We start from the raw sequence: 72,089 nt of genomic DNA on the forward strand, positions 1-72,089 counted from the left end.
TATTGCAATGGTTGTACTCAGGCAAGTCCAAAAAAATAAAGAAAGAAAGAAAGAAAGAAAAAAGAACAAGAAAAAGAAACGAAAAAGAAAACGGAAAAGGAAAAAACAAAACAAAACAAAACAAAAGAACAAAAAGATACGAAGCACCCACGATCACAGCACAACACCTAGGGGTCCTCAAATTAGGTACGTCCACCCAGTGACCTTGGTAGGACATACCTAGGGAGCTTTTCTTGCCTATGGTTAGACCTGTCACCCTAACCCATTCGCACGATTCCCTCTTGCACTCTACCTTAATACCATTGCAATCAATTGTGGTAAGCACCACACAATTGGCCATGAAAAGTACACCATCCTCATCAAGCAAGTCCAATAGCTCCCAGCCTACCAAAAGTGCGGTGTCCCTGTGTTCAATAATGCTACATCGTGTAGTCACAACACAAAAAGGATGTCTCATACACCTTCACGTGTACTTCTTCTCAACATGGACAACTTCGCTTCATCCACACATTGTTACAAGAAACCAGCCACGGTCTTCTAACTACGTAATATCTAAGTATGCTCGAGCACTCACATAATATCTGCACCAAAATATATACACAGTTTGGGTCCTCAAGTGCAGGATAATACTCTCAACTTGCTTAGAGTTCAGCCTGTCTTCCAAACTAATTGAACTATGTCTTGTGCACGATAGAGAAGACTAGCACTACCCCTAGGGAGAGACCACCTATGAGAGGTTTTCAAATGCAGGTATTGAAGACTCCAACGAAAGTGTCGTTCGCTCTTCATCGACACCCAACTCTGAATTCTTATCCTTTTCATCTTGCAAGCCCGCCAAGAATTGTCATGTGTAGAATCCCCAACAAACCAACACTTGTGCTAACCATCAGTGCAATCCCCAACAAAGAACAGCCCTACCATCGACTCCAACAGCCCTACCACCACTCACCTAGGCCACCAACATGCACCCAATGACCTTCCTCCCCGGCAACCACCGATGTCCCTTCCACCCATATCTTCAGTGCATGCCAAACCCTACTACCTACGATGGTGAGTGCCATGGGACTGGCACTCATCTAGGAGGGGGATAATGTTAACCCTCAAACAAACAAAGGTGGAAAATCCAAAAAAGCTGAAGCAAAAGACAAGGCCAAGGCAAAAGTGAAACGGAAGACGAAGGTGCACCAAGAAAAATATGGAAACACAAGAAGTGCAAAAAATTTCTAAATAAAGGAAAAAGGGCATACAAGAAAAAGCGCAAGTCAATACTTTTGTAAAAAAGTGCAAGGACACCATGATTTATTTTAAGAGTGCCGGACTCTCACCCATGCAATTTGTAAAGGTAGAGGGGCGGTGGAAAGGAAGCTAGGAAGATAGAAGGACAATGGGAAAAATGGCCTAGGCCACAGCCGGCCATGTAAAAAAGGGGATAAGGGGATGACCGCCCAAAAGGGATTTAGGGTTTTATATATAAAGTTGAAAAGTGAATGAGAAGCTCATTCTTGTGTGTGGCCAAAAGTGGCTCTCTTCTTCTTCTTCTTCTTCTTGTTGCTTGCTTGCTTGAGCTTGTGCTTGAGAGAGCGAGTGTGAGAGTGTGAGGGAGTGAGTGTGTGAGGGCGAGAGACCAAGGACTGAGGAGGAGAAGCTCTACATCTTCTCCTCTCTTTTTCTCTTCTCTTCTCTTCTCTTGTCTTGCTCGCGGCTATGGAGCTTGGAGCGTGGAGCTTGAGGATGGAGCTTGCTTGAAGCTTGCACTTGCATCGTGGAGCTACCGGAGTGCGCAAGAGAGGAGGTAACTCAATCGGCATGGAGGTAAGCTCACTATACCCATAGATATGGATGGTGCGTCGGCTATGTGAGAGGTAGCCATTAGTGCTCGGCTTGGAACGCTTGAAACAATAAGCGGTTCGTGGGTCTTGGCAGTTGAGCGTGAGCTCCCACATCTATCATGAAACAAAATAAATAAAGTAAAAATAATATTACTTTTATAGTGAATTCAAGTAAACTTCATAATTTTATAACATTTTTTGATAATGAATTCCAATAGATTTTAGAATTCAATAATAAATGTGTTATCTTTTCACATGTTCTAGATGCATATGAGGAGATGCCTTTGAGAAGACAGAGTAAGGAAGGAGATAAGTTATGATTCAATTTGCAACCTTATGGATGCTTTACTTTGACTTTTTTTCACCTTAAATATGGAGAAGAGTACATTGAGCCACGACCTATGTTGCTTGCTTGCGCTATATCAACTAGATATCGACATCCATCAAGTAGTTTCATTCTTGGGCCATTCATTTATTGATTGTGATTGGTCTTTGGAAATGTTTTTATACTACATGATTGCAATTCATTGATTGGCATTGCACACTTTTCCAATTCCTAGGTACCTTCTTGGTTAATTTGGTTATTCTTAACAATCTAGTATTGTAATATGTCCATTTTATATTGCACGTAACATGCAATGCATATATATATGTTTGGAATTTGAATATTTTTTGTGTGTTACATTGTTGTGATGTGTGGTAGGCCATGAAGACTTCCATATTTGCAAAGGTTTTAAAGTCTAATCTTGATGCTCTAGTTGAAGCTTCGTTGCCCATACACAAGATGACGAGGATGCATGCTCATTGATACCAAAGCTCGCAAATTCTTTTGATTTTTATTGTAATTATTCAATTAGTGAATAATTAGTGTTTGATTAGTTGATTTTTTACTTATTTTAGTTCAATTATTCAATTAGTGAATAATTTGCGTTTGATTAATTAATTTGTTATAATTCTGTTTGATTAGTTAATTCATTAACTGAATACTTAGTTAATTTTTTAAAGCTCAATTATTCAATTAATGAATAATTAGTTTTTTAACAATTAGTTATTTATAATTATGTTTGAAGAATTATAACTAATTAAATAATTAAATAATTAAACTAAACAAATTAACTAATCAAACACTAATAATTTACTACTTCAGTAATTAGAACACTAATCAAACTAATTAACTAATTGAAACTAATATGATAATCTAATCTATTTAAATTTAAATTAATCAATCATTGAACAATTAATTGATCGATTTAATTAAGTAATCTAATCTAATCGGGTTAAATTGAATCTAATAGATTATTGAACAATTGATTGATTGCATTAACCAACATCACAGAGGCAGCATGGACTAACTTGGGTGGCTCTCCTCCAATAGCATGGGCAATGAAAATTATGGCGGGTGGAATTATGGCGACGCTACTCGGGAAGAGATGAACAAACGATGGCAATTATCTTAAAGATGAGGAAAACATCAAATGAAATAATATTTAATGGAAAAAATTAGGTTGACATGCTCAACTAAGTCGAGGAGCATGAAGTTCCATATGCAAATCTCGCATGTTTGTTATGTAGTAGTTTTACTGATGGTATTTAGATATGTGATGTGTTTTAAAGTGAAGTACATTTGTAGATAAGATTTTGTGTTGTTTAAATACATGGAGAATCTCAAAAACTTGCATGTTACGTAGTTTATGTTATTGAATGGATTGGAGTTGGAACCATATGTCTGGGTGTATACCTCTCTACTCAATAAGTATATGACCTTCTCGATCATCATTGCAGGATTGTCATGACCATGATTGTAGTGGTTCTTTTTTAAGTAATCTTCTAGTATGTCTTTGCCTTCTTTTTTCATGACTTCTACCAATTGGTTGAGTGAGACGTTAAATCTATAGTGTAGTAGCTCATTGGGTACGTTTCGATGTCATTTGTTCTTGTGTTCAAAAGCGCTTCGGTTGTGCTTGTTCATAGTGGATTGTCAACTGAGTCTTTGTACTCAAGTTTGAGTCTACAAAGTATGTCTTTGAGAAGTCCTGCATGTTAAGAGTATATGAGTTAGCATTGTTGTTTCGAGTAAAAATGAAGATTATAAAGTTTGTAGGCGGTTGTGTACTAGTTGCAATCTTATCATCTAATGCAAGACACTAGTTGTTGTCGAGAATTTGAGTGACGTGACCATTCGTTTTTTGAGGTCGTTGTATGTTGCAAATCCATTGATGTCTTTTTGTGTAGCGATGTTTGCCATTCTTATCTGGTTTGATGTTATGTACCTGCAATTTTGTGTACTTGCAGGAGGGTTCTTGATCTAGCGTTGGGTGTTCATGTGGTTTTGAATGTATAGCTGGAACATCTGTATATATAGGTCAATGCGGTTAGGGAAAGTAATATTTTAATACATATAGGCATCATTTAGATTGTGCATACCTCATCCAAAGAGATATTGCCTTAACGGGTGATGTGTATATATAAATGAGAAAATGAGGAAAGCACATTAGTATGTTAACAAATCTATTACTAGGAGAAGAAAATTAGGGAAACACGTTAGTATGTTAACAAAGAACATTTGAAAGAAGGTTTAGAAGATTGCTTTAATACTTGTTACAAGAAGCGTAAGAGATTATTGTGTGATGGAATGTGTTGTGTTTAATCTTTGTTTGTTTTTTATTGAGTTGTGTTGTTTCTGTACTTGAGTCATGGTGTCAGGAAAGGTGCCAAAGTGAAGGCAGATGGATCTGGAAGATTGATAATGTGCAAATTTCTCCTTTCAGTTTACAAGGGAGAGCATTATGTAGACTAGTTTGGGCGCGAACATGCTTCTTATGTGCAAAAGAGCTTTTTGGTTTATTGTGGCTCCTTGCGATTTGTGACCAATGATCACATATGCGAGTGTTAATGAGAATGTGGATTTATGATACCACTTGTTTTTCAATGCCTTGCGTTGGTGATTGTTGTGCCACAAGGTGAGTTGTTGGTTCGTTGATTGGATTGTAACTTGGATTCTTGATATCATTTTGTCATTTGATGTGTTGATATGGTTGATCTTACACATCGCACCATTTGTTGCACCCATGGTAAGGTCAATATTCTCAATTATCATTGCAATCGCCCCAACTACTATCTCATTTATCTCATGGAAGTTCTTGTCATGTAGCCAAGTCTGCAATGCTGGCACATCGTTTGCATTTGTTTGAACTTTGACGGTGTTGATTTGTTTGGCTGTGTAGTATTTGTGTAAAATTTGCTTGTTGTAGTTGTGAACATCTTCCTTGTGTGTGGATATGATTATTATTTTTTAATTGATGAAATCTAAAACATTCTTCTCGTCAATCATGCACTAATGTAAACATTTATGCATCTCTCACTTTGTTGGACAACAATGCTTGATGACTTATAGAAACTGTAGGAATGGCAAGTCACAAGGTTTGGATAGTGTGTTGCTTTCCATGTGCCCAGTACGATAAGGAGGAAATGTGACATTGTTTGTAAAGCTCGGTTTGATGGTTGCAAATAGACATTAATTGTGCAAGATCACCAAATAGTATCGTGAGCTTCTTATTGAATGGATTGAGCAGTGAGCCTTGGTAGACACTCACTATCTAGTGCACTATTATATCAAATGTTGTCCTTGTTAACATGGACATCTCATCGATGATGATTACATTAGCTTCTCTTATTGCAATGTAGTATTTGTCCATCTCTTGCAATTGTACTAGATATTGATGTGCATGTGCTAGTATCTTAAACTGGTAATGGACCATGTTGGATAGGCTAACTAGTATAGTTGTAGCTACTCATGTGTTTGCCATTAGCAGTACGCTCTTATTCCTGGCAATGAGGTTGTAACTGTAACAATGTATGAGAAAGCTCTTTCCACTACTTGGTGTATCGTTGTTGACGATGTGTAGGCCATATGTCACATCAATGAGATAGTTATAGATAGCTTGTTGTTTTGTTATTAGAGTACTATTAGGAATTGTTCGTAACTCTTTCGTGAGTTGTAACATCTTTATTCATATTGATGTGATGCTACTTTTATAGTTAGAAGATGCTGGAGGTATTGTGAATGTTGATGTGTTGTCTTTGATGAAAGGGATCTTTTGAGTGATCATGTTCATTAGTTGGTGGGGTTGGTTCAAGATGAGCAAGTTTCTTTGAATGTAGTCCATGATGAACATTTCAAGGTCTTCCCATGAGATCATGGAGTTGGCATTCGATATAGTATGATTGTGCCGAGTTATTAGTGCTTATTAGTTCACTCTCTGACCTAAAGCCTATTCGTTGTAGTAATGTGTTGAAGAGGAAACCTTCAGTTTAGTGGCATGGGTGAAAATCAGTGAATTGTACCACTCTCGTATGCTACTCCATGGTATTGCCATAAGTGTCATAGAGAGTGGGTTCGAGATCAGATGCAGTGGTGGTTTTGGTATTGTTGTTGTTTTTGTGGTAGTGATAGAATGCTACATGCTGTAAGCTCGATGACTGAGCATAGTAAAGGTCTACAGGGTGTGTGATGATGTCCCTTGTCCTTGTGAGCTTTCACTATTGTATTTGTGTAGGGAAGTTGTCAATGTACTCTCGATAGACTTATTTTTGTGACTATAGGAATCTACATGCAATTTAACGTTGCTTTGGTGGGTGACATTGACTTGCACAATATTGTAGCGTAAATTATTTTGAACATATTTGAGTCCAAGTCTTGCAATCCCAGTCTCTTGGCATATTCTATCGAGTTGGTCACTCAATGGCACGTTCATGGAGCAGCCATAAGCACACACATTGCAGCGCCACATAGACATACTTGTCACACATTGTGTCACACACGACGCTTGTGCAAGAGTTTCACGTTAAGCATTGCTTGTTGAACACATACACTTCTCTACATGCTTGTGTGATCTTTCTCTATCCTCATATAAGAGACAAATTTCGTGATCAAGGGAATGACCTATATTACTTAACTCTGCTCCTATTATACTGGCTTAAGGCTTCCCAACGTTCAAAGCTTTCTATTAAGCTTTTTGAGGCTTTTATCGTTTAGAAACTTGAAAAGTGTTTAAGCTTTTGAGTTTAATGTGAAAATGTTAAAAAAAACCACAAAATAGGTAATTAAAGAGTCACTGTTAGTTGCATGTGTAACAACATTGATAATATTATATTGCTAACACTTTGCACCATCGACTTAATCACATCAAATTGACACAAAATAATCAATCATAAACTCATTGCGATCTTAATCAATTGCAATCAAAGTAAAAACTAATGAATCACGAACTCCAATTGAAACTTCTATTGACATACTCATCGTGAACTCACTCAATCACAATCAAACTAAAAACCAATTAATCACAAGCTCCAATTGACATCATCTAATCGATGAACTTGAATGATAAATCAAATGACATATCTAATTGACAAACCTGGATGATAGAACAAACCTGAATGATAGATTGAATGGCATAGATGATGGATCCATGGGCTTTAAAATAAAGCACATCATTTAATTGACGAACCTAGATGATAGATCGAATGGCATAGATGATGGAACTTTGATGGATCCACAAGCTAAACAAAGAAGAAAACGAAAAGATTCGACTTGATGGTACCTTGCTTTTCTACTTTGGTGCCTTTAGTAGAAGCTTGACGCCACTTTTGCCTTCCTTGTATGCTTTCATGCGGGTGCTTTGTGATTGAACTAGCGTTCGCGCGCACAGAACGCTAGGCCGCTTCGCAGCAACTTCGCTGCCTTGAAGCGGCAAAAGCGAAGTTGTCATGCTATCGCACGGCAACTTCGCTCAACAATCCATTTCTCATCTTTCTCTCTCCTCTTTTTTCTCTCTTTCTCTCTCTCTCCCCCCAAAAAATTTCCTTTGTCTAATTTTTTTTTTCTCTCTCTCTCTCTTTGCCTTCTATTTTAGTTTATTTTTTTCCTCTCCTGGTTCTCTCTCTCTCTCCTTTTTTTCTCTCCCCACTTTTCTTCTCTCTCTTTTTATTCTCTCCCCTCCCCCCTCTCTCCTCTCTTTTCCTTCTCTCTCCCTCTCCTCTTTTTTTCTTTTTTTATTCTTCTTCTCTCTCTCTTCATTCTCTTTTTAAATTTTTTATTTTCTTTCTCTCTCTTTGTGTGTCTCTCTCTCTCCTCTTTTTTTCTCTTTGCACTTTTCTTCTCTCTCTCCTCTCTTTTCCTTCTCTCTTTCTCCTCTATTTTTTATTCTCTCTTTTTAAATTTTCTTCTCTCTAATTCTCTCTACATGTTCTCTCTCTCTTCTTCTTCTTCTTTCACTTTCTTTCCCCCCCCTCAATCTCTCTTAAAGTATGTAAATTTTATCTTTTCCTTATATATAATTCTCTCTTTATGTTTATATTCTCTCTCTCTCTCTCTCTCTCTTCGTCCTCTTTTCTTCTTCTCCCCTTTCTCCTAATTTTCATTTTTTTCTTCTCTCCCTCTCTCTCTTTTAAATTTTATATTTTTCTTCTCTTTTTCTCTCTTTTAAATTATATATATATATATATATATATATATATATATCTCTTCCTCTCTCTCATTCTCTCTCCCTTCCTTTCTCTCTCAAAAAATATTTAAAATTTAAAAATACTTTTCTCTTTTTTCTTTTTCTCCATCTCTCTTTCTCTTTTCCTCTCTCTTCTTATTATTCTCTCTCTCTCTCTCTCTCTCTCTCCCCTCTCCTCTCCTTTCCTTCTCTCTCCTCTTTTTTCTTTTTAAATTTTTTCTTTTCTTTTTCTTTTAAATTTTATCATTCCTCTCTCTATAATTCTCTTTGTGTTCACATTCTTTCTCTTCTTCTTCTTATTTTCTCTCTCTCATTTTCTTCCCTCTGTCTCCGTCTCCGTCTCCCCTCTCTCCTCTTTTTCCATTTTTTCTTTTCCTCTCTCTCTCTCTCTCTTAAATTTTATATTTTCTCTCTCTATAATTCTCTTTCTTTCTGTTCCCTCCCTCTCCTCTTCTTTCTTTTTTGCTCTTTGTATATTTCTCTTAGATTAAACTTTTTAATGTAAACTTTTTATTTAATTAAAATAAGGAGAGAGAGAGAGAGGGGAGAGAGAGAGGGAACTGAGAGAGGGGGGAGGGGGAGAAGAAAAATGTTTAATTTAAAAAAGACTATTCTCTTTCCTCTTTCTCCCCCTTCTCTCTTCGTCTTCTTTTTATCATTCTTCTTATTCTTCTCTCTCTCTCTCTCTCTCTCTCTCATTCTATCTCTTTCTCAAAGTGTGCGAAAAACTATGTTCGAAAAATTTTAAATTAAAAAAGCTTTTAAAATGTTTAATTAAAAAAGTTTAATCTAACTGAGTGAGAGTGAGAGAGAGAGAGAGAGAGAGAGAGAGAACCTAGGCCCTACGCATGAGAGAGAGGGGGGAGGGGGAGAAGAAAAATGTTTAATTAAAAAAAGACTATTCTCTTTCCTCTTTCTCCCCCTTCTCTCTCCGTCTTCTTTTTATCATTTTTCTTATTCTTCTCACTCTCTCTCTTTTATTCTATCTCATTCTCAAAGTGCGTGAAAAACTATGTTTGAAAAATTTTAAATTAAAAAAAACTTTTAAAATGTTTAATTAAAAAAAATTTAATCTAACTCTGAGAGAGAAAGAGAGAGAGAGAAAGGAAACCTAGGTCTTACACATGAGAGAGAGGGGAAGGAAGGGAGAAAAATTTAATTAAAAATGAAAGGGAGTTTTAATTTAAAAAAAGGAGGTAAAAAAAAAGAAGCTTTAATGAAAAAAGGGAAGAAGAAGAGAAAATGAGATATTACACGTGAGAAAGAGAGGAAGGGAAGGAATTTTGAATTAAAAAAAAAGATTTGAAAAAAAAAAGTTTGGGAAACCCTCTGAAAATTCGAGGGGAAAGCTTATAGTTAAAATAATATAATAATAATAAAATGTACCATAAAAAAAATAAATCGGAAGTCTCATGTAGCTCAGCCTGTAAAGAGAAATATGACCTTAATCTGCACGTGTAAAAACCAAAAGTCCCGTCTTTGCCACGTAAGCGGGTGATGTAGTTCCGGCGAATCGCGACCCGAGAAGCTCGAAAGAAATTTCAGTCATAAGAGCATGGTAATCGCAATAGGGGAACTCAATTCGGGGCAAAGGAGGGTGACACGGAGCAATTCGCTTTGCGAGAGTAGCTAGACTAGAGGCCGTTCAAGCGTCGTTGGCAGGTAATCTCCTCCTCCTCTTCTGCACATGATCTCGCTGCCAGTTTTTGGTTTTCTGTTTCATGAAGAGAGCCTTACGCCATCTGCGCTCGTGCGGAAGGCCTCTGCTCCCACCTTGCTCGTTCTGAATGCGAGAATTGTCGGCAATCGACCACGCTTTTGCGGCAAGTGCAGGAGGTTGCTATGTGCCCTTAATCCACAAGTAACCAGTTTCGACAGCTTTACTCGGGGGTGCAGAACAGATTTCCTCAGTGCAACTTAGAAGTTCGTCGGCATGTTTTTGCAATTCGAAGACGTGTGGTTAGGAATGTTCAATTCAAATTCAGAAACAGCGTGGACAATTTGTATTGTACCAAGAGTTTTTCTAACCATGGACATCAAGAGTGCATGAAATTTTGTTTCACCATCGAAGAGTTGGTTTTACAATGGCAGATCTGCTGGGAGGAAGGGAGCAATGGAGGGAGGAGATATAAGAGTGTCTTAACATCAAAGGACAAAATAACCTATGAGGCCTAGGAGAAAGTGAAGGACAGAGGGGAGAGAGAGAAAGCTGTATTAACATCTATAAAAGACCAAAATGATGTATGAGACCTCTATACATCATATAAAGAAGGTAAGACATGATCATATAGTACAAATGATGATATGACCAAAAGTGAAATGCAATTCAATGAGTATATTGCTCTCCTATCCTTTAATAGATGAGCCTATCACCCCAAAATATCTCTCATGGGGGCTTTGTCAAGGGATAATAGTTTGGTGAGATGCAAGGATGGCCTTAGCTCTTTCATGACTATATTGCAAGGCCAAAGTCCTTGTGATTGAGGAGCTTGGCTCAACATAGCTTAATAGCTCTATGCTTACTCCTCTTAACAAGGATTTGGTTTCAATCCAGGTTCAAATCAGTAGGTGGATTTGGCTTTTGAGGGTTATTAAGGTGCTAGTTTTATGGCTTTACCATGGCTTTGGCTTACCGGCCTTGTTGAAATTGGGGGCTCCATACTTAAAATTGAGATTGGCTTTGTAGACATGGTTATGTCTCACATTGATACATCAAATACGATGTATGACAAAGCATAGGCTGAAAAAGAACACATTTAAGGTTAGGGTAGCTCAAAGACAATTAATATAGAATTTGAATGAATGATTGAACACTGAATATATGCAATGCTCAATGCAACAAATACGCTACCCAAAGCAAATACTAACCCTTGAACTCCCATGTCTCTAGAATCGGGGTAAAGAGTATGAGTTGGAGACTGTATTGTACTCCAATGGATCTTGAAACATAGCAGATAGTCCTTGAAGATGTTTGATAGTAGCAAATGCAGTAGTGTAAGGCTAGACCAATGTTAGATGGATAGTTGAATAGTGAGAAATAGTTTAGAATAGTTAGAGGACAGTTGTTGGAGCAAAATGCAGTTGTATGGATGATGTGGCAGGTTGTACGACTAGACGTCAGTAAATGTAGTAGTAGAAGGTTGTTAACGTGCTATATTTTGTCAGTTGTTATCTCTTGGTTGTGAGCTCTGTCAAAGTCTAACGAAGACATAGGAGAATATAAGAGTATACAGAATGCCAAAGGGGAGAGCAATGGAGTATCAGAAAGTGATGTTCATCGGAGATGGATCCTAAGTTAGTGACTACTAGTCGGAGTGATGGAAGGTGAGGAAAACACCAAACATTGATCACCAAAGAGTTAGAAGATTGAGGCGACATCAGCGGATGATGCTTGATGATGTGGGCGGAAGCAAAAAGTTACAAATGCAACAATGGAGGAGCCACCAAGAGGATAGAGATGGCTGCCAGTTACCGCTGGGTGAAGGGAGGGGCCAACATTGATAGTAGATTGCATGGAGTTGGGAAGGGTTGCCACCCATTGTTTGCTGGCTGATAGAGTATCAAATGTAGGCAGAAGGAGGCAGTTTGTGAGTTGGTGATGGTTGATGGATTAAATGCAGTAGGAGGGAGGGCGCTAGATAGCAGGTGACAGCTATGGAAAAAGGTGGAAGGCATTGGAGGAGTTGTGGGAGGTGTGGCTGCCATCACAAAGGTCGAATCACCACGTGGATGAAGATTGTACAAGAGGGGTCATCCTGAATGGTGGGCAGCTTGTCTATTTATAGATGTTGAAGGGTGCCCTAAAAAATTAGGGTTTTGGGGGACTAGTGGAACTCTCTCAAACCGCACATCAAATTTGCATGGCCCTTTAGAGTGGAATTTGATGGAGGGATTCTTGAATCTTGCATGGTTTGTTGGTATTAGCAGGGTAACGGGTGTCTTGGAGGGGCCAAGGGACTGAAGTGTCTAAAGGAAGGTGAGGAGCGGACAATAGATCTAGCTCAGAAAGGCACGATCTCATATGATGTGAGCAGAGGTGAGGACACAAAGCCTAGTGCAAAAGACTGCACTACGTCCCTTTTATTAAAGACGACATCCCTCCTAAACAATCACCTTGTTCGTTCGAGGATTGAACAAACGGTAGGCTTTTGTTTCAGAAAAATAGTCCACAAAGATTAAGAGATTAGCTTAAGGGGTGAGGTTTCCTATCTTGTCATCTAGAGTGTGCATATAAGCATGACTACGGAAGATATTGAAGTGAGAAACAATAGATTGAGAGCCAAAAAATGCCTTGTACAAAGCCTTTTTAGGGACCATCGCAGTTGGGGACATAAGTTAAGGATTTACATCGAAGTGTTAAATTTAGAGTTGAGTAGTTTGTCAATTGTGATAGCGATCGGTAGCAGTGTGGGTCTGGACTCGTCACTACCCCTGTTGGGGATTGCCTACCATTCTATTTTTCTTACTGGGGGTTACCCAACTGGGGTGGGGAGGTTCAAGTCGTGTATTTTGGCTATGTGCCTCTGTCATGAGAACATGTATTTTTGAAACCTCACTTAACATGTGGATTCATTTTTAATTACATGATTAAGTAAATGATGCACATGTGAGGTGCAACTAGGGTTAAAGTAAATTTATGAGCTTGGGACCCGAAGAAATTACGGGATGTCAAAGGAAAAAGTTGTTATAAGTTATGCTGCACAGGTACTTGGTGGTATCTGGTGCCAATTGTTGGCCTAGGTTATCCATTTAGCCATAAGTGTCAGTTGGTGACACTAGAGAAGTTGCATTTAACGGTACCTAACGCCAATCTGATGGTTAAAGATGGTGTAGAAACACTTGGGAATGGAAGTTACCTAGCCAATTTAATTATTGGCAAGTCAGTTATTTTTCTGAGCACCGAAATAATTATTAGATTAATTTTTAGTATTTAAAGACTGAAAATTAATATTTAATTATGAAAGATGCTAGAAAAACTCTTTGGGAAGGTTGCCACTTGTCAAAAATTTCCATGCAAGACTGAAAAACGTCTTTAGAGGCTGAAGAGAAGCATTTCTATAAATTCAGCTTGCAAGGGAGAGAGAGGGGAGGTTGCTGGTCTGATTTGCAGCCATTTGAGGACCTTCTGAGGGAGCTAGGGGCAAGAGAAGACCAATCAACAGTAGGAGACAGCATCTACAGGCTGTTGGGACAGGGCAACAGTAGTAAATGATTGATTTTCTTCAGTTCTTTGCATCTACATACTGTTGTGGCAGGGCAACAGCTGCATTTGACTGATTTTCAGTCATTCTTCGTGACAAAACTCTGAATTTTCTCTCTCTATAGCTTTCCCTCTCATCTCCCAACCATTTCACAGCCTTGCTCCGAAGATCTCAGCCTTTGGACACTTGGAGGCTGAGAAATTGCAAATTTCTTTGCTGTAAACCTTAATTTATTGCAGAAATTAGGGTTTAGCAGTAGTCTTGGGAAGCATGCCAGAAATTGGAAGCTCCAAGACTTGGATTCAACAAGGCTAAAGGTGAATTTCAGCTGAATTTAGGTGGAGGACTAGCCATCCATTGAATTTGGGGAATTTCCATCGTTTGTGAAGTGGGTGAAGGCCAATTGAGTGCCTGAATCAAGGGGCAAAATAGATTGAAGACTTGTTTGTCACTTTGGACAGCAAGGGGAGTTGAAATACCGAAAGGGATTGGGAGAATCCCATTGTGAGTCAACTTTTTCTTCAATAAAGCTAAAGAAATACCGAAAGGGGTGCCAATTTTGGGGCCAATCAGGTGTGTATTGTCCAAAAATAGTAGGTAAATTTGTATTTTCAGATTTGCATTTATTGTTTGCTGCTGTAATTAAGTTGTAATCAGGGATTTACCACCCTATCCGAGGAGGAAGGCTGGTTTCAGTCTCTTACCTTAGATCAATACTTCTCGTCATAATGGCCAACCTTTTGACAATGTTGACAATACTTATTCTTCTTAGGTACGTTTTGCCATCCAGATTTGAGAGTTGATTGTGTGGTTCCTTGGGGTTCACTAGCCTTGTTTTGATTTTGATTTTAAGTTGAATTTTGTTTTTCCTTGCCTTGTTGCCTCCTCTGAGAAGATGCAACGAGAGCTTTCTCTATTGAGGATGTGTTATGAAATTAATTGAACAGTTGTATGCGACTCAATAGTTGATACTCAAACTCATTAAATGTGGGCATTTGAGGCTACGAAATCGCTTGCTATACAAAATGGAACTATTTCTTGGTAGCTTGTTAAGGAAGAGGGTAACCTGATCATTAGAGGACTTAGGATTCCCAATGGTCGAGAACTCAGTGAGGAGATGTTGATACTCAGTTAACTTGACTTTTAAGTCATCCTTGTTTGGGATTTTAAAGTTTTGCAGCTGATGGATTCTATCCCGAGCCACATAGTATTCAGTCAAATGTGCCCAACGTTCTGATGCTTAGTCGAGATGTTGAAGATAAGAGTGAAACTCAAGCAATAAGCCGGCACAAGTTCGACAATAGCGGAGGTGTTATGAGCCTTCCATGAGAGAACGAGCTCGTATAGAACAAGTACAGGATTAGTTTGGGGTTTCAACCCCTGTACTAAATCTCATAGATTTTGAGAGTCTTAAGACATGTCTCATTAAGTTTGACTCGTTGAAGCGAGTCTTGTCATTAAAAACATGCTTTGTGGATGAGAAACTAGAACCATGAGGTGTTTGTGAAGGTGGATAGATGGGGTAGGGTGGAGGATAAGATGGCAGTGGTGGTGGTGGATAAGGAGGAGAGGGGGGTGAGGGTGGAATGGTAGAAATAGGCTGCTGATGTCCAAGGAGTGCTGATTGATGTGGGGATACCAAAACTGTCATAGTTTCATATGGTACCGAAGGTGGAGGTGGAGGCACTAGGACACGATAGCCTTGTGCAAATGTTAGCTGGGACTCAACATTATGACTTCATGATCCAGTAGGTAATGCCATAGAGGCAAACCGCAACACCAAATGATCCACACTCGAGTATGTTTGGGAGGCACTTCCGAAAGTGTGTGTATGGGAGGTCAAGCCTCCGTCACAGGTACACCACTCGGAAATGGGTAAGTAGAGGTTCTAAAGGTTGTGTCTAAGTGTGCAAACCCCCCCAGTGTGGTGTGTGGTGGTAAATGCGGTGCACTTAATGGATGTGGAAAGGAAGGTGCAACGAAAGATGAGAGAGGGATGGGTGGGAGTCCAAATGGATTAGTGGTAGATGTTGTGGGAAACATGGTTGATTTCTTTTGTCCATTAAAATGCATTGGATGAAGATGCACCTACTCTAGATTGACCATGAGAAACAAAATCATTTGAAGAAAAGAAAGGGAAGGAATACTTACAAGTTTTTCTTTAAGCTTTTTACCTAGTTTTGAGTTCATAAAAAAATACCTGTCTTTCTCAGTATCCAAAAACCAAACATTATTTTGAAGAGTACCTTCTTGATGAATCCAATAGAAAATACAAAATTAGTTGGTATAGAATTTGCCATAATACAGTTTGTACCTGGCATCAGAGAAAAGAAGTATCGTGGAAGTGGAGCATAATTCGAGTTAGGTTCCACTTGTAGATGGCTAGTCCGAAGTGGAGATTCCAGAGGTCGTGCAAGATCATTAGTTTTGTGCACCGAATCTAAAGGAGACAACACAGGCTTACCTTCAATCTCCTGCTGAGCCCTGTACATAAGGATGAGATCATACTCAACAAGGCCAAAATTTGATATGGTATGTGGACTCCATGGTAGTCCGATGGTTCTCCACTCATGTTAGATTGGGTAGTAGCAAGCTTGGAGGTTGGCTCTTGATTGTTTCTGTCCATGTCTGTCTGTGGAGATTGGAGCGATAGTGTGAGTGCGTTGGAAGTCATTTGACCCTTCTATTGTTTTTGCTTTTGCAGATGAGCTTTGTGATCAAAGGCCAAAGTTTCTCAGAGAGTACCTAGCTTTGATATCATATAAAGAAATGCTCTAAACCTAGAAAACACAAAACCAATTGTACGACAAAGCACAAGCTGATAACATAGAACACAAGGTTAGGGTAACTCAGAGATAGTGAACAAAATGAATAATAAGTGAATGACTACTAAATATATGATGCTCATGTAGCAAGCACACTATGTAGTGGATACTGAACCTTGAACTCTTGTATCTCTAAGATTAATGCAGAGGTTTTGAGTTGGAGAGTGTGTTGTACTTAGAAACGGATCTTTAAAACGTAGCAAGGCAGCCTCCATGTGTCAAACGCCAACAATTGCAGCTAGAGAAGATTGGATCTGATGTAGATAGGCATTAGGAGAGAGAATATGTAGCAAACACAAATCTGTAGAGGAGAGAGAAACTTGGCGACCATGTAGAAGAAAGAAACATGCAAATGCAAGCTGATTGATGTTGGGCGACAGGTGGAAATTGATGGCGATAGTGTAGATGTTGATGACAGTTGTTGTTGGAGAGTGAACGAATGCAAACGTAAGTAGGATAATGATGGTGGCAACTCCTACTGATGGCGACTGGATGTAGAAGTTGGCGTTTGTGTGTGGATGCCCTGACAGCAACAAAGACAAGCTTTTTGATGATGGCAATAGCTCTACTAGGCAGGTGATAGGTGGAAGAGGCTGGAGAATTAGGCGCCAGATGGATGCAGATTACGATGATGGGAAGCTTTGATCTGATGTCCTCTATGAACGGGATGTAGACAACAGAGATACAACTCTTGAAACCTGTAAAAGCGAGATTGAGGGAGAGTGGTGGGTTGCATGCCTGTTTATAGAAAGTTTGGGGCACAGAAACCAGGGTTTGACATGTAAGACACATTTATCCTCTAGGATCACATTTCTTTTCAAAATAATAAGTTTTCTTAATTAATTAAGTGTGTGTTGGGGCTATTTAAGTTAGGCTAATGCATTTTTAGCTCAACACCTTGGGTTGCATGCAGGGATTGACCAATCCTCTCCTTTGTATTCAACATCCTTTTTCAGTTAGTGCAGATTTCTTTCCTTCATCTCTTGCTGTCTTTCTCTCTCTTTCTCTCCGTGTTCTTGATTCTCTTCCGTTGTGCACTCTCACGTGGTATCATTGCCAAAGTGAGGATATGGAGGTTCCCCCATCAAGAGAAGACCCCCTAGGCTGAAAACACAAAATTTCATTGATTTGTTCCTTGCTGAAAACACAGATTTTTTGCAGATAACTAGTCCATATGACTCAACCAAGACATCTATAGTCTTTTCTTCATGGAGATGTAGCTGATTTCTACCCTTCGAGGCCGTCTATAACAAAACACATATTTTTGTGGGTGTTTATAGGTTTTGAAGATGTCTTACAGTTAGTTCAATGGCTTTGATGACTTTGACAAGAGATTTCTCACCACTTCTCTAACATGTGGCATAATCATCATGAACAATGAAGGTCTTCGAGCCCTTTTTTTCAGTCTCACCATTTAGAGTAGCATTTTCCTTCAGCGCCCCCCTCACTCCATGTTTCCCATAGAGCCCCTTCTACTTGCTTTAAATTGCTCCACATGGCACCATTGGTTCAAGTGCATGTTCTCCCTTCTTTATCCAAAGAGGACCGGTGAGATGGTTCCAATTATTCGCTTTGGTCTTGTAAGGTAGAATGCATACTTGACACCTTCAATATTTGGGAGCTTGTTACCCTATCTATTTCTCGTCCCATGTGGAGGATCCCCATATGGGAACCACAATGGATCATGCAACTTTTTGGGATCGTCTCAATTCTCGAGCCCAATCCTTCCTTTTAATGAGCTTATAGGATTGTGTCCTAGTGCATGTTTGTAGATTGAAGACGGTGGTGGGAGTATGGTCTAAGCCTTCATCTTTGTATTATAAAAAGATGTTTGTCCATAGGATTTCTCTTGAGAAGAAACTTTGGATGCTTAGTTCTGATGACTACCCTTCCATGAAGGATCACATGAACAATTGGAGGACATGAGGGATGAACTTGCATCTCTCGGGAGGACTATCTCTTTAGAGGATATGGCAATGTGTCTCTTGACTCAATTGTCATCTCCAAAGTTTGATGTGTTCTACATAGTCTTCTAACATCAAGGACCTAAGAGACTTCTTTGGGAGGAGCTTGCCCCGCTAGTCTTAGGGCATGATGAGTGGCTCAAAGAGGTTGGTGCCAGTGGATCCAGCTCCAGGAAGGCTTTTACAATAGGTTTGAGAGGAGGGAAGCAAAAGGCGAAGCCGAAGGCAAAGAAATAAGATGACAAGAAAGAGGATATAAAGGATACTAAGAAGCCTAAGTGCCCACATTGTAGGAAGGACAGTCATCTAGAGAAGTGTTGCCAGAAGTACCCCCATTTGAAGCCCAAGGAGGGGTCTAAGGATTCCAAAGCTACCCTAGCTACCATTGAGTCTATCTTTGTACATTTGTTCGATGAGGAGGATACCACTTTTGTTGCTTTTTCTATGGAGAAGCCTTGGCTCGTGGATAGTGGGGCTTCTTTCCATATGGCTTTCTGACAGGATTGGCTTCAGGACATGCATTCTAGAGGGGGATTTGTTGACATTGGGGCAATCCAAGACCCAATTTAGCCAATGGGAAACATTGGCAAAAGTTGTGATAAGTTATGTTGGACAAGTATTTTGTGGATGCCTAGTGACAATCTTAGTTTTAGACATTAAATGGGCTTGTAGAAATGACTTGTGGTGTCATTTGGGCTAAGAAAACTAAAATAATTAATGCCTAGACAAAGGTTAATGAAAGCTAGAACAACTTTCAAGTTCAAAGGGCTTAGTACATCAAACATGGATGGGCAATGGCCAATTTATGGGTAGACACAAGGGGATTTTAAATTTCACAATTAATTTTTTGCTGGAAATTAAAGCCTAAAGGCTGAGACTGCATTAGAATGTGTGCTGCTTGACAAAAGGGGAGAGAACTTGCCATGCAATTTGGTGGAGAGCTGATTGGAGGTTAGGTGAGGCCGAGGAAGGCCCATTCCAGCTCGAAGGACTGCTGTTGGTACATTCTATGGGCTGCCAGATTAGCTTGGAGACCTGTGACAGTAGATCACGCATGCGCAAAAGGACAGGGGCAGGAAATGCCTTCTCCACCTTGGTGAGAGGTGGCAATAGAAGATGAGGGCTAGCCAGCTGCATTGGGGTTTTAACCCCCCTTTTGAAGATGTTGGTGCCATCAGAGTTACCATTTGAAAGACTCTCTCCAGTTGATGTTCTCTCCCCTATGCTAAGTTCTCAATTCCTCTTAGCAGAATTGAAGAGGACAGCATTAAATTTTCTGTCATAAACCTTAATTTCTTCTGAATAGGGTTTTCCAGCCACCTCAAGAAGCACGCCTAAGAATTGGAAGCCTGGTGATCAGAGTAGTTGCTGCAATGGAGGAAATTACAACAGACCCGAAGGGGATTGTAATTCACATTGAAGTTGGACTGCATGCAAGTGTCCTCAGTTAATTTTGCCCAATTTGTGTCAGAATCAAGGGGCAAATTGAATCCAGATGCTGCTGATCATTTGTTACAGCCCAAGGAGCCCAAATTTGTAGAGAGATCACCTAGATCTTAGTACGCTACAGATTTGTGTAATACAAGTTAAAGAAATACACCAAGGGTTGCCAATTTTGGGGCCAATCTGGTGTCAGCTGTCCGAGATGAAAGTGGTAAAGTATTTATTTCAGATTTGTGAACTATTAGTTTGCTGTAATTAATTCTTAAATCAGGTCATCTACCACCATATCTGAGAAGGCAGGCTGGTTTCTTGCCACAATGCAGGAGTTCCATTAGACATGGATTCTGTAGATGGACCAAGCTTCAAGAGTTGAAGGCCATCGACTCTTCAGATCCTACATCGAGATTGCTGGATCTCAATGAACCTTTTTGTGGTGATTTGTGATACTGATGTAGGAGCAGGGTTGCATGCATGATCATCTGGTGGCTTATGAAAGTTAGAAACTCCAGGCAGCTGAGCTAAACTATCCCGCTTATGACAAAGAACTCTTGGCCATTGTACGTGTCTCAAAGCTCTGGCATGGTTAACCCAATCAATTATTTGAAGGTGGATCTGTAGAATGTGGGCTGATCTTGCAAGTTGTGATGATATTGATCTCACATTCATTTTCATAAGTTGTGTGGCATGAGATTCAGACTGCATGCTTTTGATTGAGTGTCATGTAGTTGGGGATGTAATCTTGAATATGTTAGAGATTGTCATCTCCTGGACAGGCATTCTTGAGAGACAGGGTGTGCATTTCCTGTCAATTGTGTGTGCTGGCAGTTCTGTACAGTCCGCAGGTGTGCCACGTGGCAGCACTGGTCAGATCGCCACATCAGCAGTGCAGTCGGACAACCTATTTTCTAGTTGGACAGTACAGTTGGCTGCAGCTGATAGCATATTTTCATCATTTTTCTTCAGGCTATCTATTGCCTGTTTCCAGCACACAGTTGGACATTCTCTGATCACAGGTTTCTAGAGTACTGATTGGGGAGACTGTTGCACATACTTTGAGGTTCATAGCCCATGAGATCCTGTGAGATCTTCGAGGTGGAGACATATGCAAACATACATTTTGTGCCCATGTACATATTTGCTTCCCTATACAACATTCTTCATTGCAGATTTTCTGTGTTCCATTGTCTCGTTCTCTCTCTCTCCTCTCTCTGTTCACTCTCAATCTTGGTCATATGCTTCCGCACCGCTTCACTCTAACATGGTAGTAGAGCATTGAAGGACTGACCAAGGGTGGACCTACTTGAAGAGGAGATTTCAGTGCGACACAAGGTTGCATTTTCACTTTGACATGGTATCAAAGCATTGAAGGACTAGACCTACCTGAAGAGGAGATTTCTGCGTGACACAAGGTTGCATTTTCAGCGTTTAAGGGCGAGTAGGAGGGATGCACATCAAGAACAAGACCGAGGCGAGCATGGGCGTGCAAGAAAGGAGCAAAGTTGCTGAAGTTGCTGGTGATTTTTGCTATTTAAGAAGGAAGAAGGTTGCGTTTTGGGCCTTTTAAGTGTAGATTTTGTATTTTCATTGCCTTCGGCAAGTGAAGGAGTGGGACAAGCGGAGAAGAACCGTAGCAAGCTGCATTTCACAGTCAGAGGGGGCTGCTTTTTGTATTTTGTCCAGGTATTTTAGGTGAAGATGTCGTTTGAGGCTGAGATAGAGTTTTACATGATTATGGACTAGAAGGTGCTTGTGTTACCGGCTCTTCCATCAAATCAAAAACTCGATGGTGAGAACTACCGCATCTGGCGTGTTATGATGCTTGCTATTCTGGAGTCACGTGATTTGGTGGAGCTTATTATGGAGGCTATCCATCATCCTTTATCGAGAGACGAGCCCAAACTCTCTGGGAGTGATAGGTTGGAGTTGGCAAAGGCTCAGGTGCACTGGGACAAACTAAATTCTCACATCTACTCGTTTTTATTTCTCTCATGCACCACAGTTGCAATCTTCTATATAGAGCATTTGACGGTGGCTTGGAAGATATGGCTGAAGCCTAATCAAATGTATAACCGAATGACCATCATGAAACGAGGTTCTTTGGGAGTGCAGATGAGGACCATGAGTGTCAACAAGTCATCTTCTATGCGGAAGCATATCAACAAGCTGAGGCAGCTTCAGATGTAGGTGCAAAACGCAAGGAATGTGATTACTTTTGAAGACATAGTGATAATCTCCTTTCACAATTATCGCCTTGTTTCAGTGGTTTTTATTTCGCCTTGATTTCCCTAGGGCAATCGGAGACTCTTCATTGGGAGGAGTTGGTTCCTATGGTCTTGGACTAAGAGGAGCAGTTTAAAGGGACCAATGCTTTCAAATTAAAGACATTGATAGGTCAGTCCTCTTAGAAGAACGAGGACTAAAAGGAGGAGGAGGACAAATCAAAGAAGGACAAGGAAAAGGAGTCCACTTGTCACATCTGTGGGAAGACAAGTCACTAGAAGAAGGATTGCTCCAACAAAGAGAAGAAGAAAAATGAGAAATCTTCGAAGGATTCCGAAGTGGTGGCTACTTCCTCATCAGTTACTTTTCTCCACTTGGAGGTGGTTGAGGCATCAACCCTAAAGGCCTTTGATGCTGCGTTGACGCCACTACACCCTCAGGAGTAGATTGTTGATAGTGGTGCATTCCGACACATGACTCCTATAGCAGGTGTTGCTCATTTGCGGCCTTTGCATGGGCAGATTCTCATTGGTGATAGTTTTTCTATCCGTATTCAAGGATGGGGTCACATGCAGCTTATTTTAGATGGGCAGGGTGGTGCCCATATTCCGAGGTGCTTTATGTGCTGTCCTTGGGATACCATTTGCTTTCGGTGCACAAGATTTGTGCCCTCGGTCTCGGTCAAGTTTAATGTAGATCCCTTTTGGATTCTTCATTGTGCCTTGAGACATGTCCTCGCTTCAGGTTATGAGGAGAATGAAGTTTACAAGTTGAGGTCTCTTTTTGCCTTGACTTCTCTTCTTCTTACCTCTCAGACACAATCCCAACTATGGCATACTCAGTTTGGCCAGCTTAACTATGATTACCTTTGGAAGGCGTCTCAAGGATAGCTTGCTTAAGGTTTGCTGGATATTGTGGTGAGCTAGGAGTCGTGTGTATCTTGCATCCGTGGGAAGCAAACTTGTGATGCTATGTCTAGCAAGGCTTCGAGGCAATCTTCAGCTCCCTTGGAGCTTTTTTCTACCGATCTTTTTGGACCGATGGGGATAGAGTCCCTTAAAGGGATCTTGTATTTCATGCTAATTGTGGATGGTTACAGCAGGCTGACAATGGCTTATTTTTTGAAGCGGAAGTTAAAGGCCTTCTTTAACTTCACGGATTGGTTACTCTTTGAGGAGAATCACTTGGACCAAAAACTGAAGACCTTATGAGCGCATAAGGGCAAAGAATTTGTTTCTAATGAGCTTGCTTGTTTTTGTACAGATTATGGTATTCACTAGGAGTTTGCCAACAGAAACACCCCTTAGAAGAATGGCATCTTGGAGCGGAAGAATCGTAGTGTGATTGAAATGGCCCGTACCATGATGGAACATAGGTAGACACGTCAGTGTTTATGGGTTGAGGTTGTTGCTATTGTAGTCCACATCCTTAATTTCTCTCCTACTTTTGATGATGTTGGTATGATATCTTACGAGGCATATTTTGGATCTAAGCTAGATGGTGTCAGAGTGCAGCGGTGCGGAAGCGTAGGACTGAGAGAGAGAGAACGCAGAGAGAGAAGAGAGAGAAGGAGACAGTGGAAGATGAAGATCTGCTGTATAAAGTGTACTGAATACAAAGATATGCAGATATATACACAGGCGCAGTGCGCTGGACTGCGTGTCTCCACCTCGACGATGCAACCTGCTGTTCACCTCGAAGTCCGCTGCAGTCTGCATTGTCTCCTGTCTGAAATCTGCGAACAGAGACAGAATCTGCGCGTCTCACCGGTCTGTAATCTGCGAGCAGAAAAGTGTGTGAGACTGTTGGAGATGTCGGCTATTTATAGCCAAAAGCTGGACAAAACAGGGTGCCAGAAATACCTTGTCGGCTGCATTAAATGCAGCTGACTGTCTGCACAGGTCGGACTGCCACATGACAGTCCAACTGTGCAGTCCGACTGCACACTGTCCGAATGGTCACTACAGCACCTAACTGACTGAACCTGGCTATGATCTCTAACACCCCCTCTCAAAGCCGGGGCAGGGCAGAAGCCTGAGGGATCTGGAATGTCTCCGAAGTAGAGCCTAGGGAAGTGCCTTCGTAAACAAATCCGCAAGATTGTCCTCCGTCTTGCAGTACTCCACAGTGATGGTCTCATCCAGAAGCTTCTCGCGGATGAAGTGGTACTGGATCTCTATGTGCTTCGTCCGGGCATGAAAAACAGGGTTTCGTGCCAAGGCAATGCAACTCTCATTGTCACATTGCAGCAAAGTAGGACGAGTCTGGGGGCACCCAAGCTCCTCCTATAATCTCCGAAGCCACACAGCCTCACATGTGGTGGAAGACGCGGTCCGATACTCCGCCTCAGTAGACGAAAGGGCTACCGTGGGCTGCTTCTTGCTACTCCATGAGATAACACCTGCACCCAAGGTAAAACAGTAACCTGTAGTAGACCGCCTGTGGTTCACATCACCGGCCCAATCCGAGTCGCTCCAACCTGCAAGTACAAGATCTGAACCATCTGTCCCTGCAGGGTAATGAATCCCTAAATTAGACATCCCCCTCAAATACCGAAGTATCCTCTGAGCAGCCTGCCAATGCACCGTCTTAGGTTCACTCATGAACCCTGCCAAGAGCCCAACAGCAAAACATAGATCAACCCTAGTGTTGAGAAGCTAAATCAAGGACCCAATCAACTGACGATAGCGGGAAGCATCCACCAAAGAAGAAGCTGAATGGGAAGTGGCCTTCCAGTTCGGATCCATAGGAGTAGAAAGGGCCCGACAATCCTCCATCTCAAAAGACACCAAGAGCTCCGGTACATATCTCTGTTGAGAGATGAAGATCCCCCTCTGAGACTGATAAATCTCATGGCCCAAAAAGAAATGGAGTAGACCCAAGTCCGTCATCTCGAACGTCCGATGTAAAGCTGACTTCGTCTCTTGGACCTGCTGTGCATCATCACTTGTGACAATCAAATCATCAATATATAAAACAAAAAGCACACAACCCTCGTCGGAAGTGTGAACATAAAGCTGCGGATCGGCCTTGGAATGCCGATATCCCAATTGAGATTGGAGGAACGAATCAATCTTCTTATTCCATGCACGCGGAGCCTGCTTGAGGCCATACAAGGCCTTCTTCAACCTGTAGACTTTCCCATCTGAAGATCCAAAGCCAGGAGGCTGCTCAACATAGATCTTCTCCTTCAAATCACCATTGAGGAATGCCGACTTCACATCCAACTGGTAAACAGGCCATCTCCTATGGCCAGCCAAAGCAAGAACAACTCTAATGGTCGCCATACGAGGTGTGGGGGTAAAAGTATCATGACAGTCAATCCTTGGGCGTTGTGCAAAACCTTTAGCAACAAGGCGAGCCTTGTGCTTATCCAAAGAACTGTCGCTAAGGTATTTGGTCTTGAAGACCCACTTGACGCCAATCACCTTCTTATTCAGGGGGCGGGGCACGAGTGACCAAGTGCCATTCCTCTCAATAGCCTCCAACTCGGCTTCCATAGCTTTCTTCCATGGTGCGGACTGTAAAGCCTCCTTCAAGGAGGTGGGCTCTCGATCCTGCATAACACGGGTCATCAAACAATAGTTAGAGCAAACAAGCTCCGTAGAATGTGCCTGGTGCCGCCGTGACCGCCGCGGACCATCTTGCGGTCCCCACTCCTCAGGAACCCCCTCGATCCCTAAATCACGGAGTGTGTCATGGGCCCAGCGAGGAGGAGGCCGAACCTCCCCTCGTCTCTCTCCATCAGCAGAAGACTCTGGAATATCCACCGGTGGTAACTCCTCTGAGGTGACCGGTGGTGCAGTAGACTCTGTGTCAGAAACAGAATCATAATCAAAAGGCACGGGCTCCAGTGGAATTGTAGAAGGAGCCCAACTCTCCCCTGGATCTCCAAGAACGGGATTCTCCTCACCCGTTGATATAGCCGGAACCTCCACAAACCGCACATCGCGGCTAGTGTACACATCCCGCCTGACGGGATCATACAATCGATAGCCTTGGGACTGGGAGCTGTAGCCAACAAATACCTGTTTTCGGGAAGCTGATTCAAATTTATCACGATGAGCCTTGGGAATGTGAACATAGGCATCACACCCAAAGATCCGGAAGTAAGAAACATCTGGCTTCGTCCCAAAATAAGTCTCAAACGGGGTCATCCCTTCCACGGCCGAAGTAGGGGATCGATTAAGGATGTGGACGGCAGTAGCCACAGCCTCGGCCCATAGAACCTGAGGGGTCTGTCGGTGCTCCGTCATGGTGCGCGCCATCTCGATCACACTGCGGTTCTTCCGTTCAAGAATGCCATTTTCTTGAGGAGTGTTGGTATTGGCAAACTCCTGGTGAATTCCTTTATCTGTACAAAACCGAGCAAAATCATTAGAAACAAATTCACCGCCCTTGTCAGAGCGTAAGGTCTTCAACTTCCGGTCTGATCGGTTCTCTTCAAAGAGAAGCCAATCCTTGAAGTGTGAGAAAGCTTCTGACTTTAATGCCAAAAAGTAGGCCCATGTCATCCTGTTGTAGTCATCCACGATCAGCATGAAGTACGAGCTCCCACGTAAGGACTCATTCCTCATAGGGCCACATAGATCCGTAGATACAAGCTCCATCGGTGAAGTAGACCGCCGCGAAGCTGTGTGGGGAATGGCATCCCTATGCTGCTTCCCCCGAATGCAAGAGACACATGGCTGCTGGCTCACCACTATATCCGGCAACCCTCGAACAAGCTGTCCACGTGACACTCTCCGAAGATAATCATAGTTCAGGTGACCAAACCGAGTATGCCGTAACTCTGACTGTGACTGAGAGGTAAGAAGAAGAGTAGAGAGGGTGGTGGAAGACTTCAGTTTATAAATGCTGTTCTCCTCATATCCGGATGAGAGAACCTTCCTCGAGCCACGATCAAGGACTCGCACCGTAGTACTGTCAAACTCCACCAAAAGGCCAAGGGAGCAAATCTTATGAACTGAAAGGAGATGGTACCCTAAGCCTAGTACATGCAAAACCTTTGAGGTATGGGTACCACCTCGTCCATCGGGAATAAGTTGCATCTTACCCCGACTTGCAATAGATACTGAAGAGTTGTCTCCAATGAGAATCTGCCCACGCGAGGGTCGCAATTGGGCATCACCATTTGATGATGGAGTCATGTGCCGTGAGGCACCACTATCAACGATCCACTCTCGAGCCTGGGGAGCCGTCATCGCAGCATCAGAAGCATTCAGTGAAGCGTCCTCAATGGCAGCTAGATGAAGAAATGCAGTTGATGAGGGTGCAGCCACCGCTCCAGAATCCTTAGTGTCCTTCTTGTCTTTGTCAGGGCAATCCTTCTTCCAATGGCCAATCTTTCCACAAATATGGCATGTGGAGTCTTTGTCCTTGTCCTTGTCCTTCTCCTTGTCCTTCTTGGACTTGTTATCCCCCTTCTTCTTCTTTTGGTCCTTTCCCTTCTTCTGAGAGGCTTGACCTGTCAGCGCCTCCGACTTGGAAGCATTCTGTCCCTTTAACTATTCCTCTTGATCCAAGACCATAGGAACCAACTCTTCCCACCGAAGAGTAGACTCTTGCCCCGAAGCAATAAGGGCAGAGTAAAATGTACCGAATCGTGGCGGCAACTGGGACAAAAGTGTGATCGCCATGTCTTCGGAGGAAATCGGCTTCCCCGCATTCTGAACCTGCATCTGAAGTTGCCGTAGCTTGTTAATGTGCTCCCGTAGCGAAGAAGACTTATTTACGGACAAGGTCCGCATCTGTACCTCCAAAAAAACCCGCTTCATAAGGGTCATCCGATTGTACATCTGATCAAGCTCCAGCCATATCTCCCGAGCCACCGTCAAGTGCTCGATGTGAGTGATCACGGCTGTAGTACATGATAGAAAAAGAAAGGAACGAATCCTGGCATTCAGTTTGTCCCAATGAGACTGAGCCTTGGCCAACTCCGCACGAGCATCGGAAGAGAGTTTGGACTCATCTCTTACCGAGGGCCGGTCGATCTCCTCCTGTACCAGCTCCGCCAAATCATAGGACTTAAGGATGAACAACATCATGACGCGCCAAATGCGGTAGTTGTCGCCGTCGAGCGTTTGATCTGCAGGAAGAGCCGGTAAGACAGGCACCTTCCGGTCCATAATCGACTGGAACTCCAAGTCAATCTCTGTAGACATCTTCACCTGTAATGCCTTCACAAACACAAAAGCAGCCCCTCTGACTGGGAAAACTCAGCCTGCTAAGGCTCTTCCGCGTCCTGAACCTTCTTCACTCGCCGGAGGCGATGGAAAAAGCAAAACCTACACTTGTAGGCTGAAAACTCAAACTTCCTCCGCGTCAAACAGCAGTAAACAGCAGCAAATCCACCACCTGGACTCCTTTCCTGCGCGCCCATACTCGTTTCAGCCTTGTTCCAAGGTGCAGCCCTCCTGTCTGCCTTTAAACGCAAAAAACGCAAATTTGTGTCGCGATGGAAACTCCTCTTCAGGTTGATTCTGCGCTCAGTCAGCCCTCTAACACTGCTCTAATACCATGTCAGAGTGCAGCGGTGCGGAAGCGTAGGACTGAGAGAGAGAGAATGCAGAGAGAGAAGAGAGAGAAAGAGACAGTGGAAGATGAAGATCTGCTGTATAAAGTGTGCTGAATACAAAGTTATGCAGATATATACACGGGCGCAGTGCGTTGGACTGCGTGTCTCCACCTCGACGATGCAACCTGCTGTTCACCTCGAAGTCTGCTGCAGTCTGCACTGTCTCCTGTTTGAAATCTGCGAACAGAGACGGAATCTGCATGTGTCACTGGTCTGTAATCTGCGAGCAGAGAAGTGTGTGAGACTGCTGGAGATGTCTGCTATTTATAGCCAAAATCTGGACAAAACAGGGCGCCAGAAATACCCTGTCGGCTGCATTAAATGCAACCGACTGCCTGCACAGGTCGGACTGCTACGTGGCAGTTCGACTGAGAGACTGCTCCTCCTGTGAAAGTAAACACATACCCAGGAGTGGACTTCTTGCAATCCGCATGACCAGCATAGTCTGCATCCGTAAAGCCAACAACAGATGCCTTCTGCTTCCCAAAGCAAATGCACAACTCCTTTGTGCCTTTGAGGTATCTCATAATACCTTTCATTGCATCCCAATGCTTCTTGTCAAGGGTTGCCATGTATCTGCTAACCACTCCCACTGCAAAGGCAATGTCAGGACGTGTAGCAATCATAGCATACATCAAATTGCCAACGACTGAAGCATATGGTATCTTGGCCATTTCAGCCTTCTCATCATTAGATGTAGGGTTGTCCTCTGCACTGAGTTTCACATGTGGAGGCAATGGAGTCCCAATTGTTTTCCCCTCCTCCATATTGAAACGCTACAAAACCTTGGAGGTATACTCCTGTTGAGATAGATAGAGTAACCCTATCAATCTATCTCTGAGTATTCGCATGCTAAGAATGTGATTTGCATCACCAAGATCCTTCATGTCAAAGCTGCCATGAAGACTTTGCTTCAGTGAATCCAAGGCATGAGTATCCCTGCTAGCAATCAGTATGTTATCAACATACAGAACCAAGATAATCAGGCTGCCATCTGCTGCCTTCTTGGTGTACAAGTAGTGATCCACTTGACTTCTATGGAAACCTTGAGACTGCATAAATGTATCAAACTTGTGATACCATTCTCTTGGTGCTTGTTTCAGCCCATACAAACTCCTTTTGAGTTTACATACCGTCTTTTCTTTCCCTTTTTCAACAAACCCTTTAGGCCGCTGCATGTATATGTCTTCATGCAGATCACCATGTAAGAATGCAGTCTTTACATCCATCTGTATGAGCTCCATATCTTCAGCTGCAACCAAGCCTAAAATGGTTCTCAAGGTAGTCATCTTGACTACAGGAGAGAAGATCTCATCAAAGTCAATTCCTTGCTCTTGCTTGCACCCCTTTGCAACCAATCTTGCTTTGTACTTTGGTGAGGAATCAGAAGTGATCTTCATCTTGTAACTCCATTTGCATGTTTAGGCAACTGCACCAAGTCCCAAGTGCCATTTTTCTCAAGAAATTCCATTTCTGATAACATGGCTTTGTACATTTCTTGCTGTCCTGTCTGTCCATTACTTCCTTGAAGTATGATGGTTCACTACAGTCTGTCAACATTACATATTTAGCCACATTGTTTGCACCGGGAATAAATCTGTCAGGTTTTCTAGTAGCCCTAGACGATCTCCTAACCCAATGATCATTGTTTGCTAGCTGTTCCTGCAAATTTCCATTTTCAGCATGCTGTCCTGGCATGTCAGCCTGCAAATCAGCATTAACAGCTTGCTGTCCTGGCTGTTCTTGCACATGTAGTGGCTCATTATCATGAGCAATAGCTGGTTGATCATTTCCAGCATCATTTTCTGCATTTACAGGTTCATTTACAGCAGGTATTTGTTGCTGTATAGCGGACACATTTTGCTGTCCAAAAGGTATTTCTTCCTGGAATACAACCCTACCTCCTCAATCTTTTTGGGCTGTTTATGCATGTAATCTTCCGGGAAGATAACATCATTACTACGTATTACTTTCCTTTTCTCGGGATCCCACAGTCTATACCCCATTTCACCCTCGTCACCATATCCTAGGAAAATGCATTTACAGAACTTTGGCTCAAGTTTGCTGCGTTTTTCTTTACAAATGTGCACAAAAGTCTCACAGCCAAACACTTTCAGATGAGCATATGAAGGTGGCTTGCCCGACCACGCTTCTCGCCAGCCTCCACACACACACACACCCCCCCCCCCCCTCCTCTCCCCTTGAAGACCTGTTTGGTGACCGATTAATTAAGTGAACGGCTGTCATAACAGCCTCTGCCTAAAAACCATGGGGTAATGCAGCATGAGAGATCATCGTATGGACCTTATCCTATATGGTTCGATTTATACGCTCTGCAACTCCATTTTGGGGTGGATTATGAGGGGCAATGAGCTCCCTCTTTATCCCTTTGCTATCATAAAATGTCTGAAAGGCCTTGGACACATATTCCCCACCATTGTCAGAGCGAAGACACTTAAGTGTCTTATTAGTTTGATGTTCAGCAAATGCCAAGAATTTTTAAACTTGTCTAGCACTTCATCCTTGCTATGAATAGGGTAAAACCATACCTTCCGTGTAGCATCGTTGACAAAGATGACAAAATATTTCTTTCCCCCTAAAGATAATCCTGGCATCTGACATACATCTGAATGTACTAACTCTAGAGGAGAAGATTTTAGCGAAAGAGACTTTTTATGGGGCGTCTGTGCATGTTTGCCATAAATATAATGATCACAGTGCTTAAAATCAGCATAACGAAGACAAGGCAAGTAACCCAAACGCGAAAGTACTTTCATTTGAGTTTGACTCATGTGTCTCAATCGGCCATGCCACAAAGAAACACTTGGCTGCTCGGTCACGGCAACAACATGGTCACGTACACTAGATACATGAAGTGGATACAAAGTATCACTCTTGCAACCTTTGGCAATAACCCTAGATCCCTTATAGATCTTCCATTTTCCATCACCAAAGGTGGTATGAAAACCATCATCATCCAGCTACCCTGTGCTAATCAAGCTCTTTTGGAGTTGAGATACATGATGTACATGTTGAAGTGTGAAGACAGAGCCATGCTAAAACTGCAATTGCACACTAGCAATACCTACAATGTCACATGCATAGTTGTCCCCAAGATGGACAACACCATGTCAACCCCTTGTATAGACAGAGAACCACTCACGATGAGGGGTGACATGAAAGGAAGCACCTGAATCGAGAATCCAGGTATGCATGTCATCATGATCTGTATTTGTAAGTAAGGCATGTGCACCAAAGTGTGAAGAGACAAAGAGTCCGTCACTTCCACTATCACTGTCATGAGTGACTACATTCACCTCTTCAAATTTTCCACTGCTCTTCTTAGGTTGTTTGTCCTTCTTCTCTTCCTTACTATCATTTGTCTTCTTGCCCTTTCCTTTCTTTTTCTTCCATTTGTAGCAGTCATATTTAAAGTAAACCTTCTTGCCACAATGATGGCATTCAACATCTTTGCCACGTGATTTACTACGTCTATTGCTATCATATTTGCCTTTTTGCTGTGATCTGCCCCTAGTATGCAAAGCACTAGAAGACTTACTGGATGCATTGTTTTGCCAATTCATTTCTTCCATGAGTAGAGCACTCTCATCATTAGCATACAAAAGGATCACATTAGAATTACTCATAGTAGTCTTGAATGTATCCCAATTCTCTGGTAGAGTGCAAAGCAAGAAAGTAGCCTTAAATTCCTCATCAATCATGAACTTCAAGGCAACTAGCTCGCTGAAAATGGAGTTAAAATCACTCAAGTGAGTAGACATCGCTGTACCCTCTTTCATACGCAAATCCATAAGCTTTTTCAGCCAAGACACTTTGCTTGCAGTACTCTTTTGTGCATACAGTTCTTCCACTTGAGTCCATATAGCATATGTAGAATCCAAACCTTCAATGTTAAACAGCAAGGCATTAGAAATCGATAGCTTGATGGTTGAGCATGCAAACTCATTTAACTTATCCCAATCGTCCTATTCCATATCTGCGGGCTTTGCCCCTTTTGTTTTGATCGGCTTTGCCTGCTTCTTTTGCAACAGGATATTGTAGCACTGTTTTTGCCAAATTGCAAAGTTATGTGCTCCTTCAAGCTTCTTTATGTGCATGAGATTACTGTTGTCATTGCTGCCAGCCATGATTTTCAGCCCAAATGTGACAAAAAAATCAGCCAAATGCAAGCCCAAACTATCACCCAAGTGACCAAGGTACAAACAAGTACCAACCAGCAATAAATGACCATGTAGAAGCACAAGTTTCAGATCTGTAATTAAATTTTCGGAAGCACCAAACCATGTGCTACAACATTCCACAACTGATTACAGTTGTTCCAAGGGCATATACATCACATTACATGAGAAATCCCAAAATTTTAGCTGCAATTTTTGTTGTACATGTACCCACGGGCATAAAATTTGACACGCACGGTCAAAAGCCCCAAAATTTTTGTGCTCAAAGCATCAATCACATATCTGCATTCTCTGTCATGCATAGAACATGCAAATTTTGCCAAAATAGAGCAATTTCAGCAAAATCCCCAAATTTTACCAAGTATTGATGTCCAAATTGCATGGAATTCAACCTGCATGTACATAAAATGACCAAATGCTGCACAGATTTTTCCCAAACTCCAAAAGCCCCAAATTGCACAGGGTCCAATGTGCATCAATGTCGAGAAATTGGGTAAATTTCAGTCCAATTTGTGCATGTACATGAAAAGCCCCAAATGTCGGGGACAAAATGTCACAAATTCCTGCAATTTTTGAGACAGATATCACTATTGCATCTTGCTTGCACCAAATTTGGACAAATCCCCAAATTTTCCAAGTCCTTCGTGCACTAATGTCAGTGAATGCAAAAGCCCCAAAATTCCCGGGCAAATGTGCATAGACTTTGCAATTTCTGAGTCAGATTGTCCAATTCTGCGTTGAGATCCTCAAATTGGGGGAAAGCCTCAAATTTCTGGGTGCAAAGTTGCACAAATTTGAGTTTTGTGCTTATGCACATGAACGCTCGTCAGTGAGCAAAGGGCTTGCTTGCAGCGAACCTTTGAAAAAATTTAAAATTATTGCAAAGGAAAAAATAACGAATTTTCCCCGTTTATAGCCGTCAGCCCGTCGCCTGATTGCGTGACCTGCGACTGACCAGAAATAACGTCGTTTGACCTGTGCGTGCAGCCATGTAACTGAGTTTGACCAGGAGGTGACGTTTTGACCTGCATCTGACCAGGAGTGACGTTTTTTATGTGCGCCTGCAACCTGGAATTGTTGCCTGGTGGAAACGTGACCTGTTGACCTGCACAAACTTCGAGAAGTATGAATGTCTCAACTGCAGTTCTGATACCAGTTTGTAGTGACGGGTTAGGTACGAAGATTGAGACAATAGGTGTTCGTTAGGCGTGGAGAGACAGAGAGAGAGAGAGAGAGCAGAGCAGAGAGTGAGCACGTTTGTAGGTACAATGATGAGTATGTATCTTTAGGTTTTTAGATATATATATATATATATATATATATATATATATATATATATATATATGTGTGTGTGTGTGTGTGTGTGTGTGTGTAAGTACAAGTGCTAAGGGTGTGTTCACATCCGAGCACATTTAAAGGCACGAGGGCCTTTATTCCCAACACATTGGCGGAAAGCGATGGAGCAAGAGTTGGAGTTGATTGAGAGAAATGACACTTGGTATCTTGTGCCTAAGCCTTGTCATAAAAAGGTAATTGGAGTCAAATGGGTCTTCAAGTCCAAGTACTGCAGTGATGGCATGTTGTAGGCATTGATTTCCATGATACTTTTGCTCCTCTGGCTCGGATGGCTACTGTTTGTGTAATTCTTACCTTGGCTGGCTAGAGGAGCTGGCCTGTCTATCGGCTAGATGTGAAGTCTACCTTCTTGAATGGTAAGTTGAAGGAGGAGATCTATGTTGAGCAGCCTCCAAGCTTCGGTTCTTTTGATGGTAAGGTATACATGTTGAGGAAGGTCCTTTATATCTTAAGCAGGATCTCCATGCTTGGAACGAGAAGATTGACTTGTTTCTCCAAGAGAGATTGGGGTATTAGCATTCCAAGGTCGATCCACAACATTGTGTACATACCTCAGGTGGAGGTCGTGTGCTGTTTGTCCTTTATGTGGACAACTTGATTGTGACAGGTGACCATACCCAAATGGTTGAGCAGACAAATGCAACACTTCTCATGAAGTTTGAGATGATGGATATGGGACTTCTTCACTTCTTTCTAGGTCATGAGATCTATTATACTTTAAGGGGAATCTCTCTCCCAGCAGCGGTATGTGTAGGAGCTGTTGACTACGTTTGAGATGGAGGGATGCAAGTCTATTATGGCCCCGATGGATCCAAATTGGAAGGCCATAGCCAATTTTGATTTTCCTTTGGCAGATGCTATCCATTATAGGCAATTGGTTGGCTCTTTGATATGGCTTCTCAACACTCCTATTGACTTATGTTATGTTGTAGGTGTGCTGGCCGGGTTCATGAGTGAACCCAAGATGGTGCATTGGCAAGCTGCTTAGCAGATTTTGAGGTTCCTTTGGGGGACCCCCGATCTCGGGATCTATTATTCAGTAGGTACAAGTGATGTAAGCTTGGTATTTACAGGTTGGAGTGATTCAGATTGGGCTGGTGATATGGAGCATTGACAGTCCACGACAAGTTATTACTTTACATTGGGTGCAGGTGCTGTTTCATGGAGTAGGAAGAAGCGGCTCACGGTTTCCCTACCTTCAATTGAGGTGGGAGTATTAGGTGGTGTCTTCTACCACATATGAGTTCACAGGTTATTGGAGGAGCTTGGCTGCCTGCAGATAGGTCTTAACTGTTCTTCAGTGTGACAATGAGAGTTGCATTGCCTTCGTCTGGAACCCTACGGTTCATGCTAGAACAAAGCACATCGAGATTCAGTATCATATCATTCGGGAGAAGCTTTTGGATGAGACTATTGATGTGGTATATTGCAAGCTAGAGGAAAATCTTGCCGACTTGTATACGAAGGTGCTTCCACAGACTTTACTTCGGCATCATTCTAGATCCCTTGGCCTCATGCCCCGTCCAGGATTTGAGAGGGGGTGTTAGAGATTGTCATCTTGTGGATAGAAATTCTTGAGAGAGAGACTGGGCATTTCCTGTCAATTGTGTGTGCTGGCAGTTCCGTACAGTCCGCAGGTGTGCCACATGGCAGCATTGGTCAGATTGCCATGTCAGCAGTGTAGTTGGACAGCCTGTTCTCTAGTCGGACAGTACAGTTGGCTGCAGCCGACATCATATTTTCATAATTTTTCTTTAGGCTATTTATTGCCTGTTTTCAACACACAGTTGGACATTCTCTGATCACAGCTTTCCAGATTAGTGATCATGGAGACTGCTGCACATACTTTGAGGTTCACAGCCTGTGAGATCTTTGAGGTGGAGACATACGCAGACATACACTTTGCACATGTGTTCATATTTGCTTCCTTATACAGCATTCTTCGTTGCAGATTTTCTATGTTCTACTGTCTCTTTCCCTCTCTGTTCACTCTCAATCTTGGTCATACGCTTCTGCACTGTTTCACTCTGACAGAATAAAGATTAAAGAAATGCTACAAGGGTTGCAAAGGTTTTGGGTCAATTTGTTTAGGAGTATGGTGAAATTTTAATGGTTGTGTAGGAGCATTCTAGCTCCATCTATCGTGTGTGTTCTGTTTTGGTTTAGGTTGTTGAATGTGCTGGACAAAATATAAGAACTACTGCCCTTTTTATCAAAGACTGGTTTCATCGGTCCCATTGCCAAGGCACCACCAAACCACCAACTTTCTCAAGGAGATGCACCCATGTTGGTTGTTGTAGCCCAATTACTAGACATTGAATATGTGAGAAAGTGAAGAGAAGGTGGATCACCTTGGTTCACCACAGGGATCATCCACGGATAAGTAAAGAGCAGCCACTTGCTTTTGAGCAACGGCAACATGAGGATGTGACCTAGCCTGTGAAAGACATCATTGGATGCTGTATTTGAGGGTTTTGTGTATGGTGATTTGGATGTGCTTTTGGACTTCTTTAAAGATGAAATGTTTCCTTGAATGCAAGTAGAAGATTGAAAAACCCAGATTGAGAATCCTAATGGCGCTTTGGTTCATCTAGGTTCATAGGATCCTTTTCCGCAGCAGATCGCTGGAGGCTTTATCTGTTAGGCTATGGCTGGGGGGTGGCCTCATGGAAGTGTACACCAAAGAGGCATGGGCATGCGAGGCAACTTTGGCACTGGAGTGCAACCTAGGATGCAAGGAAGTATGTAGGCGAGCATGTTTGGAGGCATGCAGCCTGCTGTGTATGCAGGGATGTATGGGAATCTAGGAGTAGATATTGGCCGGGTGTATGAAATGCCAGAGTTTGATGCTGAAAATTTTGATCCAATCAGGGGGCACTGAACTGGAATAGATAGCTTCTTCAAATCTGGTTTTACATGATTTTTAAAGAGCTTTGGTGGTCTAGTATGATGCACATTGGAACAACATTGGTGTAGTTGTTGGTGCAGTTTTGATGCAAGATGGGCATATGATTGCTATGGAAGTTGCATCTTGCGTGGAGCTGAAAGAATTTCCAGGTTTATGAGAAAGAGCTTATGGCACTAAAACATTGCCCTTACTGCTAGGAAGTATTATCTTATTGGAGCTGACTTTACAATGCAGACAGATCATTAGACTCTGAAATATTTCCTCATTTAGTCCAAGTTGTAGAGAAGCACATGAGATGGGCCAACTTCTTATCATGTTCCACTTTTAGATTGTTCACATGGATGGAAAGAAGAATGTGGTGGTTGATGCTTTGTTGTGAAAGCTACATGTTTCTACAATCTGTGTCCCGTTTCATCATGAGCTTGACGAGATGAAAGAGCATTGATTAGGTGTCTACTGGTCAATGTCATGAACAATCTTTTCTCTGGGCGCATTTGCTCAACTCTTGTACAGTAATTTTTGTTTTATGCACTTGGCAAGTGTGTTGTATACAGTAGAATTGGTCTTTCCAAAGGCTTCCGTAAAATCAACTCACATCGTGAAATATCTACCTTTTCTCAGTATCCATTTGCTAACTGTTTTTCACATTATTCTCATTTTGTAAGCTAGACTTCAGTTTAATGTTGGCTGCATGTGCATTTGGTTTTGGTAGCGTCCTGTATGTGACATAGGTGAACACAATGGTTGCACTTTCATGGAAGGATTGCCCTTGTGTATTTTACAAAATGGAATTCTTCTTTTCAAGAGTTTGGTATTTGGTGTTGACATAACTCTAATGTTGTTTCCCAGAGTGCTTGTTGGGTCAGTTGAGTGTATTTGGCTATCACCTTGGTTGTTCTGCGAGGTGCTTACACCTGCTCCTTCACATATTTGTGATGGCTGCACAAGAGTCTGGAGCACCTCTTACAGCCACTCGTGCCTTTTTGGCTAATGCCTCAGAGACTGGGAAGGCAGCTCTTTCACGTCAGCGGCCATGGTCAGAGTTGCTTGATCGAAACAGTTTCAACAAGCCAGAGTCCATTTCAGATGTAAAAAGCCGAATGAGGAAAAATTTGCTTTACTTTCAGATGAATTATGTTGTTCTCACTGCAGTCTTGGTGGGCATCAGCTTACTACGGTACCCAGGCTCCCTAGTAGTTCTCTTAGTGCTGGCAGCTGCATGGTTCTTCTTGTACTTCTCACGAACAGAGCCTCTAGTTGTCTTCAACAGGTCATATGGTGATAAAGAAGTTCTGGTCGTTCTTGTCATTCTGACATTCATATCAATTTTTTGGACAAATACAGGGAGTACCATATTCACAGCCTTGGCTATGTCCATAGCACTTGTTGCTCTTCATGCAGCTTTCAGGACTCCGGATGATCTGTTTTTAGATGAGCCAGATTACGCATCGAATTCTTACCTTACTTTTCAACCGCCAGTGGTTAACAGGGTTTGAATGTATGATCATTTGTACTGGATGGTGTATATCCAAACACTACTGTTCTCATCACTTGTATTATGATTTCATTGTATGAAAGGAATGGACCTATGCTTGTACTTCATTTTGTATCAAATCTCTTCCCACCGCCTGCATTAAGAAAGGATCTGCCAAAGACATACTCCCAATCTCAAGGCAAGTTCAAGATATGGTGAATCATTCAAACACTCACATATGGAGTTATAGACGTCAGATCTTTGTATTTGAGGGTGATGAGCCACCCAAACAAGAGGGAGCTGCGACATCAGTAGGTGGAGTTTGCAGGATCATGTCGTTGCCTGGGTTAACAACTAAGAGAGGGCTGGCTTCAGTGTGTTTCCTTTTCTGTTATGGCTCCAAGAGTGAAACTCCTAACTCGCTTTAAGTTAGTGAAAAGCCCGTATCTCATGATTATGCCATCAAAACCATGTCCCTTAATCCTAGGTAAGCTCTAGTACTTCAGATACTTCAGATATGTTTTCAAGCAAATAAAATGTTATTGATAGCCCTTGCAACTCGCACTTATGCTTTACTTTTTCCCATGGTTTCCTTTAAATTCTAAAGGATCCTCTTAGATAAGAACCGAGAGGTGTAATGGGCTTCATAATTGAGTACTACTTGCTAAGCTAATTGGCTTGCTACAACAAAGTTTCAACTTTGTTTCAATATGATGAACAAAGCCCATCTAATGGTAAAAAAATAGGGTTGGCTGTGCTCAAATTACTCTCTTGAAAGATCCAAGAGAAGATGTTTGTTGGACTTCCAAGATATGAAGCAAAGGTTTTTCCTTTAGAGTTTTATGTGGAATCATTCATTGTTTTGGTCAATGGTGATGCTCGATAGCTTGCTTTTGACATTGAACTAATCAAAAAACAGTTTTGAGGATTTCTAATTAAGTTTTGACTTGTCTATTGTAATGTTCATGAATGTTGATACTTTTTTCTTTGGATCAATGACCTGAAGAAATAAAAGATGTGGATATAGATTGTAGGTTTGGGTGCTTGAGTGAACCTTTAGTGGTTGAGGTGAGTGTTATGTTATAGGTATTGTCAACGCTCGTAGATAACTATGAGTTACCTCTTGATAGAATTATAGGATCACCATATCCTTGTTGGCCCTATTAAGTTAAGGAAGTTAATGCTAGAACTATCTTTGCTGGATCTAGATCAGAACTTTGATCATATTGCCATAGGTGCTAAATAGGTTGAGGTTGGGCCGAGATGAATTAGTATATTAGAGAGTGGTGGTTCTAATAGTGAAGGTGGCCACTAAGCATCTTGATAAGTTAAAACCCATTGTGGACAAAATCAAATAATGTTTTATGTAGATTAGGCCCAAGAAGTTTAGGGCTTTGAGCCCTCCATTCCAAATTTCTAGTGGTTTTTAGAGAATTTGATTTTGATTGATGTGTTGGATATTAACAATTTTGCAAGCCACCTAAAAGAACTTCAAAATTTTGACAAGGATTCCTTGATGCGTAGGACAATTATAAAGGATCCCTATTGACAATAATTACATAGGCACAAATAGTGTTCACACATGATGCTCACACACAACCCCACAATTAAGCCCCCTTGCATGTGTTTGTATAGTTCCCCTCAATGCATGTTAGTACTTTGGGCATGATGGGATTAGTAAAGCAAAGGCATAAGCCATTTGTTGAAAAAATTCTAATGCTTGAATGTAGATTGATATTCTTAGTTTTATATGATGTGTTTTTAATAATTGCTTTCATAAGGATTATATAAAACTATTTGAAGCTTTTGGCCATAGAAAGTTGTATCTTTGTGTACATTTTTTGGCTTTAACTTTGTGGACTTGTCCTACACTTGATGTTTATGTTTGCACTACTATTTTTATTTGTATAAAATTTGGTCTTCACACCATGTGAAAATTCATGGAAAACCAGTGAGAACAACTATATAGATTCACTTTCTCGGTCCGTCATGCTTATAGAGGGGAGCATTTGTGATGTATCTCTATTGTTGGCAAAATGGCAAGAGGACAAAGCAAGAAGAAAAGCAATGGTGAAGGAGAAACGGGGGGAAGCAAGATGAAGCTCACAACTTTTCTCTCAAAAGATAAAGAAAGTTAAAAAGAGGAGTTAAGTACATAAACCAAAAAAGAACAATAGCAATGTGTGTACAAGCATAAGGAAAAGACCTCCTTAATGAGAAAAAACCAATGGTACAAAGTATACAAACATCATTAGCCATTGGGTGAATGATGTAAACAAGTATAGGGATATCAATCAATGAAGGCTAGTACATCCAAAGATTTGGAAAAAGATTCAAACAACTCATGAAATGACATTTGTGTAAAGATCCATGTCTTGTGCAGATCAAGTCGATCTCACCTATTGAAAATTTCTTCCATATAAAATGGTAATGTATCTAAATGTGTTTTATGTGAGTATGGAGATTTGATCTTTTGCAATTGTTACCACACTTTGACTATGATTGTAGGTAGTGTTAAGATGATTGATCAAAAGACATGTCGACAACAAACCGTTTGAACTACATAGACTCAACTATAGCCATAAAGGCTCCCCTATACTTAGCTTCACAAGTCGAGGTGACCACAATAGCTTGCTTTTTTTAAATCTAAGATATATGAGAAGCACTAAGTAAAAGCAAAATCCACCAATGGATACTCTTGTGTCATAACAATTTACCTAGTTGAAATCATAAAGAGTGTAACTATAGAATCAAAATCTCTAATAGAATGCATATAATCATGTTTACGTTGTAAGCATCAAATGTTATGGTATTAAATTTATTGAGTTATTTTTATCGTGAATTTTATCTATTTGCTGTATAATTTGTGACTTATCATGCGAATGCATGCATATGGTACCAATCACATTATGTGTGGTAGATAGATGGAAGGTTACTAATGTGTGTTGTATTGTGGTGAGTAGATAACTAGATGGAATTAAGCATATAATTATTATGTTGGAGTGTACATTTTAGTGCATGGAATTTATGCACTCTATAGCATGGAAAAATATTACTGGAAATATTATATTTTGTATGCACCTATTAGTGCAAGGACTATTAGAATAGAGCGTGTTTTGATTTATTTGTATAAAAGCAACTTGTACAAGGTGAGAAAAATCAGGAAATACAAAAAGGATGCTTTCAATGTATTTTGAACACAAAAGCTTAATTTGATATTATAAATACATGCATGAGGGAGGTGCTTATCCATACATGGGGGAAGATTGTACCCATACTTGTGTCATGCAAGCTTTTGGAATTCTCTCCTTTCATGCTAATCATTTTAAAATTATTTTATTCTCAATTATTATTTTTATTGATGATTTTTTCCATTTGTCATATAATCCATGACTTATCATGCAAATATATGCATATGGTACTAGGCATTATGCCGATCAATAGATGGAAGAAAACTAATATGTCTTGTGTTGTGGTGAGTAGATAATTAGACATAGTTAAGTGTAATTATTATTTTGGAGTGCACATTTTAGTACTAAAATTTATGCACTCTACAATGTGAAAAAATATTATCAAAAGCATTATATTTTGTATGCACCTATTAGCACAAGGACTTTGCATATCCACATGCACAATAGATTTATCTGTGTATTAGAGAAGAAAAAAATATTTTTAAATAGAGCTATTAGAATAGAGTGTGTTTTGATTTATTTGCACAAAAGCAAGTTTGCAAGGTGAGAAAGAGCAAGAAATACAAAAATGATGTGTTCATTGTATTTTGAGAACAAAAGCTTAACCTAATATTATAAATACATGCATGAGGGTGGTGCTCACCCATGCATGTTAGGAGATTGTACCCAATCTTGTGTCATGCATGCTTTTTCTATTTCTCTTCTCTCTTCTCTCTATTCTATTTCTTGTTCAATTTGTGTTTCTTTTAAATTTGTCTAATAATTGTTTGTCTTATGGTGAAGGGCCTCAACAACAATAGCTTTGGTTCGCACAAGTGTCCATAAACATACTTGCATGTGACACTAAAAACAATATATTCAACCTAGTGTGAATAGACAAGATGCTGAACACTTACTAATACAAGAATATATGAGCTAAATCACATGACTCATAAAGAGTAAGATAAAAACCATTTGTAAACATAAAATCTCTTCAATAAATTCTAAGTATGATTGACGTTTTATATAGGCTTATATAGTTTCTTTATTGCATAGATTGAATGCTTTGGTAGTAGTTCCTAATTGTAATTGTAAGCCATACTTTAGTCATCTTGTGTTACACAAACTAAGTGCTATGTAGTATTCTAGTAGTTCTCTGCCATGCAAAGTGAACATGTTTGCGTCACCCTTTAAAACATGCAAGTACACATTCTAATAATAAAGAATATAGAAGGGTTGACCAAATGTTGAACTCATGATGATAAATATATATTGGACAAGTGCCAATATGCATATACTAGGTGCATTCAATCTTGCTATGCTATTTAAGCAAACATGTACGAGTACTCACTCATTGTTTATAGATAAATGAAATCACTAAACATGCCTATCTAAAGCTATAATTTCTTAGAAGGAATTCTTCCTAGAGCTACCTTGATTATGAGTTTGGATTAATCCCATGCATTTATCTTCAAAATCTATTAAAGTTATAATTACTTGTAAGCAATTCTTCCCAAAATTATCTCAAATTGCTATGATGGTTAGAAGCAATTCTTCTAGAGTTATCTCAATTAGATGAATTGCTTAATCCCATAGAAATCTATCCAATATCTAAAATGATTTTATGATGTGCATAAGATGATCATATCAATATCTTAAAGTATGGATAATCATTCTCGCTTGCGATTGATAGATATGGAAATGTGTTGGGAGGATACAATATGAGTTGAACATCTTTTTAAAGGTGATATCTAATATGCAAAAACTAAGCACAAAAGCTATATTAAATCAATCAATGGTTTTCAAGAAAAATGAAGGTAAAACATTGTTGGGGTTAGGCCAAGAAACCTTTCATGGAAAAAAGTATTGCATGTAAAATTTCCTAGATTAAGCAAGGTGCTTAAATATTTTCAATTAAGCATCTAAAGTGTGACAAATATACATGAATAATTAATCAAAAATTAGAATAGAAAATTTGTAAAAGACCACTCTAACCACCACAATGCATTGCATGTTGTACATGAAAGCAACTTAGAATTTGATGCTACCTCATTCTAGTTCATGACTCCATCATCTCCTTAGAGTTGAGACTTGGGAAGTTATCGAAGGGCAAAAAATGAAGCTTCCTAGTAATAAAGCTCGTGTTCTTAGTGGAATTGTGTAAATCAAGGGTTCATGAGTACATATTGGTATATCCTTGATTTTATTAAGTTACAATAAGTGCATCCTATTAATGGCTAGATACTTTTTTGTAAGTAAGATCTCTACTACTCTCTTTTTAGCATGTGCATCTTCATATTAAAGGATTTAAAAAACGGTAGCTAAAGTAGAGAGTTTTTTTAGTGAGTGATGAGCTATGCTAAAATGATTCCTTAAGCAATAATAAGTTGCAAGTTTGAGACAACAAAGCTTTTAGTTGCAATTGGGGTTTGACATAGTAGATATGTGTTTTGGAGAAAAATCATGTAGTTAGTGCCCTTTTTTGGTGCTATATCATTGTCATTCTCATGTGTATCAAGTGTGAGATATGCTCAATGCCCCACTTTGTAAGGTATCGCCAATGATCCATGGTGCTCAAAGTTGTAAGGCCCCCATTATGAGGAGAATACATGTGAGCTTAGACATTGGTTGGGTTCTAACCTATATGTCAAATGAGGTCTATGAGACCAAATAGCAAAGAGGTGATCTTCGTGGGTTTAACGTTTAGGTTAAATTGAGTAGTTAAGTTGTAGCGACTTGAGGCACAATGTATTGAGTTCCAATGTGTGGGAGTTATTAGGAATCCCTATTTTGGGGTTTGAGGGTTGAGAAAGTTGCCCCTATCTGGGGGGGGGGGGGGGGGGGGGTCCCAAGGGGGCTAGTGGCCCTCTTAGTGGGGCCTTAGCAGCAACATCCTTGACTCGATGATAAAGATAATATTTCCTAGTCAACTAGAGAAGGTTTATAATATGGTAGGTCGGTTAGGATGACCTAACTACCTTCACGGCTATAAAAACAAGGCCTTATAAGAACCATTATCCTCTATCATTCACCAATTAGAGTTCTTCTAGTAGCTAGCCTTAAGCTTTTTACTTATCATATTTTTAGATTGCTATCTAAATAGTGGAAGTGCATGGGTGGACATAGCTATCTTTGTATCAATTTGTTTAGAAATAAAGAAATTCCTATTCTTCTCTTTTTTGTTGTATACTCTTCCTTGCTCAACATTTATACTTGAATTGTGAAATTTTTGCACATTAAGAAGTGGTTGTGGCACATCACAAAGTAGCACTACTATGTCAACAATTTAAACATTGAGAATTCATCCACAAACATCTAGTGAAGGCAAGTTAGATCATACAAACTATAGTTTGTGAAAGTAGTATGGAAGGTAAAGTACAAGGCTAATGAAACCTTAGAAAAAGACAAAGCCAGATTGATTGCATAGATATTTTCATAGGTTGAAGCATTTGATTTTCAAGAATCATTTGCTTCAATTGTTAGAATGACCACTATTTGTGTAGGATTTGTAGTAGCTACTCAAAGAAGTGGCCAATTTATCAAGTGGATGTTAAATTAATGTTTTAGAATTGTGACCTCAAGGAGGAAGTATACATAGTTCAATCACCAAGCTTCAAGCCTCCCCATTTTAAGAAGAAAGTTTGTGAGTTGAAAAAGGAATTGTATAGGCTAAAACAAGCCCCTATAATATGGCGCTAGTGTATAAATAAGTTCTTTTCAAGCTTTAACTTTAAAAGATGTGTCTCAAATGCTAACTTCTACATTTACATGTGATTATGAAGATGCGATCCAATTGACTTGAAAGGATTTGACATCTAAGTTGGAAATAATGAACTTGGGCTTATTACACTATTTTTTAGGGTTGAAGTTTGGTAAGAGCCAATAAAATATCTTCATCTCCTAAGAGAAGTATGCATGGAAAATCTTAAAAGCATTTGGTATGCCGAATTGCAAGGAGATAGCTACATCTATCTTGGTCAATGTATAGTTTTCCATTAATGATACATCAACACTAGCAGACATTGGGAGCTGTAGGTGGTTGGTTCTTAGTCTTATCCATTTGTGCAACACTAGGCTAGATATTAGTTTTAGTATTGGTGTTTTGAGCAAGTTCTCAAATACAAACTTCATCAAGGTCATTGGAAAGATGGGATGTGGGTGCTCAAATACTTAAAGGGAGCTCTTCATCATCTATCATATATAGTTCTAACACTTGTTTGATTGTGAACTATGAGTTTGATTGGGTAGGAGATAGTGATTCCAAAATATTAGTTTTTGGTTATTATTATTCTTTGGGTTGAGGAATCTTCTCTTGGATTAGTAAGAAGCAACCAACAATTGCATGTCTTCTCCTAAAACAGAGTACAATGCGGCCTGTTTTATTGCATGTGAAGTAGTATGGTTAATGAGGACATATGATATATAGGAGTGCAAGATGAAAAACCAACTATGCTAAGATGTGACAACCAAAATTGCATCTCCATTGACAAAGATCTAGTGTTCTATGTCTACACTAGACATATAGAGATTCAATATTACTAGTACATGATTTGATTGAGGATGGGATAATAGAGCTAATCTACTATCCAAGAGAGGAGATTAGGGTAGATACCTTCAAAAAATTTCTTACAAAGGATATTCTTTGAGTTTATTTTTAGAGACTTAGAATTGGTATCAGGGTGTGGCCACCTATAGGTGGACATTTGTACATTGCTGCAAATGATCTACATTTCTCACAGTTATAAGGCCCCTATTATAGCAAGAGGGTATGCATAAACCCCATTGACATTGGTTGGGTATTGACTTGTATGTCAAATGACCTTTGTGGGTCTAACCTTTGGATTTGATAGAGTAGTTAAGATCGTAACAACTCAAGGCACACTACATTGAGTTGCTGGGTGTGAGAGTTATCTGGGACCCCTATTTTGGGATTCAAGATTTATGGAAGTAGCCCTTGGTTGGGCATCCCAAGGGTGCTAGTGGCCCTTTAGAATGGGCGCAAGGGTAGTATTCCCACCTCGATAGTAAATTGAATATTTCCTATAGTATCCGTGGTCAACTAGCAAAGATTCATAATGTGGTAGATTGGTTTGACATGCCTGATTGTCTTTATGGCCTACAAAAATGAAATTTCCTCAAAACCATTATCATCTATCTTTCACCCATTCTTCTAGGTAGCCTCCTTAGGCTCTCCACCTTGGAAGTGCATAGGTAGTTTAAACCATCTTTGTGTCAATTCGTTTGGGATGAAATAAAATTTTCATCTTACTTGTTATTTATTTTGTATTCATTGCTTAGATTATATAAATTACATCAAGTGAATAATCTTTGAGGTCCTTCACACATATAATGTCCTCATTAAATGATTTCATGCATCCTTGTGTAGCAAATTGAGATTTTTTTTACAAACTTTGTCTCTTTTATGCCTCCTTTGACATAGTTAAAATATGCATACATCATTTTGATTTTCTTTGGACCATTTTGATGCATTTTTATTGATTTTGTATTTTTTGAAATTTTCAATGAAGTTTAAACAAATGTACGACATTGTGATAATGTAGAATTAGGTTTCTTGTAGAGACAAAAAATGCTAAACATGAAGGATTGCAAACTTTCCATATTCATGTTTCATAAATAAGCAGTACACTTGTTATTGGATATAGTTACCTCTACTTATGGGCTGATTTGATTCCATATGCTTTGGATATTAGTACTTACCTTTTTCAACAGTTTGTTAGTGATATATATGCTTATGGGATATATGGCTTACTATCAATTTGATTTTGTGACAGTCATTAGTAACGATGGTCTATGCTTAGTCATTTCTAGTTGCATTCTTTGTATCCAGGTTGCTACTACAATATCCCTCTTAGTGGGAGCTTGCTTTCTTGGATATTTTTCCATATTTGGATGATTGACATGTATTATTTTCTTTAATTCAACATTGCAATAATTATTTTGTCCAGCATTGTCTTAGAGAGGAGACATTGTACTTTGGCAGTCTATTGCTTGTAGTTGGTGGAGAACTCTATACTTTGGTCTTCTCTCATGTTTTGCCTTTGTTTTGGCTAAATTTTGGGGGTTGATGTGCATTCATTTACAACAGCCCATTCCCTTGGATTTTATATTGGTATATTGTCATTATGGTCAATTCTTCAAATGATAGTGCTATTTTTAATATTTCAAAGCTTGATAGCACAAACTTCACATATTAGAAGACACATATATGGCAAGTATTGGTTCAAAAGAAGTAGGCTAGGCCTTTGAAAACTAAGAGTGTAAAACCTAAAGACATTGATCAAGATACTTGTGATGAGTTGGATGAGCTATCTAAATATGCTATTATATTACCATTGTCAAAACAGGTTTATTTCAATGTTGTGGCACTCGAGGATAATGCTTGGCAATTATCGGAGAAGATATGTAATCTTTATGGTGAGAAAAGTCCTACTTCACAAATGTATTGGTTGAAACAAATCATGGATGTTTGCATGAAGGAAGGGACTAGTATGTCTGTGCATTTGAATGAGTTTTACTTGAGTTTAGCCAATTGACTTTGCAAGGCATTGAGTTTAAGGATAATCTTCCTCCCTTGTTCTTTCTTATGACACTTCTTGAGTCATGGGATACTTTTTGTACTACCATGTGTGCTAATATGCCTAAAAATGGTTTGAAAATCTAGAATGTTGAGAGTGCCTTACTCATAGAGGAGATAAATAGAAAGAATGTGGATGTAGCTCATACTTCTCATGCGTTGATTGTTAGGGGTAGGCATGATGGTGGTAAGAGTAGTAATGAATGCTATGATAGAGACTCACAAAGGTCTTAGTCTCATGGGTAGTCTTGTAGTAAGTCCCATGGTCATAAGGTCTATTTTACATGCCATTATTGTGGGAGGTAGGGTCATATTAGGCCATAGTGCCATAAGATGCGTAATGATAAGTGCAAGGAGAAAGGAAAGGGCAAAGTGTAAGATAAGTTTGATGATCGCAACATTGTCCTTACTAAGTTCAGTGTAAAGATTGAAGAGATAAATGTAGTGCAACCTAAGTTAGATGAATTATACTTGTAGCTTTTGGTGATTCCGCATGGAAGATTACACGTGGTAATCTTATGTTTGTTTGAGATGCTAAGGCTGGCAATCTTTATCCCTTGCTTGTATCTAGATCTATTGACCATGTTTTAGCTATGGCTAACATACCACATGCATTTTTATGGCATTGTTGCCTTGGGTACATGTTCTTAAAAGGAATGAAAATGCTTTCTCATTTGTAGTATCTTCCATCCCTTGACTACAAATGTTTTGATTCATTTGATCATTGTCTTTATGATATAGGCATGCATATAGTTCGCATAAGAAGTTTGATATTACGCACATGGGTGAGTCTCTGGCTCTTTTCCATTCTGATGTATGCGGTCCCATGCCTAGGTGGCTCGAAGTACTTCATGACTTTCATTGATGATTATTCACACAAGGTTTGAGCATATCCCATAAAGCAAAAATAGGATATATTGGTGATCTTTTAGCATTGGCTTGCTCTTGTTGAGAACCCATCCAACTATAGGTTGAAATACTAAGGTCAAATAATGGGGGCGAATACGTCTCTAAAGCATTTCGATAGTTTTGCGATGAGTGGGGTATCAATCTGACTTTGCCTTTTTCTAAGGTTCCATTAGTCTTGTACTTTACTAGTTCCTTATAACCCATTCTAAAACAGTGTTGCAGAGTGCATGAATCAAGAGAGAGTCCATAGTATGCTTAGCCAAGCAGACATATCATAGCATTTTTGGACCGAGATAGTTACTACTTCCATACACTTGATAAATAGATCCCCGTGCATTGCTATTGCTTATCAAGTTGCAGAGGAGGTATAGTCTAGAAAACCTCCATCATATGCTCATTTGTGTATCTTTAGATGTGATGTTTTTTCATTTTTTAAAGGACAAATACAATAAGCTAGATCTTAAATTAGTGAAATGCATCTTTCTTGGTTATGGCGATGCAATTGAGATGGGCTATCACCTATGGGATCAACAGGCTAGGAAGGTCATCCGTACCTATGATGTTGATTCCCATGAGGAGAAGATGCATAAGCAGCTTGAGCAAGTAGTTAAGATACACAGAGTGATATTTCAGGAGAAGCCTCATATTACAATATAACCAATTAGACATCTTGTATAGCTGATGTTCTAATGGCCCATGATCATGATGTTGGAAAATATGTATATGCCCCACAACTTGTTTTGTGACGGTCTACTAGAGATAGATTGATTGGTTTGCACCCTCTATAGACTATGTTATGGTGACAGATGTTGGTGAGCCTCTTACCTAAGATGAGGCCATGCGTAGATATGATAGTTACTCTTGGGAGAGGGCCATGTAGTCAGAGTATGACTCATTACAAAAAAATTATAAGTGGGATTTTCTTTCTTTTCCTAGGCAAAAGCGTTCCTTGCTATGCAAGTGGGTGTACAAGTTGAAGAGTACCCTTAGACACTAAAGGATAGTATATAAGGCCAAATTGGTTGCAAAGGGTTTTAAGCAAGAACATGGGTCATTAGGGTGTGTCTTCACTTTTGTTGGAGGTGCTATTTCTTCAATGTCTAGGGTGCAAAAATGCACAACCTTATCTACTACTAAGGTAGAGTATATTATAGCCACCACTGAGACTTGCAAGATGACACTCCTACATTACATTCATATTTAGTTGGCCAAGAACTCAATGTTCTATGCAAAGAAAAACCACATTGAGGTGTGCTATTACTTCATTAGGGAGGTGATAGAGGAGAAGCTTGTTGAGCTTGTGAAGATATTGATTGATGAGAATCTTGTAGATCTGCTCACTAAAAGTCTCTTAGCAGAATGTTTTGCCTTAGGAAGATGATGGGCATAGGATGAGATGACATCTATTCATCATCTTATTGTACTTTATATACCTTTGTACTTTGTCACTTTTTACTTGTTTTCTCCTCACAAGAGGCACATTTCACCTTTAAGCAGGAGGTTATTAGGGGCAAAAGTGCCTGTGCCTACATCACCTAGTATTTACTTCACACACTATGATTACACTCGTACACTACAGGTGGTGGGTGCCTATCACTTTTACTTTATTTTTTATTCTTTCAATAATTATTGTATAGGGAAGGCTAGTCACACATTGTGACTATTGGAGTTTCCACATATAGTGTCTCTCTCTCTTGCTCTCTTGCTCCATTCACCATAGCTCTTGCTTCCGCTCTAGCTCTACCTCTCATAATTGAATGGAACTAGCCGTGAAACCATGGAAAGTAGCTCCATTGTGTTGGGGAAACTAGCCATTCTACTGAATTGAACTTGGGGGTTGTATATGTGGACAATATGTTAGGGTACTCTAGCTCTACCTTGTCGTGCCTATGGCTCCAACATGTATTCCCAATGAAAAAAAATAATTCCCCAACCAAGACTGTGAAGTTCAACCTAACAAAAGAGGAACAGAGCAGTACAGGACACAGAACAATGCAGTACAGAGCACTACAGTGCCATAGAGATAGTCCTAGAAACAGGACCAGAGGTCCAGGAGATAGACGATACAGAAGTACCTCTGAAAACAGAGAAAGTGCCAATGCTGCCATTGCTAGAAAAAAAAGGAAAGATGAAAATGGGTGTAGGCCCATTCCCCAGTAGGCTAGAGAAGCCTGTGGATCCTATCAAAGAATATGACCTGGTCAAAGACCTAGACACCTTTAAACCAAACCTAACATTTCGATAGTTGCTGATGTTGTTTCCCATCTTTCGAAAGAAATTCAAAAGCAACTTGACAAGAAGACGTGGACTAAGGATTGTTCCTTCAACAGTGACAATGACCAATAAGGCCTCGGAGCCTGTAAAGGAGGTAGATGTGGCTAACGCTTTCCTAGATCCTGGAACTCCAGAGGTTATTGTATGGATAGAAGGATGCTTTATTTCAAATTCTTTGATTGATGGAGGTTCATCAGTAAACATGATGACGGATGTGACAATGAAGGACTTAGGGTTGCAACGAATTCAACCTACACAGTGGCTTATCAGATTGGCAGACCAAAGCAGAATTAAACCGTTGGGCATCCTCCCATACGTAAAAACAACCCTTGCAGGAAGAGACTATTGGCTGACATATTTGGTGGTCAAACCAAATTCTGATGGGACCTCATACCCTGTGCTATTGGGAAGACCTTGGCTTTTTGAAGCGAGAGCTGGGACAGACTGGTTCAAAGGAACCCTAACCCTAGGCAGAGGACCCAACAAAGTGGTGTTGAAATTGTATGGATCGCAAAAGGCAATGGATCCACATCCCTCGACGCCTCCAATGAGGTAACAGATGGTACATTAGGAGATGAAGAGGCTGTTAAATAGATATTTCCCAAGAAAAAAGAGGCACACTCCCTAACAGTGGGCATTGTAAGCCAACTACCAAGGGAAGCAAAGTCTTTGTCCATGGGAGAATACCTCCTGTCTCAACTAGAATGGACTTCTGAAATCACCTCTGACAGCGAAATAGAAGCATGGATGTACTATTCTCTCTGTTACATGGCAATAACAAAGACAAAACAAAGACAGAGCAGAGACAGAAGCATAAACAGAAACAAATACAGAGGCAGAAGATTTGTTCTTCTCCTATGGATCTTCTGCCTCTGTAGGAAAAGCATAAATAGATATAGAGCCTCTACAGAAGTAGAGATAGAGCCTCTAGAGGAAGAGGATGAAAATGATGAGGAAGAAAATGAAGCAAGTTATGAAATTATAGATGAAGAATTTTCTTTGATAGTGGATGATCTTGTTGATGTCCCTACAGAGACCTCAGAGGTCGAAGATCTCAAGGTTTTGGATGGAATGACCATGGTTCCATTTGGGTTGACCAATGGACCACAAAGTATGTAGAATCTACATAAGAAATGGACTAAAGACATAAAAATTATGTTCACCAGTGGTTCTTGTCGCATTGACCATTCAGTCCAGAGAAAAGATGATGATGATGCCCCCTGCCACTACAGAAGCCAGAGCTATCAAAGCCTCAGCTTCTAGAAGGTCCATGCTATGTGACATTCCTGGACGCATTCTCTGAAGATGAATCCCTAAGTCTAGAAGAAAGCACCACTCACACAGAAGCAAACAAAGCTCTGATACCCTTCCAGCAATCTCAACAAGAAAATGAGTCATCTGTTTAGAAGGAGGACACTCGTTCTAGTGGAACATCAGAAGATGACACTACTCCCTTAAAAGAGTCAGACCTCTATCCAGAAGCAATCCGTGGGACATTTATCCGCGAAGTGGAAGGTGAAAGACAAGTGACATTCTTGGATACTGACGGCACTGAACGTCACCTAAAAGTAGGCCTCAATCTTCCAGAAGAAGAACTAGTGGTCCTGCGAGACTTATTAAAGGAGAACTTAGATGTGTTTGCTTGGTCATATAAAGACCTAAAGGGGATTAATCCCACAGTATGCCAACATCACATTGACCTAGAGCCTGATGCCAAACCTGTAAGGCAAAGACAAAGGCGTATGAATCCTAATTATTCTGCCCTGGTGAAGGCTGAATTATTGAAGCTTCTTGAAGCCGAGTTCATTTATCCTGTGGCTAACAGTGAATGGGTTTCGACCATTGTGGCAGTACCCAAGAAGAACGGGAAACTTTGAATATGTGTAGATTTTTGAAAGCTAAACTTGAAGACGAAGAAGGATCATTTCCCTATCCCTTTTACAGACCAACTGTTGGACACAGTGGCAAGCTATGAGCTGTATTCCCTCTTGGATGGATTCAGTAAGTATAACTAAGTCCAAATTGCAGAAGAAGACCAATCCAAAACAATATTCACCACAGAATGGGGAACCTATGCCTATAGAGTGATGCCATTTGGGCTTTGTATATAATGCTCCTGCCACCTTCCAACGAGTAATGATGGCTGCCTTCCAGAAATCATTTGCATGATTTCATTGAGGTGTATCTTGATGAGTTTTGTGTCTATAGTTTGATGCAAGAGCATTGGGGACACCTAGAGCAATGTTTTGACAGATGCCGAGAGTATGGGATTTTTCTCAACCCCGAAAAATGTGTCTTTGGCGTCTCATCAGGAGTTCTTCTGGGCCATATTGTCTCTGCACAAGGGATTGCAATAGACCCGGCAAAGATTGAGAAGATTGTCGCCTTAATAGCACTAACAAACCTCAAGCAATTGAGAGGATTTCTTGGCCATGTGGGCTACTACAGAAGATTTATTGCACATTTTGCAACCAAGGCAACCCCTCTGCACAAGATCTTAAGGAAAGATGCAGTTTTTCTTTGGACTGATGACTGTGAAGAAGCCTTTAATACCTTAAAATAGTGCCTTATCCAAGCATCTATCTTACAGCCTCTTGATTGGACGAAGGAAGGGCTATGTGCTGTCCTATGTCAAAAGGGCCCCTCTAAATTAGATTAACCGATATATTATGCAAGCCGAAAGGTAACTGATAGGGAACGGAACTACACAGTAATAGAGCTTGAGTGCTTGGCAATGGTGTTTGCACTAGAGAAGTTTAGATACTATCTACTGTCAATACATTTTAAGTTCTACGTGGATCATGAAGCCTTGTCCTTCCTGATGAACAAAGCATATGTCAAAGGACGACTGATGAGATGGTTACTCCTATTCCAGGAGTTTGATTTTGAAGTGGTCACTAAGCCTGGCCGTTCCCATGTCCTAGCCGATAATCTATCACAGATCCCTCAAATTGCAGAAGAGGAACAGGATGATCCAGACCTTCCTGATGCTTCCTTGTTTCTAGTTGAAACAATCACTTCCTGGTATGCAGACATAGCCAACCTCCTAGCAATTAAACAGTATCCTCTTGGCATCTCAAGCCGTGAGAAAAAGAAGCTTTTGTTAGAATCAACCCTCTACACCTTGTTAGGCGATGCACTGTACAGGAGAGGCAAAGATGAAGTGCTGCGAAGATGTGTTGCAGGGGATGAAATTGGCATAGTATTGAAATCATGCCATGATGAACCATGTGGTGGACACTTCGCAAGAGAAGCGATAGCCAAGAAGGCTCTATTAGCATCTGTTAGTAGGATACTGGTGGTCGACCCTCCACAAGGATGCATATGACTACTGCAAGAGATGTGATGCTTGTTAGTGAATGGGGAAACCCACCAAAACAAGTGCCATGCCACTGCAACCCATTCTTCCCCTAAAGCTATTCGAGAAGTGGGGGATTGATTTTGTGGGTCCCATTGATCCACCCACCAGATGGAAGCAGAACAGATACATCTTAGTATGTACGGATTATGTCACAAAGTGGTGTGAAGCTAAAGCTCTGAAGAGTGATGATGGTAACATCGTAGCCCTGTTCATGTACGAGAATATTATCACCCGTTTTGGTAGTCCCCTCGAGCTGGTAAGTGACAGAGGTACTCATTTCCTTAACAAAATCATGGAGGAGCTAACGGAACTGTATAAGATCCGCCATCGTAACTCCACTCCTTACTACCCTACAGCCAATGGCCAAGTTGAAGCCACCAATCGCATCCTTTGCTCAATCCTGACAAGAACGATTGCCGCTCATCGTCGCGACTGGGACGATCGACTTACAGAGGTCCTCTGGGCATATAGAACCTCCCATAAGGCAGCTACAGGACAGACCCCTTTCCAGCTAGTGTATGGTATAGAAGCCATCTTCCCTGTTGAACTGGAATTTCTCTCTTTGTGAGTGGCAATTAAAGAACGATTGGGAGATGATGAGTCACTGTAATGCCGCCTCCTGCACTTGGAATGCTTGGATGAGATACGTCGGATGGCCCTACAATGTATGGAAACCACTCAAGCACGACGCAAGGCCTATCATGATAGTTTCATCAAGCACAAGGAGTTCCAAGAAGGTGATCTTGTCCTAGCCTATGATTCGAGATTTGGCAAGTTTCCTGGCAAGCTTCAACAACGGTGGATGGGCCCATACAAGGTACTTGCTGTCAATCCTAATGGCTATGTTCAGGTGCAGACCGTTGATGCCTCTAATGATCCTTTCCTAATCAATGGCTATCGTTTGAAGAAGTACTTCCCTCCTTGGGGAACTTGACAATCACAGTCAACCTATCCTCTCCCTTTTGGGTGTCACACTGTCTTTCTCTTCGTGCTTCTAATAGCCCTTATGATTCTCCTCATGAGGCGGTCTCGTTCTGCTAGCCCCTCACAGATACCTCTCAACCCGACCTTGTTCTCTTCTCGTCTGATCCAACAATGATGGCGAGGATGGTCCTGATACATGGTATTTCTATCATTCTCTTTCTTAACAAAAAAATAAAAATAAAAAAAATAAATAAAAGAAAAAACAAAACAAACAAAACTGTTATAGGAGAAAAGGAAAAAATTCCCTGTCATAACAGGCCTTGTTCCAAGAAAAGGTGGAAACACCCTTGGGCAGGAAGCTAACTATGGAAAAGGTGGTAACGCCCTGCAGTTTAGGATAGTTAATTCACCCGCAATACCTTTCCAGCAAGCAAGTTGAAGCCACCTTCCTTGGTGGGCTGTCTCTGCAATATCAATCAGTCTGTCCTTCTTAATAGGCAGACTTTCTTACAAATCATTGAAGTATCAGACTTGTTGGCTACCTCCCTTGGTACACCTCGTCTTCAATATCCTGATGCCAACAATAGCTGACATGATCTCCATCACCAACCCCTTGAGTGATGTGAGCTTTCATCCTAACAGGATGGGGACGTGAGTATGGGCTGCCCTCTTTATTTAACATCGAGTGAGATAGAGGGTGGGGTGAGTCACTAGTTTTTTCCTTCAAATCAAATGAGTGGTGAGATGTGTGAATGGAGTGTTGCATGCACGAGATGGGCCTCTCAATGCACCACACATGATTTGTTCCTATGCAGTGCACCATAAGGCTCCCTGGCCTTTCTTCTTGCACTATATGCTGGCACAGGGCGGGATGCATAGTTGCACTATCAAATGTGCACAAGGCATACAACCTCTGCACAAGTGACAGTGAGGATTACATCAATGGGTTTGAGGAATGGGCTGCCCCCTCTATCTTTCAATAGAGCGTGAGATAGAGGGTGGGTTGAGTGTGACAGACGTTTCTTCAATCAAGTATTGAGAGGTGAGGATTGAGGGACGTTACGACCATTGGAGTTAGATACGTTTCTGTTTCCCTTTGCACCCATGGGATGGGTTTCTGCCATCAGCACATGATACGTCACTCTATTTTATACACTGCACTGCAAGGCTCCCTAGCTTTCCTCCTTGCACCTATGTCAGACAGGGCGGGACACACTAATGCACCATCAATTGTGCACCCTGGCATACTCTCTTTGCACCATTCCCTTGTCGATTCCTAAACCTGGCGTGAGCTTTGGGGTTTCATCAATATTACCTCGAGTGATGTTAGTAATGGAGTGAGTGACTACTCTTTCATTCCATTTGAGTGATCATGAGTTGAGTGCAATATCCCTTGTCATCGACGAATTTCCTGCGATTCCTTCAACCAACTACCTCCGTGGGTGCTGTCGCGTGATTCCTGCCACGAAGGACATGTGCTGTGAAGATATCTTGGTACCTCCTGCAGTCGACAACAATACAAGACATAACCTCGATAATCGACATTACTCCTCGGCAATATGGGGCAAGTTTTTCTAACCCTACACCTCTGTTTCTTAGTGACGGTCATGTTTTAAGTGTGGGGACTTTTGTGGTTGGTTTGATGTGTGGTACTAGGTCCTTGATGTTCAGTTTACCCTTCCTGTTAAGGTCTTAATTGTGGGGATGCGTCCCTCTGCATCACTTCTGCATCTCATCATGGAAATACATCTATCCACCTCCAAATGCAAAAATTCAATTTTTATGCTCTAATGGGGTCCCTTCCCCACTCCTCCATTTTATTTTACCCTATCCTCGGAGCTGTTCCTTGACCATTTGCCTTTATTTTTTGTCCTCGAAGCTATTAATTTTTGAAGCAATTTCTATAAATTAGACGGTTTTCCATATGAACATGTCTTTATTGCTTCGAAACACTAATCTAATATGCCAGCTCTGCCCTACCCATTTTCCCTGACATTTTTCCTTTTTACACCCTGTCCTTCCGATGCACGGTTGGTCCGCTATTCATTTTTGCGAGTTTTCGGGCCTTTTTCGTGCCTATTTTTTACATTTTTCCATGTGAACATACCCTATTTTCATCGAAATTCCAGTTTAATTTGACAGCCGTGTCCCGCTAGCGTTTCCCCCACTTTTTTTTTTTCCCTCCCCCTCTTCTAAGTTGGATTTTTAGCTATCAATTTTTCAAAGTGTTTTCGGGTGTCTTTTTTTTGTGTTTTTCCCATGTGAACCCCACTTAATTCCCCCGAACTAAGTTTTGATGCACCAACCCTGTGAGTCCCTTTCCCCTAAACATTTTTCCTATTTATCGCACTTCGTTCTAGCAATTGATTCTTCTCATATTAATTTTCGAGTCCATTTTCGGGTCTGTTTTTGGGGTCTTTCCCATGTGAACCCATCCTATCATGATCGAAATTGTGTTTTGCCATGATAGGGGTGTTGGACACATTGTTTTGCACATTTTTTCTTCTTTTTGCACTTCGTTCCGACGCGCGGATTTTCTGATATTAATACACGTATGTGTTTTCGGGTCTGTTTCTTGCATTTTTCCCATGTGAACACCCTGATTGCGCCTCGGATCCAATGTCGCATTTTTCTATCATCTTCCCCCTCTCTCCCGGCATATTTTTCCTTTTTATGGTTTTTCGATCTGAGGTGCGGTTTGGGTTTTATTAAATTTTCTTCCTTTTTGTTGTGTGGCCGCGTTTCTCGTGTCGCGTATGAACGCGCATGTTTTTGGTTTTAGTTGCCTCGGGATGGCCCCTTGGCTTCTTTGACTCGCGTGTCACCATCCCCGCCCCGTCTGATCCCGTTGATGCAAAATTTTTTTACTCTCGCTCCGCGCATGCGCGTGAGATGGGGGTGCACTCATTTTTAACAACCATAACAAAATTTAAAAAAAGAACAAAAAAAACACACAAAAACAACAAATATAAAAATAAAACAAAAAAACAAAAATCCTAATACAACAAAAATAAAAAAACCAAAAACAAAAACAAAAGAACAAAGAAAAAAAAAGCCCTGATCATTAAAACAAAAAAAAAAAACGAAAATTAAAAAAGAGAACAAAAAAGAAAGACAAAAAAAGAAAAAAAAAAGAAAAAAGAAAACACATACCTGTTAGTTCCTCCCTGCATGCCTCCTTCTCCACGGCCCCTTCCTCCCTCCCTCCTCCACGGCCTTCCTCCCTCCCTCCGCCACGATCCTCTCCTTCCCTCCCTTTTCTTCCTCCTCGCCTTTGTCTCCTGCCGCCCCCTCCTCTTCCTCCTCGTTGCTACCCGTGCCTCCTCCTCTTTCTCTTGCCCTGCCCTGGTCGCCTCCTCCTCCGCGGCCAATCCCCCTCTTCCCCCGCCTTCTTCTGCTGCCCCCTCCTCTTCCTCCTCCCCCCACCTCTCGTCTTCTCTTCCTCTTCGTCCTCCCTTTCCTCCCCTCTCTTCCTCCTCCCTCGCCTCTTCCCTGTGGATGCCTCCTTATCCCCCCCCCCCCTCCAAATCCTAACTATACCCCCCAACCACCCAACCCCAGTTTCCCACCCCTACACAGTTACCCCTACCCTAGCCCCCCTTTCCACCCACATCCCTCTCCACCTGCAGACAAACCCCCCCTCTCCCATTGTCCCTGTTCCCACTCACCACTCGCACAAACACACTCAAGTCATACACCGACCACACCTCCCCGCAGGCCCTTGTTCCTGCATTGTGGACTTCCACCCCGCCTTGGGTTCTGGGTTTTTTTTTTCCCTACGTGTCTTGGTGACTGCACTTGCGGTTATTCGTGCGCCGCGGCGTGTTCATGCACGTATCAGGATGTGCTTCTGACGTGTTCGTGAGCTGCTAGCAGGCGTTCACGCGCGAGGACGCATCCAACTTGTCCGTGTGGTGGTGTGTTGGAGTCACCCGTTCACACGCAGTCATTATCAACTGTTCACACGTAGTTCGGGTACCGATGTTTAATTTTAAAACCCGAAAAACCTTAAAAATATATTTAAAAAAAAAACAAAAAAACTTCAAAAATTCATTAAAATTAATTTAGAATCCAAATAAATTGTTTAAAAAATTCCTAATTTTTTTTCAACATTGCTGAAATCATTTGCACTATTTTTCAAAGTGGGAATTTAAGAAAATAAATTGCAAAAAATTCAAAACTTCAAAATTCTTTCAAAAATACATGTAAAATAAGTAAAATTCATAAAAAATTAGTAAAAATTCAAAAATACTTTCAAATATTTTTATAAAAAATTTCACAAATCCAATTGCCCCTTTTGCTAATAATTTCGCAATTGAAAATGCTTTCATAAATGGCCAAAGTATTATTTGAAGCCAAAACCCTAATTTTAATACCTCACTTCATGAAAATTTATTTTAAATTATCACACAATCAAAACACACCAACTTTATTGACATTTTTATAAGACATTGGTTTTGTTGTTGAAAAGCTTATTCTGTCACAACTTTTCAGTTATTGACATTTTATTTTTGGGACTCATTTTCATTATCTTGAGATTAAGATGTGCGTATTCCATTTCATTGCATACACACATATCCACTTCCAGGTATTTTTCTTTTTTTCTTTCTACTTTTATTTTTCACTATCCCAAAATTCACAATTAATTCTTAAAATGAATCCTAAACACCACCATGGCACGCGCGCTCGCGATAAACATACATTTTTCTAATAACTTAAAATCAACCCGTCATTCACTTTGCACACGCTACGTGTGCCTCACAAGTACCTTAATTTTTAATTAAAAAAAACGATCGTAGCAAAATAACACGCACTGGCAGAAAAGCGCTCCACATCACCATTAATTTCTAATGAATAAATTTGCATTTAGAGACCCCAGTCTGGGTATTGAAGTCGGAGTTTCGTTTAAGCACAGCTTCACCGTAATAATTTGTAATTAAAATTTTAAGAATGAACCGTCGTTTTTTTATTAAGGTTTACAACCTAATAAAGTTTCAACAATTGTTAATAATTTATTAAAATAAACCCTTCATTAAAACCATTCCCCTCACTGTATTTTTTTTCTTTTTTTAATAAATACGCTTCGTGGGATGGGCACCTATAGTCCTTTAAGCTGATATTATTTGTCAAAGTTTTAGTTATGTCCTTATTAGGTTTTTGAGGTATTATGGTTTGATTGTGTGATATGATTACGGGTGCGGTTTGTAGTTTTTTTTTTGGCCTGATACGGGGTTTTGGATGCTTTCTTATTGCATAGCATGAAGCTTTCAGTCGCATATGTGTAGAGGTCATGCCGAATTTTTTCTAGGATGTGGGTTGTTTGGGGTGGTCAGTTGGTTAGTTACATCTGTGTGTACTTCTTTTGATCGATTTTTTTTTATCACTATTTTTTTGTTTTGCAGGCATTCTTTGTGATTGTCTGTGTTTGTGGTGTGTGTATATTCCATTTGAATGGCACCTCAAGCTCTTCCTTCTGTTCAGTATGTCCCATTGATCAGTAGGGATTATTCTTCCCTACCTGAATTTTGAACCTATTGCGAAATCAGGCCTTGCAAATTTTGTGGCTGCTCCACTCCCTTTGATTCCAGACGATCCATCCCTGTGTGATGAGTTTCTTGCATCATACAATAAGAAATCAGGCTTGGTTCGTGGTACTTTCATGGTATTGACACCTAGAGGGTTAGGGAAGGCTTTGTCTCCTCCCTACAAAGGAGAACCCTTTGTTACAGCTAGACAATTATTCTCCAATGATGAGATTCTCAAGCTGTTACAGAAGCACACCAAAGAGGTCCTTGATGTCAAGAAGGTGATTAACACTTCAGGAGTGTCTTTTTCAATGATCATTGATCCTCTCTGGAAGCTAGTCTGCCAATTTCTCCAAGACAAGTTTATGCCTGCCAAAACACCATCTCATTATTTGTCCAAGGAGCTCTTCACAGCTTCCAGGATGGTGTTAAAAGGGGTTGCCATTGATTGCAGTACTTACCTACTTACGAAGATGGACCAACATTTTGTTAAAGTGACCAGAGGGAATGTCACCAATGTAACCTATGGTTCCTATTTATATGCTTTCTTGACATATTCAGGCCTTAAGAAGGGTGTGCTACCTCCTTCTCTATCTGATTCAGTACCTCCCCCTCTACCTTCAAAGGATTCATAACCTATTGACATAGAGGATCTTGATTCTCCTCCTCCATTGGTCATTCAACGTGGAAGCGCTTGAAGCGTGTAGTAGAGAAAGTTCCACCAGTCATTCCTTCAGTAACAGTTCCTGCTACATTTGGAAGTGACCTCCCTACCTACCTCACATGCAACAATTTATTTAGGGCACATCGAGAGGGTTCTTTGGAAATATCAGTTCCTTCACTGAACAATTTAGTGTCAGGGGATGCCATTCCTTTCCTTTGTAACAACATCTAGAGTTCTATTGAACTCTCAGAGACAGCTTGTGTTCAACAGTTATATGCTTCTTTCTATGAAGAATTGATGCAATCCAAAGACCAGTTGCATAAGGCAACCACAGAGTTAGTCTTTGCTAAAGACACTCTTGTCGATCTATTTAAGCAGATGGAGCAGCAGACCCAAATGATTGAGACCCAAAGAGAAGAAATATCTTCTTTGAAAATTCAGTTAGCAGAAGCTCAGTTAGAGGTCACTAGAGTTTCGGAGGAGAAAGAGAAAATGTCCAGAGAAGCTCAAGAGTTTAAGACTCTTTTAGATACGAACCTATTAGCTTTGTAGACTGCTCATAATACATTGCAATCCCAAGTAGTTGCAAGACCAACTGGCACAATCACGGTCCATTCCTCCAAGCCCCAATGTTCCTATGATTCCTTCTATATCTCAGCAGGACTTGGCAGTTCTCTAGAGACATGTCACATTATGTCAGTTGTTTCAAGATAAAATGGAAAGATTGTAGTCCAGGATGGATTTGTTATGGTCTACATTTGAGCACTTTCAGGAGTATGTTCCTCCGGACCATTCTTTTTTTGTCCACTATTAGTTATAAAAGTTGGCGTTCTATATGAAGCTCTCAACGATGGATCTTCCTCTTCCAGAGGATGGTTGGAGTGGGGTTTAGTCTTCTGATTTGCTGACAGAAGTTGTTCGTATGATTTTTGAAGATTCTGTAACGACGGATACCATACTGCTATCTTATATGTATCTACGAGGTGATCTGTTGATTTCAGATGATGTAGATCTAGCTCGGTATGTGTGGGATGTGGTTTTACAAGCTACATTATATGTCAACTATTTGGAGTTGAGGATAGATGACATGTTCTAGTGTTATTCTTCTAAAGTGGCTATTTGCCCGGACACTTCATGGCATTCAATGATTGATTTTGTAGTCCTGAACCAATGCCAGAATACAGCTTCTAGTTATGTGTAGAGCACTAACCAACTAAGGGTGGATCTCCTAGCTTATCTTTCCAAGAACCATCCATTTGATTCATCCTTCTTTGATGCCTACCATAGACGATCTGTTTTAGGTCTCTCTATTCCTAGCTTATTTTACTATCAACAAATGGCCCATCGCTATGATACTTATTTGTCCCTTTATCAATCCAACTTAGCAGCTATCTTACCTCTCCTTTCCCAACCTGAGGGTTTTCCTCAATTCCAATCTTTACCTATTGTTCTTTCATTGCAGATCAAGTCTTTTCCCCTTCTCCACCATGTCATTCTCTATCTATCCATATACCTTCTACTTTTCCTACTTATCAATTGACACCTTTTCTAACTAATTCACTTAAATTTTCAGCCACTCCTTCTTTAGCTTATTCCTCCTTTTATGATTTTTCCTACCCATCTCTTCATCCTCTTTTACTTATTTCACTTCCATCTCCTGCAACTTCTATTTCTCAACCCCCTCAATTGGTTAGTGGGTACGAAGGATTTGATTAGCAGATTTCGAGAAGAAGAGAATGGAGCTCAACTGATTCTCTCATGGGACCACATATTAATTGGCCATTGATTCCGGGGGGCTGGACAACTGTTAGTCAAGCATAGCAGAATTACCTCCATTTTTCTCACCAATATTCGCAATCTCTAGATCCTTCAGTGAGATTGAAAACCCATTTTGCTTGGTATTTAGCATATATGCATAGGCATTCCCATAACGATCAAAAGGCCATTCCAAAGCTTTGTATGAATGTCAATGTGAACATTGATTCTCAACAGTTGGATGTCCTATATTTTCATGCCCTTTGTCTACCTAGCAGATATCTTGTTTTGTTAGAAAGGATGTGTTGCCTTCAATTCTTTCAAAATCCTCCCAAGATATTTGTGGATGAGTCCTTATCCATGGATTGTTTTCGTAATCACCAAGCCTTCAAGAGGGATCACCTTCATTGATGCCTTTGCAATGTATTTTGGATGATTCGTAATGATATATATCTCTCTTTTTGGAGGTGTCATTCAAATGGTTGTTTTGTGTTTAGTGTTTGTGTTGTGGGTTAATTTGTATGTGATGAGTTCATGCTGGTTGAATAATTTGTTCGAGATCTCTTTTCAACTATTGATGGTGATGGTGGATGGCAAGCCTACGATGGAAAGCTGAAGAAACCTCTTATATCCTTTACAAAAATTTTATGACTTTTTATTGATGATCAGATGTGTTAATGAATAATGAAGTTTTCATTTAGTAGTATTCTTTTCTAGATATACAGGTAATAAGTTGGGGTCGTGGTGGAGTGATTGTTGAAGATACTGAAGAAGATCAAAATTGAGCTTTTTACTGAACTTATATTCTTCTTTTCCTTAGGTTGCAAGGACGCTTTCTGTCTAAGTGTGGGGATATGTTGAGAGTGAAAAAAGACAAAAATTTTGACTGTTTTTTGTTGTTTTTGAGGTTTGAATGATTGATTTTTGATGGATTTAGAGTGATGTATGATTGTTAATGGAAGTGTTTGAGAGTGTTTTGGATGATATTGATTATGATTTGGAAGCTCATGATGATTCTTAGTGGAAATATGAGGCTCTGTGATGTTTTGATAGGTTCTGTTGAGGTTTTGATTGGTTCTGATACCTTCTGTATAGCTTCTATTTTATTCTGATTTTCTTCTGTATAAAGCATGGATTGATGATTAATGAAGGTTGAACTCTTTTGAAATATTATTGAATAGTTTTTTATAGTTTGGAATGGTTTTAGTATGAGTTATGAGAATTTGCTGTTTTGTGATGACCTTCTGTAACCCTCTGTAAACCTTCTGTGGAGCCTCTATATGTGCTCTGTCCCTGTTCTGTATCTGCTCTGTCCCCGTTCTGTTCTATTTTTTAGATCTTCTATAAGTGTTCTGCAGAATGTATGTGTGACTTTGGAAAAGTTTTATAACTTTTGGAAAGGATAAATATAATTTCAAAAGAGCTAAAACAAATGGAAGAAGCAGCTGTTGAAGACTGAAGAGAAGATTGGAGTGACGGTGGTAGTAGTGAGCTATGAAGAGACACTATAGTGGCTCTGGTGCCTCTTCGCATCAGACATACCTCTTGGGAGGTGTATCCACGACCTAAGAAGGATTATTGAGAGTCATTATTGAGTATTGTAGTGAGGAGATGATGTACTATTGAGAGGGAGAGAGAGAGAGAGAGAGCCAGAGATAGTCAAATTCTATCAAAACAGTGTAACTGTATATGAGAGATTGAGAGAGAAAACTATGAAGACACTGAAGATGAATACTATGTGATTTATTTCCATTCAAAAATGGTGTATTCCTTTATGTTCATTGTTCTATTGATGGATTCTATGAAGATGTTGAAGATTATGGTTGATTCTATCAAATCTGTGGGAGATATCTACTATGATGCTGCGTGAAGATTTGCTATTTTCTTTGCTTTGGTCATCAAAATAATGAAATAAAAGCTTGTTGATGTTACAAGATAGATTTTTTTGCAATAGAATCCTTTTTTCCTTGGTGTCTCTCTTGGGGTTCCAACAAGCATAACCAAACTACCAACCCCCTCAAGAGAGGCTCCATGATTGCAAGCTTGCAAAGTGTCCAAGGGGTGTATGTGTGTCTCCTTCCCTCCCTCCCTCCCTCCTTGTTCTCCAACCATTTGCCCCTTCCTCTCCATCTCGCTTTCCCTCTCCCTTCTATTCCCCCTCCCCCTATCCCTTCCTCCCTTCCTTCCTCCCTTTGTTTGCCTCTCCCTCTCCTCTCTCTCTCCCTCATTCATTCACTCATTCACTCACCCACTCTCTCTTTGATCTATAACAAGAATTGTGGATATAAACAATAGAAATAAAATAGGTAGGGACTTGGAAGATGTCGAGTGGGGATATGGATACACATGGATTTATTGGTACCTTGAAGAATGATAGCATAGTTGGAACCATGCTCAGATGGGCAATTGAGTCAAATGTGGTTATTATAGTAAAGTGATTTTATACCCATATGAAAGGAGAAAAACATAATTGACCATTAGGGGACTAAAAACATTTCATTGAGCAACCATTATGGGATTAAAAACATTGGTAATGAAAGTTCAAGGTCTGAGGTTATTGTCAACTTGTAAGGCCATGGGTAGATTTCTTGTAGGTATACCATAAATTTCTCTACATGCTAGTTACAAAGTTTAATGATGGCATATAATATATATATACATATACATACATATGTATATAGATATAGATATATATATATACATATACATACATATGTATATAGATATATATATATACGTATACATACATATGTATATATATATATATATATATATATATATATATATATATGTATGTATGTATGTATGTATGCATGTATGCATGTATGTCTATCCATCTATCTCCCCCCCCCCCCCCCCACACACACACACACACATTCACACACAGAGTTCAAGTTCTTTTCTTACATTTTGATAAAATTTGCTAGTAAGCATCATGGTAATCCCCTCCAATAATCATCATGTACTTGTCTCTCCCTTGGGAATAATTTTCTTTTTGGTAAAATAAGGTGATACTTTTCCTTTTATATTGCAACAATAATTTCAATATGTACCTCTTTAAATAAAGAGAACATTGGGTTTACATGAACCATTTTAATCTTCAAATTATTAACTAGTAAAACAAAGAGACTAAGAGCCTATTACATAACAACTTAGCTATCATATAGATATGACAAAGTTTAATGATGGCATATAATATATATATACATATACATACATATGTATATAGATATGTATATATATACATATATATATACATACATACATATATATATATATATACATATATATATACATACATATATATATACACACACACACACACACACACACACACACACACACACACACACACACACACACACACACACACACACACACACACACACACACACACACACACACATATATATATGTATGTATGTATGCATGTATGCATGTATGTCTATCTATCTATCTCCCCCCCCCCCCCCCCCACACACACACACACACACACACACACTCACACACAGAGTTCAAGTTCTTTTCTTACATTTTGATAAAATTTGCTAGTAAGCATCATGGTAATCCCCTCCAATAATCATCATATACTTGTCTCTCCCTTGGGAATAATTTTCTTTTTGGTAAAATAAGGTGATACTTTTCCTTTTATATTGCAACAATAATTTCAATATATACATTTTTAAATAAAGAGAACATTGGGTTTACATGAACCATTTTAATCTTCAAATTATTAACTAGTAAAACAAAGAGACTAAGAGCCTATTACATAACAATTTAGCTATCATATAGATATGACAATAAAATCTTTGCTTTGACATCTAAGAGTTATTGTCTTTGTCTATCTCTCTCTCTCTCTAGGTTAAGTTAGGGGTATGCTTAGTAGTTTACCTTGACTTGAAATGATAGCTCTACTTTAGGTTTTAGGACAAGGCCAAAATTGATGTTATTAAACACATTTCTATTTTTACCCAACCATGTGTACCAAATATCAAACTTCTGTATCTTTTCCAAAGATGGGAGCAACTCTCTTGATTTTCTAAAAACTTGTGTTTGCTACCAAAAAAGCCTTTAGGTAAGCTATATTCTTTGCAAGAAGCACCACTATGTGATCTTTTGCAACTAGCTCAAGGTAAAAAATAGTATTCACTTTTATTACTAATAAAATAGCAATGCAAGCATACATTAATATTTTTCTTGAGATAAGCTATGGAAAGACCCTAATAACTATGATCCTTGTAAACCTTGTAGACAAGCTAAGTTTAAGGGATTGATATGTAGATGGGTGGGCAAGAACTAAGTTTTGAAGATTGATTAAGTTTGCAAGTGATCCGGGTTTTTTACAACCCGGAATATTACCACAAAATTTGGCGAAAGCCCCTATCAAGAGCTTACCATATCACTTTGGGTTTACTCTTCAAGCACTAGGTATGCTACATTGCTTCTCGATTATGATAACTCTAGCAAATGGGGGGAACAAGTTCTTAGAAGGTATGTCAATGTAAAGGGTAAAAGGGATGGTTATCTTAGTGAAGATGGAAATGGATTACATCTAGGAGTTGAGTGAGTGCATAGATTTTTCAAAGGACTAGCCTCCAACTACACATGGGCCCCGTCTGCATCACTAAGATTTGGAATCTATCACCATCATTAGAGGATACCTCACCCTAGCACACAAGTCAATATCCACATCATGGTGTCATTTGGATCTTGCACAAAACCTTACAAGCATGGACCCCTTTTGTCACATGCTTATATGTATTTATATACATATGGGGGACTAAAGTCAAAGCAGCTTTTAGAAGCCGTTTTTTAAATCTCAATAACTCCCAAGAAAAAGCAAATTTCAAGAGAATTCTCGCGGTGCCCGATCGGTTTCGACCTGGTCTACAAAGTTGCAGAAAAAACTTTTTTCAAATTCCTCACGGATTTGAAGTTACGAAGGCGCAGACTGCTGGCTACATGCAATTTTCTTCTCTCTTTCACCATACCAACTTTCCACTCCGTCCTTCTTGTAAATATATTATAACAATGTGCTTTGGGCACCCACCTCTTGTAATCTAGCTCCATTTTTCTATTTTGTCTACCACCATCCTTGGCTTCTTGCATGATGACCAAGGTGGGGACTTGTCCCATCTACTATTCTCCATATTTTTCAAAGATGCCATACATCATCTAGGATTATGTTAATCAAGAAGATTAGCTTAATCTAATCCCTCATGGAGGCTATATAAAGAGCCCATGGAGAATGAAGAAGGGGGAAGAAGGACAATGACAAGCCCATGAGAGCACTCTAGAATACCCTCATCTCTTTGAGGTAAGCTATGAGTGAGTTCTTTTATTATGTAGCATAATGGCAAGCTTTCTCTACCTCTTCTCCTATTATCTCCCTCTCCTCTCATCTTCTCATTCCATGTAACATAATGGCAAGCTTCCTCTACCTCTTCTCCTCTTGTCTCCCTCTCTCTCATATCTCTCTCAAATTCTAATAGAGTGTCTAGTGCATATATTCTCTCTTGTAAAATTGTGTCTTGGTTCTTTTGATTTTCTTTGAGAAAAGGGATGTCCTAGCCCATCCTCCCTTTGGCTAGGTGGTGCCCCTCTTTAGTTCTCTTAGTGAGGATTGGAGGTTGGATGGGTAAGAGGCAACCCGTTCATCATTTCAGCCCTCATTTTTGGTGCCCCCACTGAGGACATTCTCAATCACAATTCTCTACCTCCTTATGTGGAATGATACAACACATGGTGGTGCATCCTCTACAACAAGTGGCTCCTCCTCAACGCCTTCACCAACTATTTTTGAAGCTGGTCGAAGTCCACGACTCCCAAATTTGTCTCCTAAAGAAGCTCAAGAAAGAAAGTATGCCTATCAGATGACGGCACACATGCGGATAAAAGGTGTTCACTTTAGAAATTCCATTATCTCACAATGGAAAAAATTATATTGCCATCAATTGCTAGGTTCTCATAATTGTGGTGAGTGTTTTGCAAACAAAGTGAAGGCCCTTCCGAGAGGTCATCATCTCCAAATCATCAAGTCCCTCTCTCTCTCTGGCCTAATCCACATCAAAGGAGGACAACTATGCATGAATGGTGTGGAGTTTTGTAGAAGTGCAAAGTATGGAGACTACCTTCAACTGTTGTTAGCTTGAAGGTTGGGTGTGGTTGAAAAGGTGGCCATCACACCTTATGAAATATATGTCACCGAGGATGGACACACCAAAGCAAGAACAATCACTGGTGAGCAAATTCTCCGTATAGCAAAGTTGGTGGGTTCTAAAAAGAAACACTCTGGAAAAAATCCTTCATAATTCAAGAAAGTGCATTCTCTCTACTCCCTTAAGTAGTCTCCACTCATGAATAATAATAATGGCCCGAATTTCTACACCTTCCACTCTGTACAAAACATCCGAGTTAATGTATGCATCAGTAGGAAGATTTTCTTCCAGCAACGTCTCGTTATGTACTTTGGGACTGAAAGATTAAGGGAGATTCTTGTATCACCAGAACCTATAATCTTCCCAATGCTAGACTACAATTCATCCTTCAATGTACATGTCTTTATCCTATTATAATAGTTTCTCATGAACCAGAACGAGTTGTATGGACCTATCCGTCCACTTGCTATGCAAACTGTGCATATTGTAGCTAGCACAAAACTTAGATTCCAAGGCATTATTAGAAGCATAATGGGGCCTAGACGTCTTGCTAAAATCAATGCATCTGTGAACCCATTCATCCTTCCCCTTATAAAATACAACTTAATTCTAGAAGTTTTCATCTGCATACTCTACTAAGGCAACATGGCATTTCCAAGTTTTTTTGGGCACAAAGGCGAGAAAGCTCTAGACTTTTTGGATGACTTAGAAATGGCCTTCCTAGTCACAGGCCGGGATGATGAAGCAACCAAAGTACGGGCCTTCTCTTTAGTTCTAAAGGGTGATGCTCGAGTGTGGTATCAAGCTCTCCCAGAGGCTACAAGGGGTAATTGGGAGGATCTCAAGACCTCATTCATGCACAAGTACCAAGATACAGAGCTACCTGAAGATATTTAGAGACAACTCTTAGATCTTCGCCAAACCTTACTAGGGGAGTACCAAGCATATGAAGGCATGTTTATAAAATTGTGGGATAAATGGACAGCCTCTTTAGGCGAGGGAGAAAGAGTACCTGATTGCCTTAAGAAAGATTTTTTTCTAGCCGGACTCCATCCTCTACTAAGGGAGAAGGTTAAAGGAAAGTTTCCCACATACTATGAAGTATCAGTCACTTATGCGAGGGAGAAAGAAAATTGAAGTATCAAGCCTAGTTGAAGGGGGGAGTTGAGCCCATGCAGGTTTTACCAACCATGCCAAGGCCTAGAGAAATAGTAGAGGCCCTACCTGAACCAGAGATACCACAGCAAGAGCTCCTACAACGCATTACTAATCAACTTGAAAGCCTTTCGTTAAATTTGGTGCAAGAAGTACAACCCCCTCCCCTCATAAATGAAGGCAATGAAGGTCCAAGGAGACAAGAAAGAGTATGTTTGCTATGATTGTGGGGAAATTGGCCATGGTATGTACTTTTGCCCTCATCCCAGGCGTTTTCCAGGAAATGGGTTCCAACCAAGAAGGAGGGGACAACAAGTGACACCACCTAGGGAAAGGTTTGTTCCACCGAATCCAAGGCCTCCACCATTGGTTCAAGTTCTCTAGCATCCTCGACCACTTGCAGAGGTGCCGCCCTTGCTTGTCCAACCGCGAGAGAATCATGATGTTAGGATAATTAGTTTAGATGAGAGTGATGTCAAAGGGAAGGCCAAAGTAGTAGAGGTTGAAGCAATGCCAGTGAAGAAAGTCCGGAGAATTGAGAGAATGGAGCCTACACCACCAAAGGAGGTTGAAAATATGGAAGAGGAGGCAGAATCATCAATGGCTGCAAAGACACGCAACAGTAAAAAGAGGAGGGCTCGCTCATGCCGACACATTGAGCCAGATGATTTTTCCCTGGATAAAGGTACTAGAGCTTATGATTTGCTTGCTGATGTGAGGAATCAAGGGCCAAAAATTTCATGGCCCCAATTACTACATCTATCTCCAATAGTGCGGCGACAATGGTCAAAGATGGTAAGCATTAGACCCATGAAGAATAGACATGTGAATGCAATCCAAGCTAGAAAGATGAAAGATATTGTGCCTCTAGTGGAAGCCGAAATCAATGGGCAGAGAGTGTCAAAGACATATGTGGATGGAGATGCAGAGATTTGTGTCATGATGGAAAAGTTGATGCATTGTTTGGGTTTAGAGGTAAATGAAACAACTAAATTTGGGGCCAAAATGGCTAACAATGTAGTAGTAAATTGTTTGGGAGTTATAAAGAAAGTCAAGGTAAAGGTGTGTGGAGTGCAATTGGAGCTTGACATGTATGTGAT

At 40.4% G+C, this 72,089-nt stretch overlaps 1 protein-coding gene across 1 annotated transcript; it reads left to right on the plus strand.

The window, feature by feature from the left end:
• Positions 1–9,834: 9,834 nt before the first annotated feature.
• LOC148038056 (PRA1 family protein B5-like) lies at positions 9,835–39,247 on the plus strand. Its single transcript, XM_087668429.1, has 2 exons — positions 9,835–9,994; positions 37,875–39,247. The coding sequence occupies exon 2, from the start codon at positions 37,961–37,963 to the stop codon at positions 38,519–38,521; it is 561 nt and encodes a 186-aa protein (XP_087524555.1). The 5' UTR covers positions 9,835–9,994; positions 37,875–37,960; the 3' UTR covers positions 38,522–39,247.
• The last annotated feature ends 32,842 nt before the right edge of the window (positions 39,248–72,089 follow it).

Source organism: Lygodium microphyllum, chromosome 3 (assembly GCF_053477565.2).
Source record: "Lygodium microphyllum isolate KBCC chromosome 3, Lygodium_microphyllum_v1.1.10, whole genome shotgun sequence".
NCBI classification, from domain to species: Eukaryota; Viridiplantae; Streptophyta; class Polypodiopsida; order Schizaeales; family Lygodiaceae; genus Lygodium; species Lygodium microphyllum.

Bases quoted from the DNA above. Each gene is read 5' to 3' on its own strand.
- LOC148038056 (XM_087668429.1), top strand. From the start codon at position 37,961: ATGGCTGCACAAGAGTCTGGAGCACCTCTTACAGCCACTCGTGCCTTT.